This window comes from Populus trichocarpa, chromosome 1 (genome assembly GCF_000002775.5).
Source record: "Populus trichocarpa isolate Nisqually-1 chromosome 1, P.trichocarpa_v4.1, whole genome shotgun sequence".
NCBI lineage: Eukaryota > Viridiplantae > Streptophyta > Magnoliopsida > Malpighiales > Salicaceae > Populus > Populus trichocarpa.
Genome location: NC_037285.2, coordinates 21,358,108 through 21,430,196, shown reverse-complemented (window position 1 = coordinate 21,430,196; position 72,089 = coordinate 21,358,108). Strand labels below are relative to the sequence as shown.

General features: G+C 31.7%; 4 protein-coding genes across 7 annotated transcripts; 3 read left to right on the top strand and 1 right to left on the bottom strand.

Moving 5' to 3' along the window:
• The first annotated feature begins 21,516 nt into the window (after window positions 1-21,516).
• LOC7486688 (pectinesterase) lies at window positions 21,517-23,531 on the top strand. The gene is made up of 2 exons (XM_002298149.3): window positions 21,517-22,649; window positions 22,770-23,531. The coding sequence occupies exons 1-2, from the start codon at window positions 21,668-21,670 to the stop codon at window positions 23,462-23,464; spliced, it is 1,677 nt and encodes a 558-aa protein (XP_002298185.1). The 5' UTR covers window positions 21,517-21,667; the 3' UTR covers window positions 23,465-23,531.
• Window positions 23,532-26,344: 2,813 nt separating this feature from the next.
• On the bottom strand, window positions 26,345-31,335 carry LOC18094902 (partner of Y14 and mago). Of its 3 annotated transcripts, none has more exons than XM_024593865.2 (4): window positions 31,081-31,332; window positions 30,847-30,963; window positions 29,240-29,485; window positions 26,345-26,976 (listed from the first exon to the last, which is right to left on the bottom strand). In XM_024593865.2, exons 1-4 carry the CDS (start codon window positions 31,294-31,296, stop codon window positions 26,833-26,835), a joined length of 723 nt encoding a protein of 240 aa, XP_024449633.1. In that variant the 5' UTR covers window positions 31,297-31,332; the 3' UTR covers window positions 26,345-26,832. The 3 variants fall into 3 exon arrangements, with proteins under 3 accessions (XP_024449633.1, XP_024449632.1, XP_024449634.1); XM_024593864.2 differs by having other exon boundaries at window positions 29,240-29,488; window positions 31,081-31,331; XM_024593866.2 differs by lacking the exon at window positions 26,345-26,976 and adding an exon at window positions 28,366-29,083 and having other exon boundaries at window positions 29,240-29,488; window positions 31,081-31,335.
• A 9,613-nt stretch (window positions 31,336-40,948) lies between these two features.
• Window positions 40,949-42,966, top strand: LOC7473014 (pectinesterase). Its single transcript, XM_002298150.3, has 2 exons — window positions 40,949-42,054; window positions 42,146-42,966. The coding sequence occupies exons 1-2, from the start codon at window positions 41,070-41,072 to the stop codon at window positions 42,838-42,840; spliced, it is 1,680 nt and encodes a 559-aa protein (XP_002298186.1). The 5' UTR covers window positions 40,949-41,069; the 3' UTR covers window positions 42,841-42,966.
• Window positions 42,967-52,074: 9,108 nt separating this feature from the next.
• On the top strand, window positions 52,075-66,451 carry LOC18094901 (uncharacterized). 2 transcript variants are annotated; one of them, XM_024589558.2, is made up of 22 exons: window positions 52,075-52,193; window positions 53,712-53,745; window positions 56,510-56,571; window positions 56,674-56,746; window positions 56,848-56,970; window positions 57,225-57,394; window positions 58,448-58,597; window positions 59,189-59,329; window positions 60,137-60,197; window positions 60,610-60,890; window positions 61,301-61,432; window positions 61,714-61,833; window positions 62,043-62,129; window positions 62,254-62,376; window positions 62,518-62,617; window positions 62,716-62,841; window positions 63,469-63,603; window positions 63,693-63,844; window positions 64,050-64,190; window positions 64,886-65,209; window positions 65,705-65,827; window positions 66,041-66,451. In XM_024589558.2, the coding sequence occupies exons 3-21, from the start codon at window positions 56,515-56,517 to the stop codon at window positions 65,798-65,800; spliced, it is 2,592 nt and encodes an 863-aa protein (XP_024445326.1). In that variant the 5' UTR covers window positions 52,075-52,193; window positions 53,712-53,745; window positions 56,510-56,514; the 3' UTR covers window positions 65,801-65,827; window positions 66,041-66,451. The 2 variants fall into 2 exon arrangements, with proteins under 2 accessions (XP_024445326.1, XP_024445324.1); XM_024589556.2 differs by having other exon boundaries at window positions 53,606-53,745.
• The last annotated feature ends 5,638 nt before the right edge of the window (window positions 66,452-72,089 follow it).

Here is a 72,089-nt window from a genome sequence, read left to right as displayed (position 1 = left end):
GTATTTGTGCTTTGCCTTGTGCCTTTTTCTGTCCTCTTCTTGTTAATATTCCATAGACTTTATATTAAGAGACTTTTGGTGATTTAATCATCAAAGTTTTTCTCTATGACTTTTCTCTTTTTTTCTGTGATTTCCTTTTCTTTTATAGCCTTAAAAGACAAGTGGTTGTAAAACCATTTGTGGGTTTTGAAGGTGGTTTTGCAAAACTAGATCATAGGGGATTCTTTCCTATTTTTTTGGCTTTTATATGCTAGGAGACAATTCTTCTCTCTCATTCTTCTATTTTCCTGCTCTCTATGTAAACCCTCGAATATAATAATCTCATCTTGATTTAGTAAAATAAAAAAATACAAAGGATGTGGAGAAATAATTAAATTGAACAAATTAATTTGGATTAAAAGAGAGTTATTTAATGAGAGGGGTGAAATTGAAAACAATAATAAAGGAGTAAGGAGTTAGTAAAGAGAAAGAGAAGTAGTGGTGGGGTCAATGTGAAAATAGAAGTAAATATGAGGGGCAAGATGCAAATAAGGAAAGAACATAATTATAAATAACAAGAAATCTCTAGAAATCCCCAGAGTAATGGCCAGCCAAGGAGAGGAAGAAAGAGGAGAAAAGAAAAATTAAGAGGAAACCTTGTAAATTCATCATTTTGAATCCAAAGGAAAGTGAGAGTAAGTGAACTGAGAGTGCTTCAAGTAAGATTTAGGAAGAAAACATAGAAAACAATTACTAGTGGGAAGGGAATGGTTAGAAGAAGGAAGGAAAGAGAAGAGGAAAATGGATTATTCTCAATCTCTTGACTCATTTTGTAATAGAAGGTAACAAGCTCTTTTATTAAGTCACTTGAATTTGTTTGTGTTTTTCTTGAATAATTGAAATTTTAGAATACCTTAGTATAGGTTTAAGAAGTTTGTTAAATAATGATAGGTGGATGGAAATGATGGAAACGAAAATGCATGAGAAATAAATTTATACTTGTTGAATTTGAAATCAAAACTGGACTGGTTGTCTCTCAACTTCTCTGCTAAGATTTGGACCCTAAGATGACAAAATTTGAGATATTTTTCTTCATGAAAGTTGTAGACCCATGTTGTAGTGTTCCAAAGAAACAAACCACGCATAAAACCAAGCTCTATAGCTCTGGTTATACTCAAAATACTAAACAATGTTTAGATAGTAATAGTTCATTTTTTAGATAGTAAAAGTTGGACAATAACAGTTCAATGTTTGTTGATGAGCAATTTTGATTGTCTTGGGGGCCGAATTGGGTTCTCCTTTCTACATAGAACTTGTAATGTCGTGTCTTAGCTTTCCAACAAGACTAATCTAGCTTGAAATGGAGTTTTGTAACTCCAGATATTGTTAAAAATCTGAAGAGAGGTCGGACAGTAACAATTCAATTTTTAGACAGTAGCAGTCCAATGTTCGTTGATGAGCAATTTTGACTGTCTTGGGGGCCGAACTGGGTTCTCCTTTCTACATAGAACTTGTAGCATCCTATCTTAGCTTTCCAACAAGACTAATCTAGCTTGAAATGAAGTTCTATAACTCCAGATATAGTTAAAAATATAAAGAGAGGTCGGACAGTAACAATTCAATTTTTAGACAGTAACAGTCCAATGTTCGTTGATGAGCAATTTTGACTATCTTGGGGGCAGAACTGGGTTCTCTTTTCTACATAGAACTTGTAGCCTCGTGTTTTAGCTTTCCAATGAGATAAATATCGCTTAAAATGAAGTTCTATAACTCCAGATATAGTTAAAAATCTAAGGAGAGGTCATACAGTAACAATTCAATTTCTAAACAGTAACAGTTGGACAATCCGTTATGTTGAGCCACCTAAAACTTGTAAATTGGTAACTTCTGTTTGGAATTGTTTTTTATTACAAAATGTTGAATTATAAAGGTAGTATGTATATATGTGTATGTGTTGTCAAGACTTGAAATTTAAATTAGTGTAAATTAGTACAGGTGAAATTGTGGAAAATAGACGGGAGCAGGGGACGACTAGCAGAGCACAGTTTTCAAGTAGGTGTCTAACACTTAGATTTCTAATTTAAAGTCTTGTGTAATTCTCTAACTTAGTCCCTAATAAGATGTAGTTCAAATTTTTGTGTTTACATGTAGTGTATGAATGATGAATTGACCAGTGTCCTGGTTTGGAACCGGTGCCCTGTGAATAGGCTTATGAATGGACAATGGGCTGATGAATGGACCAGTCTCCTAATTTGGAACTGGTACCATGCGAAAGGGCGATTAATAGAATTAGTTATTATTGAACAAGATTGGTGTGCTGGCAGATGGGAAACTATAGAAATTGATGATGAATGAATTAAAAAGCAAATTGTTAGTGTAGTGAAAAATATATTAGATCATCTTAATTAATTTAATTATGTTTATACAAACTACTATACAGGTTCATCTCAGCAGCGTAACCCTTAGTTGATGCTTGAGTGTTCTCTCTATATAGTCACTTAAGTTATTAGAAAGTTGGAAGAATTTTCCTTTTAGGTTGTATATAACAATATTTCTAATTGTAAGTATAAAGTTATGTAGTGTTATTTTTGTTAAAACTGTAAGTAGTAATTTGAAAGTTAGAATCTTTATTATGCTAATGTATGAATGCAATTACGATGGTTAATTAATGGTTACCTCTTAAATCCTAGGATTCTTCTCATTTTTATAACTTGATAATTGTGTGAATTTTAACTTAAAAGTTTACAGTTTGAGACTTGAAATTTTTGGATGTGTATGAACAATGAATACAAGATGGGTATAAAGGATTTGTCGATAACTTGGGACCACCCGACATAGGGGAAACTCTGCCAAAATTTCGGTAGAAATTTCAATAAACTGTGTATGAGTTCAAAAACTTTTTTTACCATGTTTCTTTTTTTTTTATGGTTGATGCATTGGTCCCGGTACGGGAGATGTTACACTCTAGATGTCTAACAAACTCTTAGAGCTTCTAGAAAAAGTTGGGAACTTCATAACTGAAGCTTGGGTGAAAATGGCTAACTCAGGATGCACTTTCCACTAGCTTTGTCTGTAGCTTTCCCATCATTAATCCAAAGTTGTGTGTAACATTGCCAAATTTGGTTGAATAAGATAAGACTGCCTTGGTACAAGAAGTTGAGGGCTTCCATGGGACAAGTAGGGGTATAAACGCCGAACAAAGATGGCATAACCTTATAGAAGGGAAACTCCTATGTTGAATGGTGGTGGTTGGGGACCCTAATATGGTCGAAGATGCTACATTTATTTATCTAAATATGACAATTCGATTAGCTTTCTCGGCTAAGAAATATAATAAAACAGGGATAGACGACGTGTCACTCAATCTATTTATTAAAACAAGTGAATAGGCCTTTACCAAATGACTCGATTTTGATATGACCGGATCGATCTGAAAACATTGATTCAATCATGGGCCGAACCAAAAATGAAGGTTCAACCTAAAACATCAAAATAGAGATTTAAACCAAAATAAAATCAAAACTAAAAGAAACATGAAAATCATAAAATTTTCCTATGAAAACAGATCAAATACTAAGAAAAATGAAGAACAATGAAGACCATAAAATCTAACCCAACAATATAAATATCAAACCAAACCAAACCAAATTTCAAGTAATAAAAGGCAAGGTTTTGTTTGCAATCAAGCATAGATCAAGAATCAAGGGTCTATTTGCTTCGATTATCATTAAATCAACACAATTTTGTCAAAAAATATGTTATTGATGCAAGAACAACCTAGATTATTGACTAATAATGATGTACGAATATTCAGAGACTAAAATAAAATTACAAAGAAACCTAAAGCTAGTACTCAAGACAATGTTCTTCAGATGAATATGAAGAATAAGAACCTAGGTTGCCCAGAAAACATAGATTATTGCCAAACCTAGAAATTGACCTTCTAGGTCTCTAAACTTATATTTTTTGGTCCATATAAACCACATTATTAATAACAAACATGTTTGAATTAGAAACAACGATAAATAACATCAAATAATTAGAAAAAAATTGCTTAAGATTTCAATTTTCAAAGCTGCAGCCCCATTAATAGCTAACAAAACATCAAACTTCAAACAACCTTTTTTACCCTCTCAAACGCATAGGTGCACTCAAATTTAGTTGTAGAATCCACTTTAGTCTCTTATTTGGAACTCTTCCAACTTAGTACCATTATTAAGAGTAAAATATAACCAGAATAGATTTTTAAATTTTAATATTTGATTGAAAACTAGCATCCAAATAACTATGAACTACTAGTTCATCTTCTAGTGATTTTTACCTGGATTAAATTGATATCTACTTGTTAAGTTCAAAGCATAAGATACATCTGGTCTTGCACATAACATCACAAATATTATGGATCTTATATCTATAGTATATGGAATCATTTTCATTTTATCTCTCTTAATTTGTGTTTTAGAAAACATATCCTTGATGAGACGTATTACATGTGAAATAGGTAAGTATTATTTTTTGAATTCTTTTATGTTAAATTGTTTTAGCATCTTATCTATGTACATTGATTAAGACATTCAAGCAACCTTTTAGATCTATCTCTATAGATCTTTATTCCTAGTATATAGGTTGCTTCTCTTGTTTCCTTCATGGAGAAATTCTTGGACAACCAGATCTTTACTAACTATTAACTAGAGAAATAAAATATCAGTTCTTATTAAAGATATGTCATCTAGATATAATATTAAGAAACAACTCTATTCTCACCAATCTTTTTATAAACACAATGCTCATAAATATTTTTAATAAAATCAAATTATTTGATTATCTCATCAAAATAAATATTCCAACTCCGTGAAGCTTGTTTAAGTCTATAAATAGATTTTTATAGCTTGCATACTTTATTGAAAAAATATTTAAATTCAAAACTTTTAGGTTGTGCCACATGCATATCTTCTTGAAGATTCTCATTTAGAAATACAGTTTTGACATCCATTTGTCAAATCTCATAATCATGGTATGTATATATAACAAGCAAAACTCTTATAGATTTTAACATAGTTACCGGTAAGAAAGTTTCATCAAAGTCAACCTATAATTCTTTGTCTGTAACCTTTAGTAACTAATCTAGCTTTGTATGTTTGTACATTGATATCCATGTTAGTCTTTCTCTTAAAGACCTAACTAAATCCAATGAGTTTTATCTCTTCAGGTGGATCAATCAAAGTTGATACTTGGTTGGTGTACATAGAGTCCATTTCAGAATTCATGGACCCAAGCCATTTCTTAGAATCGATATAAGATATTGGTTCAATGCGCTCATCAAGTACGAACAACTCGTCATTTTTAGCTTTCATAAGAAGTCCATGTATCATTAGTCCATGTATAATTAGTGCATGACATGTCCTATAAGATCTACAAAGTTCTTATGTTTTTTGAACTTCAGGTTGAACATCCAATGTTATAGCCTTAGACTCGGGTTGTATTTGGATGTTAGATTATGGTTTTTAAACTTCTTTAAGTTTTATTTTCCTCTCACTGCTCTTTTAAGGAACAACTTTTTTCTTTAGAAAGGTAACATGTTTTGAAACAAACACTTTTTCTCAACAGGATGATATAAATAATATTCAATAGTTTCTTTTAGATATCTCATAAACTTATATTTATCTAACTTAGCTACTAACTTTTTAGATACAATACACTTCATATAAATGTCGCATCTCAAATCATTAAGTTTGATAAGATTGATTTCATATCTCATATGAAATCTTATCAATATATTTTAATAAAGCTCTTTTTAAAAAGTAAGAAGTAGTTTGTAGGGCATAGCCCCGTAAAAAAGGTGAAAGGTTTGTATAACTCATCATGAACTACACCATATCCAATATGGTGTAATTTCTCTTTTTGAAAACTCCATTATATTATGGTGTTCTAGGAGGTGTCTGTTATGAGAGAATCTCATTCTCTTTTAGATAATCTTAAAAATCTTTGTTAAATTATTCACCACTTCGATCCATTCAAAGTATCTTAATACCCTTTTTAATTTGTATTTCAATTTCATTTATGAATTCTTTCAATATTTCAAATGATTCAGACTTTCATTAAATACATATAACTATATCCAATAAGGTCATCAATTATGAAACATTTATATCCATCTATGACATGAATCATTATTGATTCACATATATCTGTATATATTAGACCCAAAAATTCATTAGATGTTTTACTATTTCAATAAAGGGTGTTTTTGTCATCTTACTCAATAACCAAGCTTTACAAGTTTCATATGATCCATAATCAAAAGGATTAAATATCATTTTTTATATAACATAGTGATTCTTGTTTCGTTGATATGATGTAGTCTGCAATGCCATAAATAGTATGGATATTTATTATCTAATTTGTTCATACTTGCTACTTATATTAAACATAGACATTTTAAGATTAGGTATATGCAAACCATTTGTATATCTACCAGATCCATAATAAACATCATTATTATAGAAGGAGCAACATTTGCTCTTAACAATAAATTTAAATCCATTCATAAATGGATATGATGTTTCTAGAAAGTGCTAGAACAAAATAACATTTATCAAGTTCTAGTATCAGCCCACTTGACAAAATTAATACAACATTTTCTTCATTACCAACTTGTATGTTCACTTTACCTTTATTTAATCATAAACTCATATGAAGTAGAAGCTTCAATAAGCCTTTTATCATTCACGATTGCAAGAATATTGGTTTTCTTTGCCATAATAATGACAAGTTCCCTTGTCATTCTAGATGCTCCAAGTAGGCTTTTATGTTTAGACTGTAAGACCAAATCAATGCTTAACTTATGGTCCATGACAAAGCCTAATTGATCTGATTTCTAAAATAACCAATCATCCTCAACACATGGGTGTTCAATAAGGAGCCCTATGTCATCTTACAATGGAACAATTCTTTAGAGGTTTTATACCTCATAGTTCTACTAGCTGCATCAAACAACTCTTTGAGATGCATAATTATTATATGAGCATCCATATTTCCATGTTATGTTTGAAATTCCAGTGACATGGTGGCTAACATCACACATGTAGCCTTCTCATTGTCATCAATATGAAGTTGATAATCAATCATAACTTTGTTATTAGTGTTCTCATCAAGAACAAGAGGAATCGAGTTTTCAAGAACATATAACCTTCTTTCTTATTTGAGAACAATTTTTACATTTTGGTACCAGTCCAAGAAATTTGGTTCAGTTACTTTATTAACATCAAATATGTTATGTAGGGGTATATTTATTTTTACTCATGATAATATATCAACCTATTCATGTAAAGATAATGAGTATTAGTTTCATGCATAAATACTTAAAACTAAATTTAGATAAGATCTTTAATCATAATTCAGTCTCCTATTATTTTTTCTGCAAATTAATATCCCTAAATATTAATTCAAGAAATCTCACTTAGATCTTCTAATGGGCTAAAATCCTATTTAATTTATATGACCTTAAGAAGTCAACAAATCAAAATAAATTAAATTAAGTTAGTTAAATGACAACTCTTTGTCTAAATATATCATATATATTTCACTTAACTATTGCATATAATCTTATATGATCATAAGTAACTCATCTAAATCATATAAGTTCGTTAAGTAGGACTTGATTTTATAGCATTAAACATATTTGATTGATAACCTTAGTAGCTCAACAAGTTATTCATGAATAAAATTCTAGTTTTATGCATATAAAATTTGAAGGCAGCAAATCATGTTTTCAACATGTACTTAATATATAAACGAGTGATTTATTATTTTAATTAAATTTCATTGCATGACATTAGTGATATATCATACATAACAAATATATATAAACATACACCCTTAGCATGTCATTCTAATTGGCTTCATGTGCAATTTTAAAATATATTTTTAACAATTAAAAATATTTAATCAAATCCAATTTGGTAATTTTTCGAACATAATAAATTTATTTAATACAAACTTTCTTTGAAAAATAACTTTCAAAATTTAATAAGAAAATTAATCATATTAAAATTCTTATTATAATACTAAACTATTTTAGGATTAATTAAATAAAAGTTTCAAACTTAAAAACTCTCTTTATTTAAAAACAAATCATTTTTCTAAACATTTTAATTAAATTCTAATCCTATTTAGATATTACAAAAATAAAAAAAAATGAATTAAAAATTTTAATTCAATCCTAATCCTATTATGTAAATTTATTTCATAATTACTTTAATTTACGTTTCAATTTTAAAATATAAAATCATTTTTTTATATAAGGAGAGGCATAATTATAATTATATCCTAAAATACCTATTGTAATAAAATATAAGTGAGAGGGTCAGAATTGTAATTTTACCGTAAAACTAAAATTGTAATAAGGTATAAGACATAAGGGAAGAATTGTAATTCTCCCCCAAAAACCATAAAAAAAAAATATAGCTAGAAGGGCAAAATTGTAATTCTACTTCACGTCTCTTTCCTTTTACTGTACTTAGAAGTGGGCTCTCATTGCCCACTATTGGCTACACCATCGACAGTGGCATAAAGGCTGCCATTGCGTCACTAGCAGCACGAGGTAATAGCTTCACGCTACATTTACCACCAGCACAAGGCAACAACCAACAGATTTGACGCAATAGCGCCCTAGGTGCTACACCTGGTGAGGCAATGATGTTGCCACCTTTTTTTTTATTTCTTGGTAATTCCAGCCAAAAATAACATATTCCAGCTACATTCAAATAATTTTGCCAAATCTAGCGGGAATTGTAGCCAATCACCTTTTGTTTTTTTGAAAAATCATAAGAGAAAAATAAAATTTAGGAAAACTTAATTTTGCACATAAAATTAATTTAAAATTAATGCCAATAACAATTCAAACATACAATTAACAACTATAATTGTCTAATGATAGCTTCAATACAATTGTTGGGTTTTCTGAAACACATATATGCAGCAAAAACAATTAATTTAAAAATCTTCATGAGTCTCAAGATCTTATTAGATAGATCTAGAGTTTTTTAGGGTTTATACGAAGATTACCTTAAGATCAAATGTTCTTTTTAGCTTTAAATAGTTGCTTAAAGATTGGGTTGTTGCAAATTATAAGTCGTTCAAGTGTCTAACCTCTTATGGTAATTTACACGAATCACAGGTGAGAAATCTCCTAAATAATTTTAGAATAAAGAGATTTATATGCCTTTGAGTGTTATCTTTTTTTTGTATGTGCTTTTCAAGTGTTTTGTATTTCACTGCGTACAATCTAGAAAATAAGAAGCGTATAATTCTATTTATAGGAAAACCTAAAAACCCTATAAATGACAAGATATCAATTCTCCTCCTGAATAATATCACATGTATTATTTCAGGATAATTTTAGAAGTTTACTCAATCAAGTCTTTGCTCGATTTTTCAAAGTCTATAATTGTAATTCCTTATATTAATTACATTTTATTCCATAATTTCTAAAACTTATTCACAATCAAGTCACATTTGAGTAATTATCCTATTTTAATTTCTGACCAATGATTTTTATGTGCATGACCCATTAGGTTTTCTAATAAGTTGTCTCAAATATAAATCTAAAATTTTAAAGGCAGAAAAAAGGTTAGGCGATTGGGCCTTGGTGGGCTATTGCGTATGGCTCTTAAAATGAAAAGGTCAAGCACGCGGGGTTTCAAGGCTAACTATAAATAAAACAAATCATCTTGAAGCCTTGTATTCTACCACAGGATAGGTGGTAAAACAAATTAGAGCTAATTCTTTTTAGACCTAACAAATATTTTTTTCAACCTATTTTCTCCTGAATACACCTAATAAACACTCTTTGTAGGGCTAATTCTTTTTTTAAACATAACAAACATTTTTTTGACAAGATAAAGGGAAAAAAACACTTAAATAAAACTCTTCATCATCAAATGAAACATGTAGATACCAATAATAGATAGTTTTATCACTGCAATTTGGCCAACCATTAACTTTCTCTCTCCTTCATTATTGTTTAGTGATTTTGTCTCTCATCTCTCAAACCTAGGAACTGAAAAATAAGAAAAATAAAATTTTAGACCACAACAAAATTTAAAAAAACTAGAGGTATAAAAAAAACACAATCCTAAAGGAAAAAAAAATATAAAAAACATGATTCAAACATTAAAAAGAATCTCTCTATTTTAGACATGATGTCAAATTCGATCTCTTCATTTATAATATTTTTCAAGCAATAAAATCAAAATTTATTTTGCCAAATTGAAAATAAAAAAAAATCAAAACATCTTATCAATACCTTAAAAACCCCATAGCAAGTTAATACAAACTATTACAAATATCCAAATTCAAAATAACATAGCATGAAATGATAAAATTGAAAAGTATAGTGAATGAAAGAGAAAACTCCCAAAACAATTTTTTTTTAAAAAAAGAAAAGACATCAAACAATATCTGGTGAGGGAGTTCATGATGATCTTTCCATGTCTATTAACTTTTTTGTTAATTTCCAAAATTCTATTTTTGATAGCTATTATGGTTAAAAACTTAATCCTAATTAGTCACATGGATTGGAGTCTATGAAAAACATTTATATGGCCCAAGAAGGTTGATCAAGCCTAAATCGAAAAATAACTTTAGAACTTGATTGTATTTATTAAGGTTCTAAAATGTATTAAAATAGGTTTTAAATTTAAAATAGGTTTTCAAAGGTTTGCCCAGGTGGCTAATTTTAAGTTGTCTAGTCTAAATCAAAATAATAAAAAAAGGTTTGATGTGCCTCTTTAATTTTATGATGACAAGTCAAACACTAGATAAGACAAAATTGATTAATGCATCACTGGAGAAAGGAAACACATAATCTAATAGATTTGTTTTTACACCGTTATATGGGCCTAGAGTGTTTGGTCCATGCATGGGTAGGCTTGGCTCCTTATAACCAACCACATAGAAGCTTGACATGCTCAAATATTTTATTTATTTATTTAAAAAAATAATAAGTTCTTTTTATTTTTTAAAAAATAAACAAAACCAAAAGTTTATTTATTTGTTTCAAATAAATAATCTTATGAAAATTATTTATGATAAGAAAAACTTTATATTTTGTAATTGAGACTTAATTTTTCAACAAATGCATGTGAATCATCATTATTGTCAAGAACAAAAACTTCAATATATACTAGGCATGCACTTAAGTAAGTAAAGGAAAAATCAAAGCAAGCTTTGAAGAGTAACCAAATGCTCTTGAACTTAATTATTGAGAACCGTCATATAAGCTTTATTGATGGTCTGTAAGGCTATAACTTGCAAGCTAGAAATTACTAAAAAACATGGGAGCTCTCAACCAACTTGGATCAAGAAAAAACAACGAGAAGATCTCAATGGTTTGGTAATATCATTCGCTATTTGAATATCAGTGGCAATAAACTAAACTTATAGCTCATTTCTTCACAAATATATCACTAACAAAATGAAAATCTATTTCAATATGTTTGATATGTAATTGAAAAACAAGATTGGTCGTTAGATAAGTAGCTTTAAAATTGTCACACCATAAAATAGAAGGAGAAAAGAATAGATAACTATGTTTAGACAATAAGGAATATAGTCATCATAACTTAACAACAACATTAACAATATCCTTTTATTCAACCTCTGTAGATGATCGAGTAACCATTTTCTGCTCACTAAACTTCCAAGAGAATGGTTACAGCCAAGATATATAATATAAAAACCCATAGATTTTCAATCATAGATATTACTAGCCTAATAAGAGTCATTAAAGCCATTTTGTAAGATATTAAAAGAGGTAGTAAAACATTAACCAAAATAAGATGTACCACGAGCATAAAAGGAACACTTGTTTAATTGTAATCTAATGGTCCTGAAATGTCAAACCTTATTAATAAAAAAAGAAATATATAGCTTTGTAAAAGTACGATATTGAAGAGATCCAACCACCACCTGATGATATACAATAGGGTTAGAATAAGTGAATTATTGTTAAAAGTGGTGGAAAGATAAAAACCAACAATCATCAATATGAAAATTGGTTAGTATTGGACATGTCAGGCTTATGCATAGTGCTAGAGGAATAGCGAGATTGGGATAATAATAGCCCATGAGAAATATATTATACCTTAATATAAGAAAAGTAACTCAGACAATCCAAGTCTCAAATAAAGAGTTCTTCACTAAGATAAGCAATCAACTGAGTCATCGAAGAAATATCATTACTTATAACATAAATATCATTAACATAAACTAGAATATAAATATAAATAGTCAAAGATCTATATATAAGAAGTAAAGTGTTAGTTTGACATCTACAAAAGATGAAACCCAATAAAAATTAGCAAAGTTGGTCGAACTATGCACTTAGTGCATGTTTAAGACCACAAAGAGACCTATGCAGTATGCATACATAAAAAGGAAGGTAAGGATCAACAAAACCTAAAAGTTGCTACATGTTAACATAAGTGTCAAGAAAACCATTAAAAAGGTATTATGAACATCTAATCGATGAATAAACCAGCTCTGTGAAATAACAATAAAAAATATATTCAAGTTACTAGCTTGACAACTAGACTAAAGGTCACTTCTAAGTCAATATCCTCATGTTGATGATACTTCTTAGCTACAAATCGAGCCTCATAATATTCAATAATTTATGCTTTCGCCAAACATACCTCAAATAATTTCCAAAGAATTCGGAGACCATTTTAAATTTATTTATAGGTCCCTTGTGTATTTTCCAACCATTTTATTTAATATTTGGGCTATAAACTTATACTGTAAGATACTGCCTGATATTAAATATACATGTTTTTTATCCAAAATTTCAGAAAAATACAAAAATAAAAAATTCCTTATTGGAAAATAATACAAAAATAAGTTTTATTCATGTGCATATAGCTAAATTCTAAAATTGTCATACATATTTCATAAACAAATTGCATTTTTATCATACTTGGAAAAAAAATCAATTAATAGGAATCATAACAAGTTTGTGATTATCCATTAAAATTTGACCAAAATTTAAAAAACACCATAAAAATCATTTAAAAAAAATTGAGATATGTATTTTACATAATGTTTTGCTTTAGAATGGTTAGATTTTAGCCTGATAAGATAAGAATTTTCTTACCAATGAAGACTTTTCTTGAATCTTAGACAAACCAATAAATAGAAACATGAACATAAAAAAAAAAAAACAATCAATCAACAAAGCAGTTGACCATAGGTAGGATGCACTTAGACTGATGTATTTTTTTCATACACAACTAGTCCACTTACTCAAACTCTCACAGACTATTAGGTTTCTTAGTGATCATAATACTAGGTGATGACTCTTACACACTATTAATCATATTTTTTTATGATTAATTCCCAACACTTCCAAAACCCCCTTGATCCAGGAGCTATACCCATCATCCGATGACATGCACGATACAACAATGAACATCCAATCAATGAATAAATCATCCCTAGAAAATAGTAATAGTCAAAACTGTATAGCTAGTTTGACAACTAGATTGAAGGTCTCCTCTACATCAATACCCTCATATTGATGATAACTTTTGGCTATAAATCAAGCTTTATATCATTTAATGGTTTCATTGTTTTTTTTTTGTTTAATCTTATATACCCACCTGTAATTAGCAATATTCATATAGGAATTAAAAAAAAAGCTAAGACCAAATGTGATTGTAGACCAATGCTAAATTCCATTCAGAATGTCATTTGGCCTTAATATAACAAATAAATTCTAATAAAGAGGGTAAAACAACCTTAGCTAAAGAAATATATGAGACAAGATAGTGTTTGGCCTGACATGGATGAAAGGTCAAGAGGTGTGTACGGATATGAGTATGTAGTGGGAGATTCAATGGAGAAAATGAACTAGGTGAGCTATTATCCATGACAATATTAAGACCAGGAATAATGAGTAAAGTTTAGAATGTAGAGGGATGATAAGAGACAATACAAGATTGAGTTGAAGTTAAAAAATGAGAACCATATAAAGAGACATAAAAAAAAAAACCAAAGATGGAGCATCACGAGGAGTCCTGTAACTAAGAGACAAAGTGAAACTAAGTAAGATAAAGGACAATATAAAAACATGAGGTAATAAGATAGACACAAGAACGCTAATCTATAAAGAATCGATAATAGAAAGACTTGAAGGAAATGATTGTGGTAACAAAGAGGAAACTAGTAAAGTAGACTTGGTATAATGAAGAAGACTTATAGACATATAATGATGAGCGACGAAGATATGACAAGTAGAGATATCCATAAAAGGAAGACAAACAAGGCAAAGACAAAATCAAGTTTATGTTATTGTATAGACACAGAAAATGAAGCATAAGCAACCAAAAACCTTTAGAAAAAACATAGTCATATTGTTGATTTAAAGTTTTGAAAAAACAAGATTGATGTTAAAGAATTAGTGTAGGCATTTAGTTGATGAGAAAAATAACAGTTTTAAAATCGTAAGGCTATAAAGTTTGTAGGAGAGAAGCATGTCTAAGTATGGTGAGGTTGATTTCAACAATATATTGGTGATGGTGTTCCCTGGCCCTATTTTGATTGTCTATATGGGGACAAATAATATGATAAACAATGTCTATAATTTTAAAATATAAATTTAGTTTTCAAAACTCGCATCTCTAGTCCATTGAAATTATTTATATGAGTTCTAAATTGATTTTTAACTAACTATTAGAATTGAATAAAAATATCATAAGTCTTGGATTAATTGTGCAAAGGAAAAACCCAAAGATATTTAAAAAAATTGTAACTACCCTAAATTTCTACATCTTTTTTCCATGATACATTGGAAATTTTCAGGTAAATTTTTTAAAAAGAAACAGGTTCCACCAAAATTTCAGCAGAGTCTCTTCTATACTGGGAGGTCCCAAGTTATTGACAAAATCATATTATACTTCTAATTTTATTTCACATCTCAATCCAATCATCCTGGATCTCAACCCAACTCATCATCATCAACATAACACATCTTATTCAATAACATTATATAATGTAATTCAAGTGAAAAATTCGATTTCAACTATAAACATGTATGGTTAAATAGGTACTTAGAGTTACAAACATTAGATTAAAGTCATACATTCAAATTTACGGATTAATATTACATTTTAAATTTTAGAAGATAAGACTCTTAATTTATAAATAATTACATGGTCAAAAGCAAAAGGTAACTAAACCAATATCATTCTTGATGCGACCCTGATGGACTTGAAAATAGAAATTAATGTGTACACATAAATATAAAAAGATAATAACAAATAATAACAATGACAGGTAATAATCTCCATAGAATCTCTTTTGACACATAAAATTAGGCATAAACCTTTTTTACAACATATTTTTTCCATCTATTACCAATATCTATCTAATATCATATCTTATTTGCCAAGAATAATTTCATCTTGAAATCTCAACAAAACTCAATGGTTTTCGAACACCATCTTCTTATAAATCAATTTTCACTTGATACCAAGATATTTCTCTCTTGGTATCATTAGCTTATCTTATTCTTTTGGAAAACCAATCAATATTTTCCCTCCCATTTTATGGAAGGTTATTACCGACACTAATAAATCTCATTAGTCTCCTAATATTGGGTTAGACTAATCAATTACATTTACATGCCGATATCAATACAATTGATTGGTATCATTAACTATTTCTTCCTCATAATAGTTAATCAAATCTTATTCATATCTGGTTTACCATCAAAGTTACCGATGTCAAGAACCCTTAACATCATTAGCCTCCTTACCTGGAGTAGCTAATCACATCAGAAATGGTTGTCGATACCAATGTGACCCATTGATATCATTAACTATTCTCGACCCAGAATAGTTAATCAACTTATCTTTCTCACTGAACCAGGAGTAACCATACCGATATTAGTAATCTTTACTAACATCATTAGTCACCCAATTGCTCGGGATCGACTAATCAATTTTAGAAATGTCAATACCGACGAAACCCCATTGATATCATTAGCTATCAAAACTCGGATAACTAATCAATGTCATCTAAAATGCCGGTAGCAATGGAACTTCATTGATACCATTAGCTATCCAAACCCGGATAGTTAATCAATGTCATCCGAAATGTCGGTACCAATGGAACCCTATTGATACCATTAGCTATCCAAAACCGGATAGCTAATCAATGTCATTTGAATCTTCCATTCGTACCGATCCCCTTTCATTTTTTTTTATTAACATCATATGCATTGTAACCACGGTTGTCAAGTATCATTCACACACATTCTTAGTTATCGACACTATAGTCACTAAACATCATTCATATAACCTTGGTCATCCTCATCACAGTACAAAGTATCAATTTATGCCCTTAGCCACCCTCATCATGGTGTTAAGTATAATTGTAATGTATCATTAGCCGCTGACACTATGGTGATCAATTATCTATCATTTCTCCTTCAATCTCCAAGTCATTGGGTATACCCAATCCATACTGAGGTATGAATTTTGCATGAAGTCTATTAATATGTTTTCCTACGTTTGTTAAAGATCTCATCTCAATCGGAGTTCGGTAAAGACTAGCGATTTAAGCAAAAACAAACCAGATAGTTTATGTAAAAAATAAAATAAAATACATAAAGGCATAAATCAGGGATAAAATTGTAATTATGGAAAATACGCCTTTAAACAGCAAAGAGGCCACCAGCCCAGAAAAAAAAAGGAGATAAGTGAGACAATAGAGAAAATTCAGCTAGAGAGATAAGTGCAGAATTTGGAGGAGCCAATAATGCTCCGATGGCCATATCTCTGGCATCCAGTGTTTGATTATGCTTAGTTTTGGATATATTATTCTTCTCACACTCCACTACTAACTTACTGGAGGTATTTGACAACACACAATCCGTTTGATAGAAATCATCATCGGAAACTTCCTGGAAAAAACAAAAGGAAATACACCTGCAGGGCAGTTTTGGTCACCGGCTGATTTCTCTCTCTTCCACCATTGGATCATGTTTATATTTAGATATGTGGTGAGACTAGATGTTGCCTTCATTCTGGATGGTGGAGATCAGAAACACACACTCCGGTAAGGTGTCGTTCATGTTGAACAGCAGCTCATCAATTTTCAGGTTAACTCGGTTTTATTCAGATATAGAGAGATCCAACTCTTGGATCATTCCGATTTTGAGATATATGGTGCACAATGTTAAGCTCTGTATTTTTACGGTTGGGTTTGATAATACAATCTAAGATGAATGACTTATTGCTTTTTGAATCTCTTGTTAGTTTTTGCAAAATTTAGAAAACATGTTTTGATGAAATTAGAATTGTGTGGGTGTTAGGGTTTATGGAAGATGTAATAGTAAAATATATTCTTGTTATTAATGTTGTTATAGATAGGGTTTAACTTATTAAAGTTAACCTTTTATTCAATCAACATGTTCATATAGCAATGTTCCTTCCTATTCTTACACCATAATAATTCTTCCCCTCATATAAAGAATACACAAATTAATCTATAACAACATTAATAACAACATATTTTACTATTACATCTTCCATAAACCCTAACACCCACACAATTCTAATTTCATCAAAACATGTTTTCTAAATTTTACAAAAACTAGCAATAGATTAAAGAAGCAATAAGTCATTCATCTTAGATATTATTATCAAACCCACCGGTCAGAATATATAGCTTAGAGTTGTGCACCACATATCTCAAAATCGAAATGATCCAACGGTTTGATTTCTCTAGATTTGAATAAAACCGAGCTAACCTGAAAATTGACGAGCTACTGTTCAACATGAACGACACCTTGTCGGAGAGTGTGTTTCCTATCTCCACCGTCGAGAGTGAAGGCAACATCTAGGCGCACCACATATCCAAATATAAACATGATCCATCGATGGAAAAGAGAGAAATCGGCTGGCGACCAAAACTACTCTGCAGGTGTATTTCCTTCTATTTTCCAGAACGTTTCCTATGATGATTTCTGTCAAACGGATTGTGTGATTTCTGTCAAACAGATTTTGTGATTTCAAATCCCTTCAGTCAATTAGTATTGGAGTGTGAGAAGAAACATATATCCAAAACTCAGCATGATCCAACGGTGGATGTCATAGATATGGACACCGGAGCATTATTGGCTCCTCCAAATTCTGCACTTATCTCTCTAGCCGAATTTTCTCTAATGTCTCACTTCTCTTTTTTTTTTTTTTTGTCTTGTCTGGTGGCCTCTTTGCTGTTTTAAAGGAATATTTTCCATTAATTACAATTTTATCCCTTAGTTATGCCTTTATATATTTTATTTTATTTTTCACGTAAACTATCTGGTTTGTTTCTGCTTAAATCGCTAGTCTTTACCTAACTCTGATTGGGATGAGATATTTAACCAAGGTAGGAAAACATATTAATAGACTTCATGAAAAATTTCATCCCAATCCGGTGATTGAATTGAGAGCTCTGCTTTCTAATGTAAAATTGATCGGTTCATGACTTTTCATCAACAATCCAGATTTGCTTATTCAATCTTCACTTAAAATCATATCAATTATCCTTCTAAACCTTTAAGGTCATTTTAATATTTTGTAATATGTTCATTTTAAAATTTCCACCTTTATTTGTTTACTGGGCTTATTATCGTTTCAAAGTAACATCACTGATTTTTAATCGGTGCTTGCACCTTCAGTCCTACCCTTTTCATTGCACTATCCTTTATTATAATTTATTCTTTATTACCTCACTTATTCCTTAGAAAACATTTTATCATTTTCCTCATTATTTTATACATCAAAACGTGTTATCAATTTCTCTATCCTTATGAATTATAAACCAAAATTCATTTTATGTAGGTCATCCCCTCCATTATTTATCTATTATTTCTTATCTTGGTTTTCATCACTCATTGAGATCATACCACTTTCAGTCTTACATTTACATGAGAGTTTACACATCCGTATATTTAAATTATAAATTTCCAGGGTTTCATAAAAATGATCAATAAAAATAACGAAGTACTTTTATCCATTCACCAAATAAGTTGGCGAGGGACCCCAAACATCATTAAAAACTAAATATAAGATAGTCGAACTAACATGCTTCAATGAATCGAAATAAGATCGATTGGACATGCCTAAAAAGTGAGTCATACAATTAAAATGATAATTAGTTGAGAAAGAAATCAAAAGGGTCTTATTAGAGGAAATTCAATGCAAGATACAAGAATATGGATAATCAAGTCATCGATGTTAGACTTTAAAGATAGTTTTTGTGACAGAGAACTCTTGGGGACTATAGACAGAGGATTAGTATCGAATGCGGTATAAACCATTTTTTAATTATTCCAAACAAAAATATGACTCTAGAAACTTGATCTTTGACACTCATTATTTAATGCAAATTTTTAAACAAAAAGAAAGGATTTTCTTATATCAAAAACATGTAAAATATAAGATTGTTTTAGGAAATGTTGAGGTGTATAATTTAAAGTATATTCAAGGTGTAAGATATTAAGTGTCTTTTAATTAACTACTTCAAGTTGTTTGAAGCTAGTACAGGGATCCATATGAGTGGGTCTAGTGTTGTCTAGTATGATATGATGAGTTGTCCTGATATCAGGATGATATGATTGGCCATAATTCAAAAAAGAGTAACCAACTGAAATAGTGTTGCCCAAAGGTGGAGGACCCAAAATTGAAGAAGCCGAAGAATTTTCCTTAAGAAGAGATCCAACACCTGAAAAGAAAAAGGAATATAATAGTGTAGTATGATTATAGTTATCACAGATTTGACACTAGATACATGAGTCATGCATGTCGTAGTTGATTCTAACTTGATTCATTCATGTAACTAAAATTGCTTTTTTCTTAGTGACCTCGCTAATTTCTACCATGCTTTATGTTAAAAAACCATTCCAGTTAAAGAAAGAATGAAAGATAAAGTTGTTACCCTTGTTAGGAGAAGTGAACTGTTTAGCAATGTTGTCTAAAAAGACACTCACGTCATCAATAGCTTTAGATCCAATAGAGAGAATATGAAAGTCATCATTAAATAAGAATTCATGTATTAGAAGTAAAATATGCAATTATAAGAAGGTAACACACTTGAATCAAGCCATTAGAGCTATTGTTACTCGTTTTAACCCCTTTTCCAACATATTTTCAAAAATCAAAGGATATAAAAAAAATTCAAAAACTTAGGAGAATAAATAGCCAAAGAAGAAGAAAAATCATGAGAGGTGGGCAAAAAAATTAAAAAAAAATAAGAGAGAGAAAAAAGAGAGAGAAACTAGCCAAACACATAAAAAAAACTCCTAAAAGAAAAAAAAAACTTGGCCCTATCCCCTTCATTTCTTCTGTCAGCAAGCAACCCCTCCATTCCTTTCATATCCCTATTCCTCAATTATCTTTTTTTATCTTTTCATAACCAACCCCTTATCTATAACCCTAAAGACTTGTTAGGCTTCCTAGTTATCATAAAACTAGGTGACAAATCTTAGTTCTAATTTTATCTTCATATCAATCCAAATCTTATATCGCCAAGACATTTCATATGATAAAATGACGATTCCATTAGAGACTACTTAGTAAGAGCTAAGATTTGTTTGTTTGTTTGAAAGATGATTGCTTATATAGCTAAGTTATTGGATTTGATGGTATTTTTTATATATTTTGTTATCACGCATATGTGGATTGGATATGAATTTAAGAATATGCACCCATTACATTACATTTTATTATGCACACATTGTTTTATGTTAGCATTGAAATCTAGTGGTGTCTTGATGGTCATTGATCTAAGAAACACTCGTAACTCTCGTGGACAATCTACTTGGTCACAAATAATAGCTGATGGGCGGCATCATAGTCTATACTTTTAGCACCATGTAAGCCCCGGTCTAGTCTAATAGGCACTTCTCAACGAGTAACGAGAGATCTTTAGAGACCATTAATTAGTAAGGTAACCTGATATGATATGATTGGGCAAGCATGATATGTGTAAAAGTTACTCTATAACCAGTCCAATTTTATTATTAGCATCTTCAAAACATTCAGCAAAATATATATACACACATGATGCTTTTTATGAAATTAGGTGTGAATCTTAATTAATTTACACCAAATTTTCTCATTATTCATTAACAGGACAACAATCGACTAATAATTTTCCTTAAACGAAATAAGTTGAGGTCAAAGGATCGAACTTGGTTTGATGTGTTGCAAGAGACAGCTTGGAGACCTTATCTTTATTATTTGGTCAAGCCAGACATGCAAAAATGGGAAACAGAATGACCTTTTTCTCTGAATTGTTTGCCCTAAGTTTAGCATGCATGGTCTAATAAACAGCTTGAACCTTTATATTCGCTGCTGTTTCCTTGTCTTCCATGTCAAGCTGACTGAAACAATGGTCTACCGTTCGATATTTTCATGTCCATTGCATGAAGGAAAAAAAAAGCCCATAATTTAAGGAAAGCCGTGGCCTATAAAACTCGCCATGCATGGTAACCATCTTTAAGCAGGACAAAGGGAGGATATCATCCTTTCCATCGTTGTTTTTCCTTCGGATTTTGTGCCCCCTTTCCTTGGCACAGAATCCTGAAGGAAAGGTTTGAAAAGTACTAACATTATAAGATTGATTAATTGATTAGCAGAAAATGTTAGGCAAATTAGTTGTTACAGGGATTTCCCTGATCCTTGTCGTGGGTGTGATCATTGGCGTGGTGGCTACTGTCCAACGCAGCGGTGGGTCCGTTGAACATACAGAGAGCTTGTCTCCGCAAATGAAGGCTGTTAGCACACTGTGCCAGCCTACTTATTACAAGGAGGCTTGCACCAACACCCTTAGCGCTGTGAACTCTACCGATCCCAAAGAACTAATCAAAGGAGGCATATTAGCCATCTCCGATTCATTGAAGAAATCTTCCAATTTGACTGATGATCTCGTAGTCAAGAACAATAGTGATGAGCCCCGTGCCAAAATGGCCTTGAATGACTGCAAAGAGTTATTGCAAGATGCTTCTGAGCAGCTACAGGACACATTGTCAAAGGTGGGTGGCATTGATTTACAGTCGTTATCAGACCATGCGGATGATTATCGAACATGGTTGAGCTCAATTATTGCGTACCAAGAAATGTGCTTAGATGGATTTGAGGAAAACAGCCCCTTGAAGGCTCAAGTGCAAAATAGCACGGACTATGGGAGCCAACTCACAGACAACGTTCTGAATATCCTTGCCGGGCTTTCACAAGTTCTTGGTTCCTTGGGGCTCAAGTTCAATGCTCCCAGCACCTCTCGTCGGCTTCTTCAAGCTGATGGTTATCCCAGCTGGATGTCTGCTGCTGACCGTAAGCTTTTGGCCTCACGCGGCAATGGCGGGGCGAGACCAAATGCAGTTGTGGCTCATGATGGCAGTGGGAAATTCAAGACTATCAATGCAGCACTTGCCGCATACCCTAAGGGTCTCAAGGGCCGATATGTTATCTATGTTAAGGCAGGAATCTATCGTGAGTATGTTACTGTGACCAAGGACAAGCCCAATGTGTTCATCTATGGTGATGGAGCCCGCAGGACCATCGTCACTGGAAACAAGAACTTTGCTAAAGATGGCATAGGCACCTGGAAGACCGCTACATTTAGTGAGTGCATCACTCAACTCATGGACTAGTCAAAAGTTTCTCCTCGTGTAATATCCTCTAATTTGAATGGTTTATCTATAATCTTTAAGCTGATTTTGTTGTCACTGTTGGTGCATGCAGTTGTTGAAGCAAATGGATTCATCGCCAAGAACATGGGATTTTCCAACACTGCCGGTCCTGATGGCCACCAGGCTGTTGCAATCCGTGTTAATTCAGATATGTCAGCATTCTACAACTGCAGGTTGGATGGTTATCAAGACACATTGTGTTACCAAGCCGGGCGCCAATTCTACCGCAATTGTGTCCTTTCTGGCACGGTGGACTTCCTCTTTGGTTATGGATCAGTGGTGATCCAAAACTCCATGATCGTTGTCCGAAGGCCAAACCCTAGCCAATTCAACACGGTGACGGCTGATGGCCGGAAAGAGAGGGGACAACCTGGAGGAATTGTCATTCATAACTGCAGGATTGTCCCTGAGCAGAAACTTGTCCCCGTGAGGTTCAACATCAAGACATACTTGGGTAGGCCATGGAAGGCATTCTCTAGGACTGTTGTGATGGAAACACAACTAGCAGACTTCATTCAGCCTGATGGATGGGCCCCATGGAGTGGAAACCAGTTTCTTGACACTCTTTACTATGCTGAGTATGCCAACACTGGACCTGGAGCAGCAACTAAAAGGAGGGTCAGGTGGAAAACTCTTCATTTCCTGAGAAGGAATGAAGCTCTTCAATTCACTGCCGGTGCATTCCTTCGTGGTGGTCAATGGATTAGAAACACCGGAGTTCCAGCCTTGCTTGGCCTGAGAAGATGAGAGAGATCATATATATATGTTTGCGCACCACCACGACAATAAAAGCATTTTCCCAGTGAAAACATAATCTCAGAGTACAAATGATATACCATACACAGCACCATGCATGGAAAACCTAGTTTTTTTTCTTTTTGTTGTCTCTTAACACTACATTTGTTTTTGCGTTCAAAACATATTTTTAAAATTTTCTAAAATTATTTTGTCTTAAATTATTTTTATGATTTAAGACCGTTCTTTGCCATGATGATATCAAAAATAAATTTAAAAAAATATTATTTTAATGTATTTTCAAACAAAAATTATTTTAAAAAGCAACGAAATACCACAATCTCAGACACTATCTATATTTGTTCAAAAATTATTTTGAATGGTATAGAATTTTGCATTTCCTTGTAACTTAATTTGTTTAAAAACAAAAATACAAAAAAAAAAAAAACATTGAAAATTATTAATTCTACTAAAGTTAAGGCAGTGTTTGGCATTGTGATAGTAATTATTTTTTAAGGTGTTTTTTGCTTAAAAATATATCAAAATAATTTTTTTATTTTTTTAAATTTATTTTTAATATCAACACATCAAAACAATTCAAAAACATTAAAAAATTAATTTAAAATAAAAAAAATAAATTTTTGAAAAAAAAAACACTACTCAGCCGCATAAATAAAGATACCTAAAAAGAAGAAACGAAAAAAGAAGAAGAAGAAGAAGAAGAAGTAGCGTTGATGGTAATTATATTAATCATTATGGTAAATTATTTTGCTTGACATACTTCCAACTTAGCAAACTTCTAGCTAAAAATCAACTGAACTTGTGGAATGGATAATAAGTATATATATATATATATATATATATATATAAACGGTGTTTTCGTGTAGAAATTGCAGAATTGTAAATTTTGCTAATTTTTTTAATTATAAGTTTAGGGGTTCTTTTTTAGAAAACTAGTTTTCCTTGTATTTTTTTCTCTTTATACTTTTTATTTTTATCATTTTATACTTGGTATTTTTATCATCTTTTTTCTTATCTTTATTTGTGTAATATATTTTTTTCCTTTATACTTTTTTTTGGAAAAAAATATTATTTTTTATTTTTTTTATTTTGAATATTTATCACTCTATTCTTGACCTATTTATACTATTCTTTTTGTTCTTATCTTTATTCTTTTGTAATTTAAAAAAAAAATTCTTTACACTTATTTTTGAAACATTATTATACAAATACTAAGAAAATGATGTTTCACTATAACAATTGCAATATTGTTCCTTTCTTCTGCTACGTGTAAAATTAATTTAAGATCTTATATGTTTTTATTAATGAATATGATCTTTACTATATTTTATTATAAGTAAATATCAAATTTTTGATTCACGGATATATTTATTACTCGATGTCAAAACACACGTTAATAAGACCTACACATTAAGTCTTTTGCGTTAGAGAAAAAATTGTTTGACTGGCAGCTAAATGAGTTTAATAAACACATTAACACTTTATTTTTTACATTTATTAGCCTAGATGGTTCTCGATATATATAATTAACTTCATGCATATGCTTTTTAATTTATAATTAGATTTAAAAAAAATATTTGAAAAGCTTGCATTTATTGTGACTTCACAATACAAAGGGCTAAGGAGAAAAACAATGTAGGACTAATTATTTTGAAATAATAAAAATTTATTTTAATACTATTTTACGAACAAATTTATTTTTATATTTTTATTTTCATTCCTTCAACAAACATGTTTTTTTCTTTTTATATATGTCTTTAATATCGTGAGATATTAATTAAATATAACATGAGAGATAGAAGTTATCAACTCTAAAAAGATCACAAACAAGATGATAAGAACTTAAATTATATAAGATGATTTTAATTGGCAAAGAATGGAATATCATAATCAATGAGGTTATTAATATGTTAAAAAAATTAAAGGTTTAAGAAAGATTCATGATAAATACTCAAAAATTAAAAACGTTTAAAAATTATGGTGTATCTTATTTGTTTGTACTCTTGTTTATTAAAAAAAAAGGTGTAAATAAAATTATTGTAAGACCCGGTTTAAGAAATGATTAGATTTGTGAAGGGATTAATTAGGATCAAAATAACCTTTAACCTTTTTTTGAATAAAATAAGAACAAAAAATAAGTTATGCCACTAAATCAAACCTTGATCAAGAAATTATCAGGTTAATTCATCAAGTCAGGTTGAGTCTTGTAACTATACTAAGCATGATTAGATATAGAAAATTTTGCTATAAATCATATAAGATAAGTTTATTTTTCCATATACAATAAAAACATGTAAATTCAAGATTAAAGTAGACAAATATATCAAAGACTTCACTTAGTTGCACTTTGTCAACCAAAACTCAAATAACTCAATAGAATTATTAGAGGATATTCTTGTGTCACTTGGCTCTTAGTTTTTAATATATTTTAAAATAAAATCTTCTTTAAGTAAATAATTATAATGATTTGAGAATGTCATTCTCTTTAAATAAAAGTAGAACATTTTCAATTATTTTATATATAATTATATATAAATATAATATCCAAAATTAAAAGATATATATATATATATATATATAGCACATAAATATTCAATAAGAATAAAAAACAATTGTTATTGTGAATTTTTTACATAGTTTTCATGAATTAATTTTTTTTATACAAGCGCATAAAAATTATTTAAGATATAATTTTTTATTTTTTTATTTTTCATTGAAACTTTCTTTTTTCATTTATTTTTCACTTCTTACAAGAAGAATCAACTTACAATTTATTATTTCATATATTTTTGAATTCATTATATTATCCTCAAACATCATCTTCTCATTCATTCCACGATTAACAAATTTTATGGCACCGGAAAACACATCTATAACACCACCTTCTTCTCCTCCTTTGACGGTTAAAAAATAACTTGAAATTCTGACCGCTAGCACAGACTGACTAGTAAATATCTAAAAAGAATTAACATTCATACCAAGCAAGGCAAACAGTCCCAACGACATTCGACTAGACGGTTAACAACTCGCTCTAGGGTGGCATGTCATTTAGGCACAAGAGAAGAGTTTGATTTCCTTGAACGTATGATGTAAAAAATCACACTTGAACCGTGACCACAGAAATTGATTCGAAATTAATGGATATATGGTTGCTGCAGTTTGCATATATCTGGCATAATGGTCCCTCATGAACAAAGAAGAATTATGATTTCCAAACCATAATGGTTGCAGCAAATTGAAGCGCCATGGTTGACAAATTCTGGAATGGTGACTCTTGTTGCACATTGCAAGCGTTTGGATCTTCATGAAAAAGCAAACGGAAGACTACCCAGTTCTCTCACACTAAAACGAAACCCCATTCATGATGATGCCTCTTCAGCCTTTTTACCCTCCAAAAGCTTCAGCTCTTGGCGCCAGCCTTCTAACTTTGCCAACTTCTCCAACTGCTCTGGATTCATATCCTGTGATGAAGTTTTCTGCTGCTGAGCCTCTGCTAGTCGAATCTGGATACAGAACAACAATCATGCAAACCAATCATTTATTTCAACCATGTAATTATTGAAAGCGAAGAGTAAATGAGGACTAAGTGCCTGAATCATGCTAAATAGTCACGGTGTTCAATGTTTTCAAAGGATGAGAAGAATAGCTAATGGCTGTTTAAGCAGGCCAGAACCCCCTGTAAGCATGCCAGAGTTATTTGGAAAGAATATTTGTTGACAGGATCTAAAATATCATAGATGAAAGTGAAAAACATTTGGAAAAAAAAATTCTGTTAAATGTAACATAACTTGTATGAGCTGGACAAAAGCTGACCAGTCAAAATGCTCAGAAGCATCGAGTAAATGTAAGTATGTGCGATGATTTGTTTAACTCAATGTTCTATCAAGGACCCAATACCTTCTTGCAATACAACAACCAAGCCTCAATACCAAACTAGTTGGAATCGACTATATGGATCCTTTGGCACCATTCTGAGCCATCATATACCAAATCCACCTCCACTACCCTCCTTCAGGCCCTCCAACCACCATAAAATTTGTTCCCACAGCCCTCTACCAAACCTCCCAGACCCTCCAGCAACACCCCCGCCCCCTCAACACCAAAAAGAGAAAAGGATGACAGCAACTTTTGAACTCACATTCTTGATCCTTGTCTTGATGTAAATATCTCTCTGTTTTTCTGCCTCTAATAAAGTTTCCAGTATTTTCAAAAAAAAAAATCTCACTCTTGTGCAATATCTTCTAAATTGCTAGTGTATAATTTACAATGTAAGGCAAAAATTGTCAGATCATGCAAAGGAGGTGCAGTATGTGGTTCCATGCAACCAGAACTCCTCGATCAATTTATGCATCGTATTTAATGTATGAGCCTATGGGGACTGGAGAGATGATCTTGTTTCAAATTTACATCGTTCATGCAACACAATTTACCATGTTCTTCAAAAAAAAATGACCAGCATTTGTTGCAACTTAATCATCAAATCTTTATGGTAACTCCATAGAAAACTGTATCTCTTGGATTAAAGCAACACAGTCTTACATCCTTGCAACAAAAGAAAATGCTAGAAACCTCCGAAATACAAAAAATGAACGCTCATTTGTGATTGAACTTATAATTTGATTATTTATACCAAAGATGAAACTCGTGATTTTTTGAAGGACCTCAAGAAATACATGAACTGGATTTGTTTTTAAGAAATAACATTTGCACCATTAAAAACAAAGCTATAAATATTCATATGGACCATGCCCAGTTCTCCAAAACGAGGCAGTTCTTAATTCACAGGGAAGAAAGAAAACCAGTCCAAAATAAAATTTATACTCGGAACTAGAGAAAGTGGTGATCACTATACTTTGAATTTTGCATTCATCAGAGCCCTTTATAAAAAAAAATTATCAGCAATCATCACAACACTTGTTTGGTTCATCATTTTGCAAACGGAGCAAGATTATTACTTCCCCCCTTTTGCATTGACTTCACGGGTTATTTTGCATAATAATAGCATAATACAAGTTTAGAGCACATATGTCATCAGCCCTTGTGCAATCATAAACGATGGTTCATCCTTCATTAAGGCAAAACAGATGTACACTGAATAGCACTGAAGAAACTTACAGCTTGATGTATCTTTAATAATACTCACCTTAGGATTTTAATGAGAAAAGGTAACATGCTTACAGTAGTAATACTTGTTTCTCCCTTGAGGAAATAGTAGTAATTTTTTTGGTCCCAAAATTGTGAGTCCTGCCCTGACTATTTAAGAGGACATGCAATTCTTGTGCTCACAATCATCAGCAATTGTATAGGTTTCTACAACTTTTCCTCAACTGTCATTGTTTTTTTCATCTATCCATTATAATCGGGGATGACTTTGTAAAAAACATTCAGAGACACCCCACAATACACATGTTGAAAAGAGAAAAGGTACTTTGAGAAAACATGATAATAAAACATGCACATTTAAAGAAAGCAATCACATCATCCAATATGCAGAAAATGCCCATTTGATTTGTTAATTGTGCCTGAAACTAATTTCAAACCTGTAAAATCTTCAGATTCTTACTGAGATTTTTTAATATCAACAATGCGCGTGTTATCTTCCATTGTTTGCTGCAGAAGATCACTTGTCAGTTCAAGTTTTAGCATCACTTTTGGCATGTTTAGGCACAACTTATATAATTCCTTAGAGTTCAAAACATAATAAATGGAAACCATGTTAGCCATTATTATCACTAGGCAAAGCTAAAAAGCAGGATTAAAATATACCTTCTTTTTGAGAGCCCGAATTCTCTTATCAATATCTTGAACCGGAGACTCCATATTTGAAGCATCTGCCAAGTCCGAGGAAGGACCAACTACAGCGGGATTTGAAGAAACAGCTAGCTCATTCATCTGAGATGTCAACGATTTAACAGAGTCAGATGCATGGCCTAAATCTTCATCTGGAAGCGCCCCCTTTACCATGTTTCCATCTTCGATTGCTTCTGTATTTTTTCCCTTTTCAAGTGCAGCCTGCTAAAGAAAATGAGTTGGGTATATTTGCATCAAATTAAAAGGAAGAAAAAAATAAAATAGATTACTAAACAACAACAAAAAGGAAATTATTGTCCTATCCAGTGGTACAAACAATGGATGAGATTATAAATGCACATATAAACTTTAGACTATCCATAGAAGAGGCACTCTTCCTCCTTTCTTTATATATATATATGCTGTTTCAAAGGGTCATAGAAGGAGACTCTATTTCAATTTTGCTTCAAGCATTGAGCCATTTTACATGCCGAAACAGCAGAAGCGATAACAAAGTACCCATTGGAGAACATCCAAAAGTAACAAGAGATTAGACAAGTCGAAATCTAATACAAACATAAAATCTTGATTTAATCACAAAACTTCTCTAAATTCAATTTTCCATTTCCATTGATACCTTCCTGCTTTATAAGGTGTCTTTGATATCATTCATTGCTAGTCAATAGTTAGAGAGAACTACTATATCTCCTTTTCTGACTTTTTGTAGCATCTTGATCTCAGGAAATACCTCTGTATTTCAATGAACTAGTCCCCTTTAATTGCTTTAATATTTGATTTGTCTATTTCCCCTTGATAGCTGCATGTTTGAATGCTGCAAAATGTTGTTGTAATCTGCATTTGGATCGCTTGCTTTCTTGGTCATATTTTAGTCATGAAATGGATTGCCTGGTTATTTATGATGCCTAAATTTTTAATTCCACTGCTGCAAAATTGCTACACATACAAATGATTTTGAACTCTTATATCTGCTACAACTTTCAATGGCCGGTAAAGGTTTGTCACAGAACACACAAAGAAAAGGAAAGAACTCAGAAAGCAAATATACATAAAAATTAATCTCGCTAGTATTTGAAGGTGAAGATAAAATACCTATGCTTACAATCGAAGGCATTGGACACAAACAAAGAAGTTTGCAATATTCAACTGAGACGTTAGAATGCCAGAGTGTTTCAACAATCAAAATAAAATTAAGAGTCCAAGTTCCAGGCCATCAAATACATGTTGCATCCGATGCCATACCATAAATAGTTAAATATGGTACTTTTCGAATGTTGTGTGCTAGCAAGAAATAACTGTTGGCAGCTGGATACCATGTGGCTGTGAGTTTGTCATGGAGAATCACAAAGATGGGTACTCAATATATGTGCATCTTGACCTCAAGAAAGAGCAGTTTCAGTGATCATACAAAAGGATGGGTACTTTAGCAGCTAGTTTCACAGCATATTCAAAATTTGAAGCAGACTATGGATTTTTTCGGCGGAAATCACGAAAACACTAACACTTGTATAGGTAGAGAGAGTCCTAACTAGAAAATCGAAAATAAATGGGATCAAGGAACAGACCTGATGCCGCTTTTCCTTCTTTCTTTCATTCCTTTTAACGGACTTAGTTTTTGGTTTTGTATGGGGGTCAGTATCATAACCAGGAGGCACTTCCTGAGATTGCATTTCCTTTCTCCACTGATTTCATCACACAAGAAACCAAACCAAACCCATATCATCTTTTTTGCAGGAAATTAAGAGAATGGAACCAAACCCATGATTCTGCTAGTAATTTGCAAAGCAAACTCAACATACCAGGGCACCTTTGGATTGGTAGATGGCGACTTCGTCTTGGGGGACATAGCCAGCCCGAATCCGAATGGGTTTTCTAAGAGTACCGTCGGGTCGTCGGCTAGGAGCCACAATTCTCTCCCCTTCTTTTAGGGTTTTGCTTATCTCTGTCATTTCTTTCAATTCTTCGTCTCCTCCTCCTCTCTTGCTACTATTACTATTGTTATTACTGCTTGCCATTGATTGATTGATTTGCTTGTAATATGTTTTTTTTTTTTTAATATTTAAGTTTATTGTCTGTGTGTGCTCATTAACGGGTGTGTTGGAATAGAGATGTGACAAGGTGTGTTTTTTTTATATATATATACTATAAAATAAAATAAAACGTGTGTAAAACTTAGATTTTTTTATATATTAAATAGGTTGTACGTAAAATAAAAAAAAAAGCATCATTTTTATTTAAAAGTATTTTTGAAATATTTTTTTCTTTAAATTAATTTTTTATATATATAATTTTCAATCATTTTAATATACTGATATTAAAAATAAAATATAAAAATATAAAAATATATAATTTTAATAATTTATAAAAAAAACATTTTAAAAAATAATCGTTATTATAATTTCAACACTTATAATCTCAAACATTTCTTTAATTACTCTTCTTGCTATCTTTTTTTTTTTCCCTGTAATTCTAAAATATTTTTATTTTTTTCAATACTATGGAAAACAAAATAGTCCCTAATGTCTTGATATAGGATATGAACAATCTCTACTATTTTTAAAATAACACTTTACTCATTTCTATATATTTATTATTACTTTTTTAATTCTTTTTACACGGAAGAGCGAGCAAGGTTAGGCAATAGAGTTATTAAGAATTTGAGTTATGTTTGGATTTTAATAAATATATATTTGATTTGATCATGAATTTTAATTGATTTACATGTTTGAGGGTTCCTTGAAAAATAAAATTCAATTTAATTATGTAATTAATATAAATTTCAGAGAATAATTTGATCCAAATTATGATGCCCATTTTAATTAACCTGAATAAATAAATAAATTTTATTTATATAATTACTATGTCAAGTTATACATAATTTAATGAATAATATATGAATATTGTTAAACTCTTTGTATACCTAACTAAAACATGTCAATACAGGAAAATCTCAATCAAACCCCTAACTCATTACCTTAATATCAATTGAGTTCTAAACTTTTTAATTTTACCATTTTTACCTCAAATATTAGTGTTATTAGACAATGTTACCTTTCTATCCATCCATTATATTAACAATTAAAAGCTTTTATCTAATCCACATGCACACTCATTAAGATAATATTTAGTTAGTGTCTCAAGACAAAAAAAATAAAGATAGTGGAAACAAAATAAAAAAGAAAATAAAAAAGAAGAGACGGAATTGTATTTGGTAGTGATATACAAGATAAAGTAACAGTTTTTGTATCATGTTTGGTTATGGTAGGCAACACAAAATAATATATATATATATATATATATATTTTGTTGTCAAACCTACATATTTAGAAAAATAATTAGATGTTATTTTTTGTTTACTTTAGTTTATACTAAGTATTGAAATTAACAATATTATAATAACTCTAGTTATAAAATCAAGACTGACTTGGCGGTTGACCCCGAGTCTGAACTGGTCCAAGTTTAGTAAAAAAATAGATGAAGGATTAATTCGATCTGACCTGATCAAAAAACCAAGTCAACCAAATAAAACACGGGTCAAAAACCCGTTGATTTTTTTGAAAAAGAAATTTGATCAAAACAAGGTTGCTTTGATTATTTTTTTAAAAAAAATAGGTCATTCAGGTTGACCCTTACGACCCATGACTTGAACCTTATCTCGAGTTGACTCCCGAATCAGGTTTTAAAACTATTATAATAGTTATTTCTATCTCTACATTGACTCGAGTCAACCTGTGTTGACTCTTCCGACCTATGGCTTATGTCTTGCCTCGATCGATCCTCGAGTCGGGTTCTAAAACTATGATAATAACAACTTTTATCCTTACGTTAACCCTCAAATCAAGTTTTAAAATTATAAAAATAACTATTTTATTTTATGTTGACCCTCTTGACATGTGAGTCAGGCCTTACCTTAGCTCAATCTCTGAGTCAAACTTTAAAACTATAATAATAATCATTATTGTCCTTACATTGACTTGGATGAACAATCAACCCCACTCGTGACTTAAGTCTTACCACAGGTTAACTCCTGAATTGAGTTTTAAAATTATGATAATAACTACTTTTATTCTTATATTGACTCGAGTTAACTCAGGTCAACCTGAACCGTGACCCGAGCTTTGTCCCAAATTAACCCTCGAGTTGAGTTTTAAAACTATGACAATAATTATTTTTATTCTAACATGTCTTAGTTAGACAATTTTGGAATTGAGATTTAAAAAAAGAAGAAGATATTTTAGGAATAAAAAATAAAAAAAAAATAATGTTTCTAGAGACATGTCCTCTCTGTATCTTTTTTTTAAGTATAGAAATTCACTCTAAAATTATTCTAGAGACAGATTTATTTTTATGTCTTTGTTTCTGTATCTTCATCCAAACATATTTTTGTCTCCACTATGTCTATTATTTCTATCCCAAAACAATAACCAAACGTTACCTAAGTACTTCTATCCAGATCATAAATAAACTTCAATAAACTATAATTTTTGCTCCAAATAATAGTAAATTTATGCGTAATTGATGATTTTTGATGTGCGACTGTTGGGATGGTATCCTTATTCTCTATTAATCGACTCAAGTCTCCACTCATCCCTCTTCAGATATGTCTTTAGTCATCATTTTCTTCTTTCATATCCAGTCATACATACCATCTTTATTTGGCTAATCCCTAACCTTATTTTTTGTTGCATCTATCCTTCTTTAGGTCTTTATGAGGTTTTTTATACTTTCAGTTCAAAATTGGTTTAAAAAAGAATTTTTAGTTATAAAATATATTTGCCATAACTTTTTAGGGACCCTTTAGTCATTGGATTCTAGGGAAACAAATGGCGTGTCATCTACATTATTTTTTTAGAAAAACTTAAAGGGTGGATAATGTATCGTCTACCCTCTAATATTAAAAAAAACAAAAACAAAAACACAAAAAAAAAGAACTAAAAGTCCTTACACATGGGCTAGGCCTTTTCTTTTTAGGTTAGGTGCGTGCCCTTTATTAGTTGGATCCATCATTTTTTTTTCCTTTTATTTTATTCAATTTCATTCAAATAAATAATTATAAGGGGTTATCTCGGTCTCATGATCTAGATCCCGGGTTTTATGGCTTAGCTCAAGTTGGCTCAAACTTTTTTTTGTCCTTTTTAGATTGAATTTTCTTTTCAGTTTTGTCATTCAATATTAGGTCGATAAGGAATTGAGATTTATAATTTATTTTGATTTGTTTTCTATAAGGCTATCCTAGTCTCATAACCTAGATTACGAGTTTGGTTGTGTAACATGTGCTGACTCGGGTTGATTTTTTTATCCTTTTGTTATTTTTTTCAATTTCATCATTCAACACTAAGTTGATTAAGAATTATGTTTTATAATTTATTTTAGTTTTCTTTTTATAGCGTTGTTATGGTCTCATGACCCAAGTCATGGATTTGTTAGGTTAACCCAAGTTCACTCAGGTCAATCCACACATGTTGTCATCTCAATATTTTAAAAAAATGATGTCTTTAGTTTCGTTTTGACTACAATGCTTTTACCAATCATCCATGTTTTTTTAGATTCGTCAAGTTTATTAGGTCACATCAAATCAACTCGCATACAATTTAAATTTGTTCCTATCAAAAAATACATTAGCAACACTTGATCTTTTTTTTGCATTTAAGTAAAATTGACTTGGCTCACAGCATAGCGCAGACAAATGATATAGTGCTATATATGAAAAATAGTTGTGAAATTTGTTAAATATGAATATTCCAAATTTCTAATATGACACAATATGGTGTTTTGAACATTAAGAAAAATAGAATAACTTAAATATTTGATCAAATTCAATGCTTGTTTAGCAAATAAAAAATATTTTAAATAGAAATAATCACTTCATATTAAATTAATTGCATAAATTATTCTAATTGATGAAAATATACTTAGAAGTCTATTAATTTACTAGTCAGCGCTATGTTTTGGGTTGGATAAAAAAGTAAATGTAAAAAAATGTTCATGTCGTAGGGGACTATTTGACATTATTATTAAACCCAACTTAGTATGTAAACTTTGAAACCTTCTATATAATCCGACTCCTTTAAAAGCCCAAGTTTAAAATTAACTCACTTGGAATTTACCTCGACATGACTCGGTCGACTTAGCAGGTTTAAAAGCAACTCAAATGATCAATAAAAAATGTGTTTTGACTTTTAAAAAAAAAAATCAAAATCACATTATTTTTTTAATATCTAAACGACAACATATTGGATCCAACCTGGGTTTCGCGACTTAATCCACCAAATTCATAAGCCAAATTATGGACCCTACTACGTTTAACAACTTTGTATTTTTTTTTTAAACTATTTTTTCCTTAATGGTGTGATTATAAAAAAAAGTAGGAGTTCACAAAATTGAACATCAACTAAATGCCAAGATGTTTGTTTGAGGTTGTGATAATCTTATAGAAAGTTAACGTAAACAAATTATGAAGACCAATTTAAAATCAACTAAATGTAAAAAAAAATTGAAAAAAAAACAAAAAGGATTCAATCAAAAAAAATTTAAAAGGTGAAATTTAAAAAAAAAATAGAGGGGGGGCTATGAACAGTGAAGGAGCTAGAGGAAACCCCAAACTCTTTTAGTTATATTAGTTAGGTTACCTGCAGTACACTGGAAGCAACCTTTCACCACAAATTTGAAGCTATGAAATCGAAAAAATCATGGAAGTAAAAAGAGATGCATTAAGCAACAAAAAGCAGGAAAGAAGTTTTCATAATGAATATTGCTAGAACATAAGGATTAATAAGGAAAACAATAAAAGTAGGATTGTATGATGATGATGATTCACATCAAACTAACTAAAGTTACAAGCAAAAATATATGCAAATGGATAAGAGACACCAAGATTTTTTACGCAAAAATGAAGATAGACTTTAGTGATGATGTTGTTCAACGAATACAACCCATAGTTTGGGACCAAGAGGTTTGTTCCCTCTGTGATCTCAGGTTCAAGCCCTGTGGTTGCTCATATGACGGCCACTGGAGGCTTACATGGTCGTTAACTTCAGGGCCCGTGGGATTAGTCGAGGTGCGCGCAAGCTGGCCCGGACACCCACGTTAAACTAAAAAAAAAAGAATAGATATAAGTCATGTGTTTGAATATAAAAAAAAAAATTGAAAGAGGAAACGTTTGGGAATTAAGGTCAGGTCACTAATTTTTATGTACCAGATCATTCACTCAATAGGTTTTTTTTTTAGTTTAACGTGAGTGTCCGGGCCAGTTTACGCGCACCTCGACTAAATGAGTTTAGGTTTAGTTAAACTAAATGTTGCATGGTTAGAAAAGAGAAAAAAACAAATTCCTTTCCCAAGCACATTTGTAAATGTTGGTGATAGGTTCTTCAAAAAAGAATCATGCAATCTGGCACAACATATTCTAATCTTATAATGGACTAAGTCTATGGAGTGATTTCCCTTCTAAATAAATAATTAAAAATATGTGTCATACATTCATCTCTCTTATTTTTCGATTAACGATAATGATGTTAAAAGCATTTCTTTAACTAAACAACAATAACAGCGATGGTAGCAGTAGAATAACAATGAAGAAAAGGAGAGGAAGAATAAGAAAGAGATGACCAAAGTTTAAACGCTCTGATCTTCCTTCACAAGTGATGGTGGATTTCACTGCTAATGCAAAAGTGACAAGAAAAGGGAGGTGCGCCTGATCCACCCAAAAAATACACCTCAACAACGGCAGAGAACGAACTTCATGCGCCACGACTCATAGCATTGCAAGGGTCCATGTGTTGGCACTGTTTCAGTCCATATTTTAAATAGTTTCTCAATTGTTTCACTAGTTTCCAGTCAACTCCAGTGACTTTTGAAGGTTGATTTCAAACCCTAAACCAATATTATTTTTTTTCAAAATGATTTTAATGCATGGTGCATATTTGTGTTGCTATATTTGAAGTGTTGTGGGCTTGCACTCGTTACATTATAACCCCGAGGGTATGATATCGCTAGGAATTTGTTTTTTTTAGTGCAATAAGATTGGTGATCAATACCCCATGATGGGGTTGAGAGGGTGGGTTAATTTTACTAGCGAATTAGTATTTGTGCTTGGATGATTTTACGTGTTTGATATTATGTGTGTGCACTAATAATCTTTTGCGTGATTGTAATTTGTGTGTGGATGTTTGATTTTCTTATGCGTTTGTTTTTCCTGCAAGATGCATTTTGCATATGAATGTGCATTTAAAATGTGTTCAATATGTTTTCAAAAAAATATGGTCGAAGCATGTTTCAAATAAAACAAAAATATAAAATATAAAAAAGGTTATGTGCTATTTTGATGAGTTGTGATTTTGTTTTCAAAAGAAATTGTTTTGTTAGGCATGGACATGGTGAGTTGAAAAGTGCCTTTAGCAATACCCTCTGGATTCAATTTTTTTCATCATACAGTAAAACGTTATCCTATTAGCGAGATCACTCTCGAAGTGACAATATATGATTTTTTTTAAAAAAAAACTATCAACCTTTTTTTTTGTTGTTTTTATTGGTAAATGTGTTTTTTATCATTTTTATGTGTTACGAAATATTATCCCTATTGTCAACGTGACCTCACGCATGACTAATGAGTATAAGTGGTGTCCTTCATGCTCATTTTGAATATACTAAAAAAAAGTAGGGCTAAAACCCAATTTTAAACATCCATACAGGTTCAATGCCTATTTTAAAAATGATCAATTTGATGAGTCTTCTATTTTTAGAGATGAATATCAAATTTTTATTAATAGTTCTTCTTAGAGATAAACACTGGATTTTCATGAATGACCAAATCAACAAGGCTTCTATCTTTAGAGATAGATGTTAAATGTTTTGTGAAAGACCAAGCTAAGGAGTCTTCTATTTTTAGAGACCAACATTAAATTTTTTGCGTTTAATTAGAAATAAATTAAAATAAATTGCAAAATAAAGCTTAGAAAATAATTTGAATATGTAATGGCATGCGAAAAATAAATTGAAGAGAAAACACAAAATAAATATGATATTTTATTTGAAAGGATATGATATGAGAGATGTCAATATTTTCTTGGATATAACTAATCTCTTACTTAAATCTTATGAAATTATTGTTTATTTTATGATTCCGAAGTTTTTTTAGGTTATTAGGTGGGTATTTTTTTTTTTCATTTAATATTTCAATTTATATATTGCCTGGTGGAATAATAATACAGACTTAAAATGTGGACCGTATATGGCCTATTAGATTATATATGGTGACCCATGTTATTTGGTTAGTATTTGTGAGATGTGTTATTTGGTTAGTCAAGTGTTAATCTCAATAGAAGTGACTCGAGCTTTATTAAATTATAAGGAGTTTTCATTAATTCCTAAGCAGGAAAACTCAAAAAAAAATTATATATATATATGTGGAAGTCTGGTGATGTGGTCATGTTAATGCAAACCCTTTATATATATAAACCTTTGATATGAAAGCTATTTTCTAAAAAAATTCAAAATATAAATTAAAAAGCTTATGTAAGCATTTAATCAAATAAACTGATGATTATTTATAAATAAAAAAAGTCATTAATAATAACTAAAAGAGAAACTGAGAAAATTAAAATGAATGTAGGCCAAGATATTTAATCTAGATATTTATCTGTTTGTATTTATTGAATTTATTTATTAAAATCAATAAAATATAATAGAAACAGAAACAAATACAGAACTGATTGAATAAAATAAAAGAAAAATAACATTATATAAGGCCAAACATATAAAAAATATTTTTTCAAAATAAATATTTTTTTATAAAATAAAGTTCACATGTATAAAATAAAAATAATTACTCAAAAATTAAATACAAACAAAATTATTTTTAAAAAACCTTTATTCAAAAAAGGTCTATAAAACCCACAGCTTATGCCATGAGAATAGGATAAATTGATAAAAAAGAAATTGAAAATAACCACAAAACTAAATTTTTTTTAAATAAGATTGAATGATAAAATCGTAAAAGAAAATGAGAAAAAAAGAAACTTGAACCACATGAACTTGTCAAACTCGTTACTTATGTCAGTATATTGGAAGTATCACAAATGAAAAAACTTTGATGCACATTCCCTATCAAATCAAAAGCTGAAGGATAAAAAAAATCACACAAAAATTATGATTAAAAGAATGAGGGAGAAAATTGAAATAAAAAATAAATTAGATGGCATAAAAAAAAGTTTAAATTGGAGGGTTAATTTAAAAACAAATAAACTTTAACAAAAGAAAAAATAAATCAAAAGAATAAGGGCTAAATTGAAAATAATAAAATAATATAAACTTTGATTGAAGGATGAAATTAAAAAACTAACAAAAGAGCCAAGGGAAAAAAAAATCAAAAATCAAAAGAATAAAGATGAATTATAAAAAAAAATATGATAAATTGTAAATCAAGAACTAAATTGAAAACATTTAAAAAATTTATAATAGAACCAAGGAAGAAAATAAGCAATAAAATACATAAGGATTAAAATTGATAAATTTAAAGATAAGAGGACGATGTGTAGTTTCTCTAGAAGAGAGAGAAAATAAGGAAAAAAAAACGATCATCGACAACAAATCGACCATCAATCCGTCGCCACGCGTCACCTCATAAGGAAAAGGATACAACGGCACATCCAAAGACATAACAGAAGAGCAAGTTTGGCCACCAAATGGTGCTATATGTGCCACCCAAACACCGCAAACGACACCTACTCTTTGACGTGTGAATGACACGGGCAAACAACTTTTTTCGAATAAAAAATAGTTTCCCAACTTAAAAATACCAGAATGTCCTTTATGAACCCGAGAATCACAACAAAAAACCATAAGAAAGTACATAAATACCCTTAGACGCATGCCTTGATTTTTATCTTTTCTAAGGGTATAATCATATTTCTATTGTATTCTAAAATATAAAAAACTAAAAAAACTCTTGGTCAACAATTCAAGTTTTTTTTTTACCTTCAGGGTAAATAGGTATTTTAATTATTTCAAAATTTTTTAAAAAACTAAATCATCCTTGATTAACCGCTTAAGAAATTGTTTAAGGGGTAAATTCATATTTTAATAGTAGAAAAAAATTAAAAAAATATAAACATACCTCCAAATTTTTTTTAATGATTAATGAACCACCGGAAAAAGTCAAATAACCATCGTCACGAAGGCTTTTTTTTTTCAAGAACAAAATAGTAATTTTACTGTAATAATTCTGAATAAAATAACAATCCAGAATAAAATAAAATGTGACTTGTGATAAAGTAAAAAAGGCAAATGTTATAAATTTCTACTTTCAGATTATTGAATATGTCAAAGCTCGGAGCATGGCAATTTTCCTCCACTCTAATTTTATCCTAACGAAAATGACTTGTAACACAGCAGTACTACATGGAATTTTTCTGACAAATAACACTCACACTTTGTCTGTTTGATAAGATAGTAACAAATTTATTTATTAATTGATCAATTGAGCTGTTTTTTCTGATAGTTTTTTTAGTAAAAAGTTGTTTAAAACTCTTTTATATCCATTATTCCACCTGAAACTGCGTTCTACCATTGCCAAAACCAGTGACATTCCCTTCATGCAGAGAACCTTAATTTAGAAAGTACCATTTGTGCACTATAAAAGCTCAGCCCATGTCCCTTCTTCATCTTCAACCTCGCCACACAAACAGAGCCGAGTCTCTGTTTGCATCATCGTTATCTTTCTCTTTCGTTCATATTTTTCTTTCTTGTAGAAATCAGGAATCGATACAAGCCAGGGTAAGACAAAAAAAAAATGTTTCGTAAAGTAGTTGTTCCCGTTATTTCCCTCATTCTTGTTGTCGGTGTTGTCATTGGGGTGGTGGCCGTAGTGAATAACAATAAGGGCTCCGATGGAGGCAAGAAAGAAGAAAATTTGTCTCCAGAAATGAAGATAGCTACTCAGCTATGTCAACCATCAGAGTACAAGGAGGCTTGCACCGAGACCCTCAGCTCTGTGAACAGCACCGATCCTAAAGAATTTGTCAAGCAAGCTATACTGGCTGCTTCGGATGCCGTGAAAAAATCATTTAACTTTTCCGAGGATTTGGTCGTCAAGGCCAGCAAAGACAAGCGCGAGAAAATGGCCTTGGATGATTGCAAGGAGTTGTTGGACTACGCCGTCCAAGAACTTCAGGCATCAATGTCATTGGTGGGAGATAGCGATTTGCACACCACAAATGAACGAGTTGCAGAACTACAAAGTTGGTTGAGCTCCGTCCTTGCATATCAAGAAACTTGCGTCGATGGATTCAGTGATAACAGCACCATCAAGCCTACCATAGAACAAGGTTTTGTTGATGCTAGCCACCTCACAGATAACGTTTTGGCTATCATCTCTGGCTTGTCAGGCTTCCTCAAATCTGTTGGTCTCCAGTTTAACATTCCTTCTAACTCTCGTCGCCTTCTTGCCGAGGATGGATTTCCCACCTGGTTCTCTGGTGCTGATCGTAAGCTTCTGGCTGCACAAGGCAATGGTAAGGTTAAACCAAACGCGGTTGTGGCTCAGGATGGTAGTGGACAATTCAAGACCATCAGTGCTGCCATTGCTGCATATCCCAATAACCTCAAGGGACGATATATCATCTATGTTAAGGCTGGAATTTATCGTGAGTACGTTACTGTTGACAAGAAGAAGCCCAATGTGTTCATCTACGGTGATGGACCAAGGAAGACCATCGTCACAGGAAGCAAGAGCTTTGCCAAGGATGGCTTGGGCACCTGGAAGACCGCTACTTTTGGTAATGATAAATTTTCTTTTTCTTTTTAATCTTGAACATAAATTATGCATTGTGGGTTCTTTCCATTGATTAATTTCTGTTGCTATTGCAGTGGCTGAAGCTGATGGGTTCATTGCCAAGTCGATGGGATTCCAAAATACTGCTGGTCCTGACGGGCACCAGGCTGTGGCACTTCGCGTAAGTTCTGATATGTCAGCATTCCTCAACTGCAGGATGGACGGGTATCAAGACACATTGCTGTACCAAGCTAAGCGTCAATTCTACCGCAATTGTGTTATTTCTGGCACCGTTGATTTCATCTTCGGTTATGGCGCTGCTGTGATCCAAAACTCGTTGATTGTTGTACGGAGACCCAATGACAACCAGCAGAACTCTGTGACTGCAGATGGCAGGAAAGAGAAGCACGCCACCACCGGGTTGGTCATCCACAACTGCAGGATTGTCCCTGAGCAGAAGCTAGTCGCTGAAAGGTTCAAGATCCCAACATACTTGGGCAGGCCATGGAAGCCATTCTCCAGGACTGTTGTCATGGAATCAGAATTAGCAGATTTTATTCAGCCGGCGGGATGGATGCCATGGGCTGGAAGCATACATCTTGATACTCTGTACTATGCCGAGTATGCCAACAGAGGCGCTGGTGCAAACACCAACAAGAGGGTGAACTGGAAAACTTTCCATGTCATTAACAGGAACGAGGCTCTGCAATTCACTGCCGGCCAATTCCTTAAGGGCGCTTCTTGGATTAAAAATGCTGGAGTGCCTGTGTTGCTAGGCCTAAAACGTTGAGGAGATGCATGGTGTCTCGCCAAAAGGCTTGTAGGGGAGAGTCGAATTATATAAAGACAAGATCAACATGAAAAAATAATTGTATAATCTGAGCTTTGTATTATGAAATTGATTCGTTTCCATTTATACATATACTAATTATTATAGTGTTAGGATATTATGCCAGCACTCGCTTTCATGGACCTCTTCACAGTTCCATTAATTATTAATTAACTATAAAATCAAAGACGACGCGGTTTTACTGTACCCTTCAAATTTAAATAGTATTTTTTTATTTAATATTATATTTTTTATTTAATTATTATATTTTCATAACCCGGATTAACCCGGATTTCAGGTTTAATGGGTTAATCCTGACTCAGATTTTTTTCTTTTTCTTAATTGTTTTTTTTCTCAATTTTATCCTTTAATATTGATTTGATTAAGAATTAAACTTCATGATTTGTTTTGTTTACTTTTTATTAGGTTATCCTAATCTCATTACCTGAAAATAATGTTTAACAGGTTAACAAGGATTGACTTTGGTTGTTTTTTTATGTTTTTTATTTAATTAATTTTTTTAATTTTTTAATTTAATATTGGATCGGTTGAGAATTGATCTTTATAATCTGTTTTAATTTTTTATGAGAATATCTTAGTATTACGATCAAGGGCACTGGCTTTGGCATTTTAACCCCGGTTAAATCAGGTCGTATTTTTTTAAATTTTCTTTCTAAGAGGTTATATCGGTCTCATGACTCGGGTCACGGGTCCTTCAACATTAGACTTGCTTTTTATTAAGTTATCCTCATCTCATGACCCAAATCGCGGGTTTGACGGGTTAACCTAATTGACTCATTTTTTCTCTCTCTCTTTTTTAATTGACTTTTTTACCCCAATTTTATCAATTAATATTGTGTTTGATTGAGAATTAGACTTCATGATTTGTTTCGATTTGTTTTTCATTGGGTTAGCACGGTCTCATGACCTAGAAATAATGCTTAATGGTTAACTCAGGTTTATTTGTCTTATTTTTATGTTATTTTTTTAATTAAATTTTTTATAAATTTCATCATTTTATATTAGATCTAACATGGCGATTGAGAATCGAGTTTTATAATTTGTTTTGACTTTCTCATACTCAAAACCAAAGTCGCGGATTTATCAGGTTAACCCAGGTTAAATCATGTCATTTTTTAATTTTTTTCTATAAGATTATCTTGGTCTGATAACCCGGGTCATGAGTTTGGTGGATTAACTCAGGTTATTTTTTATGTTTTTTTAATTGATTTTTTTTAATCTTATCTTTCAATATTGGGCTAGTTGGGGATTGAAATTCGTAATTTGTTTTGATTTATTTTTTATAGGGTTATCTCAGTCTTATGACTCAGGTTGCAAGTTTGACATGTTAACTCGGGTCGTTTTTTTAGGCTTTTTTTTATTAATTGTTTTTTCAATTTCATCATTCAATATTGAGTTGATTAAGAATTAGGCTTCATAATTTATTTTGATTTGATTTCTATAAAGTTATTGTAGTCTCATAACCCGAGTTGTCTCATGTCAATCCAATATCTTATTTTTTTAATATTAAGAAATATATCATCTTGAAATTTAATTTAGTCAAATATTGTTTTCACGAGTTGTATAGCTTGTTTTGGATTAGTAAAGTCAACCAGGTTACATCGGGTAATCCCTCATGTATTTTTTTTCCTCTAGAAAAAAAAATCATCAACATTTGAATATTTTTTTATATTTAAGAAAAATTTAACTTGATCCACAACATAGCACGGGTCAATCATCTAGTTAATAGTCTATAAAGCATGTGTGTTTTGCTATAAGAAATCAAAAGAAGATTAAGGTGTGCATTTGATCTTCTTGTATAAATATGGTTACGCTAGCAACATCCATCCTCCAATTGGATCCAAAATTCAATTCAGGCTTAGAAGGTGTTTGAGAGCAATGTTGTCAAAAAAGCGAGTTAATTCTTAAAATCTTATAATTTTATGAGTCAACATGTATCCAACATGTCAAATCGGATTAAAACTCGAAAACTAGTAAAATCGGTCAAACTCGTTCAAACTCGGTAAAATCAGTAAAATCAGACCGATTTTACGAGTTTGAAAAAAATATAAAATTATGCATTCTGGTAATCTGTACCTTAACATTTTCATTGTTTTAAATTTATATCTTGTAAAACTTGTGCAATTTTATAATCAAGGGCTTGATTTTGACTATAATTATTATAATTTTTTTTAACGATACAAGTTATTTGTGGATTTTATTTTTGTAAAATTAAAATACATATTCATTCTTTATAATTTCTTATGTAAACTATTAATATATCAATTGATATATTACTCTGTTTTAGATGGCAAATATATAGAATAAAAGTTGTAAATTGGCATGCTTGACCCTTGGAGTAATTAATGTTAAATGGTCTATTAAAATTTGAAGGGACTCGTTTCTTGTAAATGACGAAGTAAGTGGGTCGATTTGTCCAAGAAATAGAGGAATCAATGTGAATAAAATAAAGGTGTTTGAACTTTTCTGTTGTTTATTTTATTTTTATTTTAATTGTGTTATATTGTTAATTACTACTTGATTGAAGTTATTAATATATAATTAGTTAAAATATTTTACTTACGATTTTATGATTTTACGATTCGAGTTTATATTGTATATTCCATGTCATGTCAAAAAAGCCTTTTTGACAATCTTGTTTGAAAGTGTGGTAACAGTTGCTTTTCAAAGTGTTTTTCATTCCAAAACACATTAAAAAAATATTTTTTTTATTTTTTTAAAATTATTTTTGTCATCAGCACATCAAAATAATATGAAAATATCAAAAACATATTAATTTAAAACAAAAAAAATCAAAAATTTTCAAAATAACTTTCCAACCGCAGTGTCAAACACTGCTTCAAAATAACTTTCCAACCGCACTGTTATTAACTTTCCATCCGCTTGTTGTGTTGTTAGGTTTTCAGGTATCACCTTTAATGACCAGAGAAATGCATGGATTCACATTGATCATGGAGTGTTTTATACACTGTCTACTGTTATCCCTCAGAAATGATTTGAGATTTGAATCCTCAGATTTGTTGCTATTCTCCATAGACCTTCACAACATTCCCAACTCGTTGTAATGCCTCTGAGGTTGATCTGTAGGAGGATTGTTGTCAGGTTTATTTGAGATTTTCTTTTTTGGTTTTCGTTAGGTGCTTCATTTTTTGGTGATTTATAGCAGTTTTACTCAACTTTACTTGATTTGATTGGTAAACTCAGTGTTGCAATGTTGTTTTATATTTATCTGGATCTATTTAGCATATAATACCTGATTAGAGCTTTAAGTCGGAATATGGGTCGTATTGGATTTAATAACTTTAAAATATACTTGTGTTCTTGGATCTTGAGAAAGTTTTGGATAAAAAGGGTGTTTAATAACATGGTAGTTGTTGTTTTTTAAAATGTATTTTTGTTTAGAAATGCATCAAAATAATATTTTTTTTATTTTAAAAAAATTATTTTTAACACCAGCACATTAAAATGATTTGAAAATACCAAGAAAATATTAATTTGAAGTAAAGAAAAAAAATTAATTTTTTTTCAAAACCCCTTTAAAATACAAAAACAAACAGGTGTTAAAGCGAAACAAAGGACAGAATCTTTCAAACGATCAGGTTTGTTATTAAACCGAACTCATAATTGACCCAAGTAAACCCTGTGATATGCCCAGGTTTGGACCGACCCAACTGGCATCTTAGTTAACGCCACCAAACCTATTTCAAACCCGGCTGAGTCAAAAGCTAGGTTATTAAAACAAAAGATTAAAACGCTTGAAACTACGCCGTTTTGAATGAAAAAAACGAATCCCTAAAACCATATTTATGAAACTCAGACCGGCCCAGCGGGTCGACCTGGTGGCTGGACCGGTCCGGGTAAGGTTAAAAACCGGCTAGCGCAAAAAAACAATCAAACCCGGTCGACCCGGCGGGTCAACCCGTGACCCGGGCTACCCGGGTGAGACCCGGCATATATATATATATATATACTAGTTATATGACCCGCGCGATGCCGCGGGTCAATTGTTTTGCATAAAAAATATTAAAAAATGCTAAGATCTAAATGTGTTAGGTTTTTTTGCAAAGCCATACCCAAGAGTCTCGGGTTTGGCAGCAACGCCTGACCTAAGAGTGATATTTATAATATTAATAATAACATTAAACTTGTATGACCCAAGTTTAAATGGGTCTAGCTGCAATACCAGACCCAATAGTCTTGGATGTGGGTCTGGCTGCAAGGTCATGTCATAAAAGTGTGATAATTAAATAGATTAATTAAAAAGAAAAAAAACCAACAGGAAGAAAAAAACTAATGAAGAAAAAAAAATCTTAATTAACTGGGTTAACCCGTCAAACCTGAGATCCGTGTCATGAAAGTCTAATAACTAAATAGAAAAAAATTTAATATCAACAAACTAAATAAAAAAATTAATTAAAAAGAAAAAAAAGAAGGCATCAGCCTTTTCATCGTGGACTGCACTTGCAGTCCACCGTGAAAGGCGTAAAAAGAAAAAAAAAGCAAATAAAAATAAAAATAAAGGCATCAGCCTTTTCACCGTGGACTGCATACAATATAAAAAGATGAAATCGGAAGAACAAAAATAATGCGGAAAAAGAAAAACAATCTGAATCAACTGGGTTAACCTAACAAATCAGGTTAACCCGTCACACCAGGATTCGTGTCATGAAAGTGTGATAGCTAAATAGAAAAAGATTTAAATAAAAATAGGGGAAAAAAAAGATAGCTCGGCGTTTCACTGTGCAGTGCACAGTGAAACACTGAGCACTTTTAGTATATGTTATAATAATAATAATAATAATATTATTATTATTATTATATCAGTAAAAAAAATTAATTAAAAAGGACAAAGCAAAGAGAAAAAAAAGCTACAGGAAGAAAAAAACTAATGAAGAAAAATAAAAAAAAAATCTAAATCAACTAGGTTAACCTGTCAAACCTGGGATTCATGTCATGAAAGTCTGATAATTAAACAGAAAAAATTTAATATTAAAAAACTAAATTAAAAAAATAATTAAAAAAAGACAAAAAGACAAAAAGACAAAAAAAACTAAAGGCATCAGCTTTTTCATTGTGGACTACACTGTGCGGTCCACAATAAAAGACTTAAAAAGGAAAAGAAAAAAAAACAAAGGTATACGTCACGGGTTATTTTTTTCCTTGCATAAAAAACATCAAAAAATGTTAAGATCTAAGAGTGTTAGGTCTTTCAGCAAAGATATACCCAAAAGTATTTAGTCTAGCTGCAATGTTTGACCCAAGAGTAATATTTATAATATTAATAATAATATTAAACTTACATGACTCAAGTTTAATTGAGTCTAATTGCAACAGCGGACCCAAGAGCCTTGGATGTGGGTCTGGCTACAAGGTCATGTTATAAAAGTGTGATAATTAAAAAGAAAAAAATCAACAGGAACAAAAAACTAATGAAGAAAAAGAAAAAAAATCTGAATTAACCGGGTTAACCCTTCAAACCAGGTTAACTCGTCAAACCTGAGATTCGCGTCATGAAAGGTTGATAACTAAATAGAAAAAAAAATTTACGGGTTAACCCAGAATTAACTAGGTTAACCTATCAAGCCCGGGAGACGTGTCATGAAAGTCTGATAATTAAATAGAAAGAAATTTAAAAAACTAAACTAAACAAAAAATTAATTAAAAAGAGAAAAAAATTTCGGGTTAACTCGTCAAATCAGGTTAACCCATTAAACTCGGGATCCGTGTCATGAAAGTCTGATAACTAAATAAAATAAAATAAAATTTAACATTAACAAACTAAATTAAACAAAAAATATTCATTAAAAGAAAAAAAACACAAAGAAAAAGAAAAAAAAAAAGAAGCCATAAAGGCATAAAAAAAGGAAAAAGAACGGAAAAAAAATAATAAAAAAAAATGAGCAGTTTATAATTATAATATAATATAATAATAATAATAATATAATAATAATAATTATTATTATTATATTATATAAGTGAATGAAAATAAAAGGCGTGGGAAGCTACAATGCTTTTCCCACGCGTTTTAGAATATTCTACTAGTTACGTAAACCGTGCGATGTTGCGGGTTATTTTTTTTGCATAAAAAATATATAAAAAAAACTAAAATTTAAAAGTCTTGGGTTTTTCTGCAAAGTTATACCCAAGAGTTTTAAGTTTGACTGCAACGCCTGACCTAAGAGTAATATTTATAATATTAATAATAACATTAAACTTGCATGACCCAAGTTTAAGTGAGTCTGGCTGCAACACCGGACCCAAGAATATTGGATGTGGGTCTGGTTATAAGGTCGTGTCATAAAAGTATGATAATTAAATAGATTAATTAAAAAGAAAAAAACAAATAAAAAAAACCAACAGGAAGAAAAAACTAATGAAGAAAAAGAAAAAAAATCTGAATTAATTGGATTAACCCTTCAAACTAGGTTAACCCGTAAAACCTGGGATTCGCGTCATGAAAATTTGATAACTAAATAGAAAAAAAATTAACGGGTTTACCTAGAATTAACCGGGTTAACCCATCAAACCAAGTTAACCCGTCAAACCCAGGATACGTGTCATAAAAGTCTGATAATTAAATAGAAAGAAATTTAACATTAACAAACTAAACTAAACGAAAAAAATTAATTAAAAAGAAAAAAAATTCGGGTTGACTCGTCAAATCAGGTTAACCCATCAAATCCGGGATCCGTATCATGAAAATTTGATAACTAAATAAAAAAAATTTAATATTAACAAACTAAATCAAACAAAAAAAATTTCATTAAAAAAAACCAAAAAAAAAATTAAAAACGAAAAAAAGAAAACGACAGTTCTATAATATAATAATAATAATAATAATAATATATTAATAAGTGAAAGGCGTGGGGAAGCTACAATGCTTTCCCCACGCCTTTTATAATATACTAGTTACATGCCCCGCGCGATGCCGCGGGTCAATTATTTTTTACATTTTAAAAATAGCCAAGATCTAAAAGTGTTAGGTTTTTTTGCAAAATTATATCCAAGAGTCTCAGGTTTGGTTGCAACGCCTGACCCAAGAGTAATGTTTATAATATTAATAATAACATTAAACTTGGGTTAACCCTTAGCATAAAAGTATCTGGACTGCAATACCAGACCCAATAGCATTGGACGTGGGTCTGACTGCAAGGTCGTGTCATAAAAATGTGAAAAAAAGAAAAAAAACCAATAGGAAGAAAAAAACTAATGAAAAAAAGAAAAAAAATATGAATTAATTGGGTTAACCCTTCAAACCAGGTTAACCCGTCATACCTTGAATTCGCATCGTGAAAGTTTGATAATTAAAAAGAAAAAAATAAATTAATGGGTTAACCCAGAATTGACTGGGCTAACTCATCAAACCAGGTTAACCTGTCAAACCCGGAATCCGTGTAATGAAAGTTTGATAACTAAATAGAAAAAAATTTAACATTAACAATTTAAATTAAACGAAAAAAATTAATTAAAAATAAAAAAACAAAAGGCATTAGCCTTTTCACTTTGGACTGCACTGTGCAGTCCACAGTCAAAGACATAAAAAAAAACTTAAGGCATCAGCCGAGAACTACTTAGAAAAAAATTTAACATTAATAAACTAAATTAATTAAAAAGAAAAAAGAAAAGAAAAAAAACCTCTAAGAAAAAAAAACTAAATAGAAAAAAATTTAACATTAACAAACTAAACTAAACGAAAAAAATAATTAAAAAGAAAAAAAAAGCAAAAAATAAAATAAAATTCAGGTTAACTCGTCAAATCAAGTTAACCCGTTAAACCCGGGATCCGTGTCATGAATGTCTGGTAACTAAATAAAAAAAAAGTGAACATTAACAAACTGAACTAAATAAAAAAAATTAATTAAAAAGAAAAAAAAATCTGGATTAACTCGTCAAACCATGTTAACCTGTTAAACCCAGTATTTGTGTCATGAAAGTTTGATAACTAAATAAAAAAAATTTAACATTAACAATCTAAATTAAAAAAAAATATTTATGAAAATAAAAAAAAAAAATTGACGGGTCCACCCGGAATTAACTGGGTTCACCCGTGAAACCAGGTTAACCCGTGAAACTCGGGATATGTGTCATGAAAGTCTAATAACTAAATAGAAAGAAATTTAACATTAACAAACTAAACTAAATGAAAAAAATTAATTAAAAAAACAAAGAAAGAAGCAAAAAAAATCCCAAAAAGCATAAAAAAACAGCTAAAAAAACTTAGACAACTTAAAAAAAAAAACACCTAAGGAATCAGTGTTTTACTGTGGACTGCACTGTGCAGTCCACAGTAAAACACTGATTCCTTTTAGCTATTTATGAAAGTTTGATAACTGAATAGAAAAAAAAAATTACGGGTTAACCCAGAATTAGCTGGCTTAACCCGTCAAACCCGGAATCCGTGTCATGAAAGTTTGATAACTAAATAGAAAAAATTTAACATTAACAAACTAAATTAAACGAAAAAATTAATTAAAAAGAAAAACCAGAAAAAAAATCTGGGTTAACCCATCAAACCCGGAACCCGTGTCATGAAAGTTTGATAACTAAATAGAAAAAAATTTAACATTAACAAAGAAAAAATTCATTAAAAAAAACAAAGAAAAAAAAAAGCTTAAAAAAAAAGCAAAAAAAAAAAAAAAAGCTCAGCGTTTCACTTTGGATTGCACTCGAAAAAATAATTAATTAAAAAGTAAACCAGAAAAAAATCTAGGTTAACCCGTCAAATCCGGAACCTGTATCATGAAAGTTTGATAACTAAATAGAAAAAAATTTAACATTAACAAAAAAAAATTAAACAAAAAAAATCATTAAAAAATCAGAGAAAAAAACAGCTTAACAAAAAGTAAAAAAGCAAAAAAAAAATTAAAAAAAAAGGTAAAGCAGCTGCTCAGCGTTTCACTGTGGACTTGCACAGTGAAACACTAAGCAGTTTTAATATATTTTACAAATATAATAATAATAATAATATAATATATTAATAAGTGAAAGGCGTGAGGAAGATACAGTCCTTTCCCCACGCCTTTTAGAGTAGTGTTATAAAACCCGGAACGGCCCGGCAGGTCGACCCGGGACCTGAACCAGTCCGGGTAAGACAAAAGACCGGTCAAAGGAAAAAACCGGTCAAACCCGGGCTAACCCGGGTGAGACCCGGTATATATATTAACTTTATTAACCCGCTAGAGTTTTTGCCCTAATTTCTTGTAGAATAGACAACAACCAAGACATTTACTTCTGTCGGTATCTCCTGCAGAATAGACAACAATCAACAGAGAGTTCATTGGAGAAATCTACAGGTGCTCTATCTCTTTTACGTTGATATTGTGTCCAAGCCAAATTATTTGCTTTTATGATTTTTGCATCTGGATTTTTGCATCTGCAGCTCTGCTACTTGCTTTACACATTTGGGTTTTTGTCTTTGAATCTTCTAACCCCTTTTGGATCTTCCATTTCACTTCCCTTTCTGTCATTGATTTATTATTTGTTAAATTCATGTTTTTTTTTAACTTTCTCATAACAAACATTCTCAGGACAGTTTCATAATAATTTATTAATGAATATACATTATAAAAAACATGTTCCTCTTGGTTTGTGCTCTGTATGATAATCTAGAATAATTAATATTTTTACAAGTCTTCTATCTGATAATGTTTTTACATTATAATTTGGAATAATCCAATTTGTGCACATTCATTTAAACCAATTACTGTCATACATGTCTATCATCTGTACCATGAATCAATCATTACTATGCCGAATTGAAATTGCCTGTATGCTTTTTGGCAAGATGAATATCAAATTATTATGATGATGAGCAGTTATTCTCATTGCTTCTATGAGTTCCATATTGCAAGTTTTTTAATTTTCTTATTTGAATTAATACTGAGTAAGAAGATGATTCATGATGCAACAATAATGGGCATGATGTTGAATACAACATAGTGATTTCTTCTCTCTACATTCCCAGTCTATCATAGTCCCGTTTCCTTAATTTCTCATCTTGGTTTATTTGATTGCTCGTCCTATAAGGGGAAAAAAATTAAAAAGCATAGCTGTAAGGGGAAAAAACAAAGAGAATATTGTTTACACGGGATGCTCACGTGATTAAAATTTGAATTTTTTATGATAAGTTTCACGTTCAAATTTCAAACACTGTTATAGAACTTGATATCTGTTGGACATTTTTAGTGGCGGATCCTAGAAGGCACAGATGAGGCCAGTAGCTGCTCTCTTGGGTTTTTACCAATCTTTTTTTTTTTTTTTTATGCAGCTGAAGATGTTGATTTATGGATTCTAATGTAAAATGGAGTTAAAATGTTGATTTATGAATTCTAATGCAAACTAGAGTTTGAATATTGTCCCCTTATATCTATTATATTAAATTTTGTGTCTCTAGAACAACTTGTTATTTTATTATCCATGTCTTTAATATCTTTAAATTATGTTAAATATTTATTTATTTGAAGATAAATGCAGTATATATGTTAATGTGATATTTTCTTATTAATTATGCTAGCATATATGTTAATGTGATATTTTATGTCAAAAGAACCATATTAATGTGTGCCTTTTGTTATTGACCTGGGTTGACCCTGGTTAACCCGGGTTGACCCCCAAGACCCGTGACCCAGTCATTTTACCGGGTCGGGTTTTATAACTATGTTTTAGAGTCTTACTTAATATTAACTTTCCTTTGAGTTGCTGGCAGCAAAACGAAAGTTGAAGAACTAATTAATTAGTCCCTGCCCTAATTTCCTGAGAAGAGCAGCCCGCCCCTCATTTCCTTCTCTGTTATCTTTTGTTATCTTTTGCAGAACAATAACAACCAACAGAGAGTTATAATCACAGGTGCTCTATCTTCCTTACACTACTTACTTTTTTATGTTTTTTTCTTTGTTGAGATTTCTTATTGCATACAATTGCTGCAGATTTTGAATGATTCCCTCTTTTTTCCATGGTTTTTAAGCTCGTCTTCGGGTTGGAACAAATAATTGAAAAAAGTATTCATTTGACAACCATCCTTTAGATCACCACTAGTTGTTTTGGGTCCATAGTTGATTGCCTGTAGGCACGATGCAACACTGGAAGAGTTGTTACAACTTACAAGTAAATCAAACTCAGTTCATTTAAACATAAAGAAAAAACAAGGAAGATGATTGAAATCTCTTTTAATATTGTAGTGATTATGGAGTTATTATTGGTAATGGTTTCTGGGTTTTTACATTTTTCTTTGTTTTTTTGTTATAGCATCAATGTATTTTGTCTGAACCCTGTTGTGGAAGAGGTAGCTGTTTGCATATATCTTGGGGATTCACTTCTAGAATAGGAAGTATATCAAAGATGTACTGCTAAAAGCTTTGGGAAGTTCATATTATTCTGTTTCGGTTTGGGAACTGAATAATGTTAACTAGAATCGAATTTCTCTCTATAATTTCACTTTGATGTTAGAAACCGTAACTTTTGAATCTAACCATTGAAACATCACAATTATGTGGTCTTTTTTGTTTTCCTAGCATAAAGAAGATAAATTCCTATCAAAAGGTGTTGTTACTCTGCATTTTAAGGCTCTTACTTTACCATTTCTTGGATCTTTTTTGTAGAGAACTTGTTCATGCATTTATTTATTTTAATCAGACAATCTTTGAATCTGTTTTCAGTCTTTTATTACCTTTGCAAACATTAGTATTATCAATTCATGCTCTACGTCCTTTCCACAAAATCTTGAGCTGATTTTGTGTTTGTTCATAAGTATTTCCTTTTCGATAATTAAGTTGCGAATTTAAAACGTCATTTTGAAAACAAATGCACCTTTTAATCTATTGATGTTAATTAATTATGCTAGTATATATGTTAATGTGATATTTTATGCTAAAATAACCATATTAACGTGTGCCTTGGTTCTAGATCCGGGTTGATCCGGGTTTACCCGAGTTGACCCACCAAACCCATGACCCGGTCATTTTACCTGGTCAATGGCCGGGTCGGGTTTTATAACTATGCCTAAAACCCTTCCCTAGCGACCACCGATCACAGATTAATAAATCATTCAATGTCAGCCAACACTTTGCTAATCTGCTTCAATACTCGACATTGCACTGCTACCACTCAGTACTGACCTACTGACCTTCAATCTTCGAAAATCGACATTCTGCTATATCTGACCTGCTTCCTCTTCACTATCAACCTGCAAGGCTGTTGCAACCTTTTCACTTTCATCCAGTTTAGTACCAATCTTAATTGTTTCTTACTGCAAGACCTGTTTAATGATTATGTAGATTTGGTTTTGCGTATGAGGGTTTTGATATAGGTCTAAGACTAGCTGTTCATTGATGTATGTTGAGATTGGTGCCTATGGGAAGCTTATGGCATCAACATTGCATATGAAACTCTAATTTTATGTGTCTTTCATTGTGTTTTAGTGCGAATTAGGCTTTTGGAATATTTGGGCAACTTTTTTTTTTTTGTTAAATAAAACTGCAGGTTTTCTGAACAGAATCTTGTTGTAGAACCTAGTTGCCTAGGAGTTGAAACGTGAATGTAATATATCTGGAGTTGATTGGCTTTATGGTTTCAAGTTTTACACCCTGAAATAGGATGAATTTTCCTAGGAGGCGAATATGAATATAGTGTATCACCTCAAGTCAATTGGCTCATATATTTTCAAGTTTTGCACTCTGAAGATAGGTTGGATATGCATCTGTATTGTTTTCTCTTCACTTTTGTTTCTGTGTGCGTGTGTTTTGTGTATGTTGAGGGGGGGGGGGGTGTTGTTATGAGCTAGCGTAGAAGATTTGCTGAAAAAGTTGAGAGCTGCATTTATAGGATACATGATTCCCGCTGGTAGAAGAATTTGCTGTCATTTATCTAACACTTGGTTATAGGGTGTGATTGTTAAGAAAAGAAACCTATATTGACTGTGAGACTGGAGCATGTCCAGAGCCTTTCTGGTACATAATTGAGAATGATAAAGATACCGGAGCATGTTGGGTGCATAATTCACAATAATACTCCTGTTTTACCCTGCCCACTGGAGCATGCCTTGCATTTTACTCATTTGGGTTTTCATATAATGGTCTTTAATATCAAGTCTATCATCCTTCAATCGAAATTGGAAAATGATTGGAATCTGCAGGCTAGAATACCCTTTGCTGCTACTGTTGGAAAATGATTAGAATCCCAAGACGACATAGTTTGCATTTTTTAAAATTTTTGTCCAAAACAAAATTGTTTCAGTTTTCTTTAAAAATAACTAAAACGACGTTGTTTTGATAATGGTCCGGGTTGACCTAGCCAACCTACGACCTAGGCCGGGTCTGATAACTATGGTTTCAACAAAGCAAGAAGGGAAATTTTCTTCATTAATCGTCACCAAAAGCATTCCCAAATGCCATTGATGAAGAACAAAAGGGGTGTAGAACCTTGTGAGAGTTTTCTCTCTCTCAAAAAAAAATTCAAGCTGTTTTTCTTTGTTTTTGCAGCTTTTTTTTGCCTCGTACCGACTAGTTTGTTCTCAAATCCCTGTGCTCTGAATTATATTATCAATTTTAATTTATTATCAGTTAACTGAAGTGTAATTTTGATGCGTAAACTCTTCTTTTTCTGTAATTTGCAGTGAAAATGGCAAAAACTAAGGGTTCTTCCAAGAAGCAGCAAAAGCGTGGAATTGACTTCAAAGTGAGTAATAACAGTTTCTTTCTTTTTCCTCCTTTTTCTAAATTTCATGTCTTGTGAACTTGAATTGTTTGCTCTCTTTTTTTTTCCTTGTTAATTTTGTAGAAAATAAAGCGAAAGATCGGCAGGAAATTGCCACCTCCTAAGAATACTACTAACACAGAAATTAAATCCAAAGGTAAAAAAAATATTTCCATTTAGTTTCTTCTTAAAATTTTGTGCTTTTTATGAAGTAATGTTACTAATGGAAGTTTCTTTTTGTGTGTGTGTTATGAGCAGCAATTGTTCTTCCGGAGCAGAGTGTGGCATCAGAGAAAGCAGGTTTAGCTGTGAGCAAGAAAGGCTTGACTTTGAAAGAGCTTCTTCAACATACATCCCATCACAATGCGAAAGTCCGTAAAGGTACTTTCTTTAAATATCTTCTTATCCTGTTAGAATAAAAGGTTGTCCTTAAGAGTTTTGGGTTTGTAATTAAAAGAGAAAGAAACTATTTATTCATAAAAATGCTTTTGTTGAGTTTATCTGGTAGCTACTTAACTGTTTGTTGCTTTCATGATTATTTTTACGGTTTATATTTTAGCCTCTGCATTTATTATCTTGCGTTCGTTGGAAATGTTGATGTTGACCAGAGCCTCTTTTTTCTTTTCCTTTTGAAGATGCCTTGATGGGCATGAAGGATTTATTCCTCAATCATCCAGAAGAGCTTAAATTGCACAGATATGCTGTTATAGAAAAATTACGTGAACGGATGAGTGATGATGAGAAAACTGTTCGAGAAAACCTATATCAACTTCTTAAGTTAGTGATTTTACCGGGCTGCAAAGAGGTAATTTATCATTTCTTTCTAGCATGTTTGTGCAGGGTGGTTGCTTGGACACTTTTAAATCTATAAGGACATGTATCAGCCTTGGCTCAATAAGTTATATTCTATTAACATTCAAAATTATGTCTATTTTTGGTATGACTTTTCTTTTGTAATGTTTTGTTTTCGATTTGTATTTCTTGCTCTTCTTGGTTATCGCAAGAGCATGAAACTATCGTCATCATGATGTTAATGGGTTTTTTTGTTAGACATTGATAGGGAAAAAAATAGGAAGATTTTCGGCTTATCATTGTATATCCTAATGACAATTGGTAAAGCACAAGCCCTCTTGTTTGAATCTTGAGAGCAAACCCTACATGGAAAGCGGTTAAAGGGAAGAACCATATCAAACATCAATGCCCTGACTATGCACTCATATTAATCAGTTATTAGTATTAATGCCAGTGTCTTTCAAAGACTTGATACAGACGATGAAAATTTCATCTAAAGATTGGCATACTGAAAATGCCTAAATTAAACTGTCATGGTTCTTGGATATAGCTAGCTGTAGTAATTGTTTAAAATGAGAAAGAAGGATTCTTCCAAAAGTTTTCAATTTAAAAAATAACAGGGGGTCTATTTTTTCTCTCAATCTTCTAATAGTGAGCTTTGAGACATTAATAGATTGATCTAGTGGTAAAGTTGCTTGTATGATTCAATAACTAGCCAGAATACTGCTTATAGGAGTGGTGCTATCGGTTTTTGTTGGAGGGTGGACTGGCAAATGAAGTTTGAGACTAGGGGATAATAAAAATTTACTATTTTTTAACAGAAGATGTTAGTTTTACTTTTGATGAGATTAGAGATTTGTGATTTTCTTTTCAATCAGATGTATCCTGTACAACAACTAAGTCACAAGGTTCTATGGTTTGTTGTTTCCAATTACTTTTCTTTTTTTTGCTGGTCATTTTTCATTTTTATGAGGCATTCTGTCAGTTTCATTGCTATTTTATCACTCTTTATCATCATTAATTTATCCCTTCCTTTAACATTATTTCTCTATCCTTGCATGTCCAGGATAATCAAGGACCTGTCATTTCGTTAATGATGGCTTACATTTTTAATGCAATGACACATTTAGCAATTGACGTTCGACTTATGGCATTCAAATTTTTTGATCTCGCTGTTGAATATCATCCTCCTTCATTTTTCTCGTATGCTGAAAAGGTATCTTCATTTGTTCATGATATTCAAATGTTTGGAGTGCATTTCTTTATTATTGGTGTTTGAGAACCCACTTGTTTTGTATTTGTTCTACCCTTTGTTTGTTCATAGTGGCTAGTGCAATGTGAATAAGGGTCCGAATGCCATTGTTAAAGTTCTGCAGTCATCTCTTCATTGTGAAAGACTTGAACCATAGTGTTATTTGAAACGAAACTGTAATGGAGAGATTTTCATGTGGCACACAAGTGCATGATAATATCATGAGCTTCTAATATGGTGTTGCAGTTGCTTATTGGATCGGGTCTTATTGGATATCCTTCTTTTCATCAAATCTTTGATGGGTTACTTGCTTTTTGAATATTCTTGATTCCCTCCATTTATGGTTTGGTAGATGCTGTCATTTTAGGTTCATGCAAAATATATGCTGCTGAGCTGTCAAAATAACCTCATATTAAATTTGATAAGAATTAAGATAATGCTATTCCCAAATGCTTACTTGCCATCAAAATGATACCTCATGAACTTTAGTTGATATGGTTATCATTCTTTCTATTTGCATTTTGATGCTTTTTTTGCTGGACGTGTCGTTAATAGATACTTCAAAATTATGAAGATATTCTTCGGAAGAACCAGTTCCATTTAGAAGACAAAGTCAAGCTGAAGAATGCTCTTGCTGGTTTGGTGCGATGCTTGTTGTTGTTGCCATCTAGTAAAGAAGTTAACCTGCCTGCAAAGGTGCTCCCTGAGAATCACTTGCAAAACTCGTTTGTTTTCCTTTTAACATCCTAATGATTTTGGTAAAATTTCTATCAGGTACAAACTGTTAGGTCATATTTTACACTCAGCTATGCATGATTGTACCATCATACTCTGGAAGATAGTTCTGTAATTTTCCAGTTGTTATTGTGGTCATAGTAGCAGAAGTTTTAAGCACTAGTGGTCTGTGACAGATAGATGATTTAGTTCATTGTAACAGTTGTATGGATCTTTTGTTTGTATAAGCAGTTTAAACTGCATTCGTATGTTGGAGGTCTTACATGAATCGGTTGACAATTTATGAAAACATGAGCTCTGGGGAAGTTTATTATGAAATCTGTAGTTGGTTTTTGGATCGCATATAAATACATGATTAGATAGACATGGATAATTTATTACTTTTGCAACATGGAAGATCTCAGCCAATGACCCTCATAGTGAGTCTCCATTGGCACAAGAGATTTCTTATTTTGCACAATAGCATGTTCAATACAATACGCATCTCATAGAACTGGTGGCTCATTGATATGGTTCCGGAGCTATGGTTAATTTGTTATTCTGCGACATGCCTATGGCATGCATTGAAGATGAAATGAACTCGTCAATATATGAATTATCTTCTTCATATTGAAAAGTAAAATTATTAGTTTTAAAGTACAACTTCAGGGATGGATTATTCTTGTGTCTAATTGTGTTATGAGGTTTGCTATACTTGTGTACTTTTGCGAAGCCTCTTGCCTTTGATTTGCCTAACGATTTCTGATAACACTTTTTTCAATTTCACAGAATATCCCTGAGAAAAAAATATTGCAAGCTTTTGAGCCTGATGTGCCTACAGTATTTGCAGGTATGTCTAAACACCTTGCCCTCACTTTTCTTTATGGGTTTGTAGAGTGACAGGCTCATTGCTACCAGCATTCAACTGTTGCTGCATGGAAATATGTTTATGTTACTGTACAAACAATATGCTTAATCTTGCACCAGAAGATTTTATGTTCAATTTTACTTAGTATTTAGCAATGGTAGCTATTTTTTGTTTTGCTTACTTGTTAGCTCCACTTTGGTAGTTCTTGCTGCCATGCTATAGGAGAAATCCATTCATTTCTGATAATAAATAATTGTGGCTGAGTAGCATATTTTCAACATTCAATACACAACTGTGTGACCTTTTATGCCCTTTGTTTGTGTTATAACTGTAATTTAAAATAGTAAAATGTGGCAAGCCTTTACCTTCTTTTGTTTTGTTTTTGTTTGTGTAGAATATTCTGTCATCATCAAGAAGCTGAAAGACCTTGTACCAGTTTTAGTCAATTGCTTCCAAGATTTTCTCCCTGTACTTCACGACTCACTAGATGCACAATCATTTGATTGCATGCTTAACATACTTCGGAGCATAGATCTTGCAGTCGCATTCTTTATCCATGGGATTCAGCAAGGTCATCCCGAATCACCACCTCTTGATCAAAGCTTCTCATCAGTATTGTTGAAGAAGTTACTAGTTGTGTTTCCCCTCAGTCCAATGCATCACCTTTCAGAAAAGGTATGACTTTGTTTCCAAGTATATCTCCTCTATTTGGTTGAAAAAAAGGGAAAGGGATGCAAAACAAAAGGTCCATATTTTATATAAGGATAATGTATCTGCCATCAAAAACTTTATTGCCTCTTACTGATGGATAAGATATGGGGAAGCCTTCAGAAAAGTTTATTGCCTCTTTCTACATCCTCTCTTCTGTTTCTTCTCAACCAAACAAGTGGAGATATAACTCAAAATGTTTTTCCATCCCATGGTTTCCTCGCTTTCAAACACTTTTTACTGTGCATATTTCTCTGCAGTAACTTCCTGTTTGCTTCCTTTCACAAGGAAGCTTTTGTCTCAAAAATGTCTTTGTAACTGTAGTTGCTGTTATAGTAGCTCGTGTGCCTTAACTTTTTCTTTTTGCTTGCTTGCAGGATGATGACAGATATGTTATCTTGAACATTGTAATTACAGAAATATTTATGCACTTAAGTGAATGGATCTGCCCACCTGCTGTCTTATTTGAGAAATTTCTAACATTTGTGGAGTACGTGTTGCTTGAAAAGGTGTGCTTCCTGTGTGTCAATACTTCTTGAATTAGCAGAAAAGATGATAATCTAGGAAACCTTGGATCTTGGACCAGATAATTCAAATTAATATGTTCCTTTCCTTATCAAATTATTTCATAGTAGAACAGTATGAAGGAAAAGGAATGAGAATCACTCTGAGTTGCACCGCTGTTTGGGGAGATTTTCAGATATTTTTAAAAAAGAGTACTTTTAGATGATTTGGAAGCAGTGCCTTTATTTACTTTTTGTTGATTTGTTGCATCTTTTTTTTTATGCAGAGCTGCAGTAACGTGCGATCTAACAAAGCAGTTCGAGAAAAGCAGATATCTACACTGATTCCTTTTATCCCAAAACTTGTGTCACGGGTGATTGGAAATTGGAAGAATCGCCTTCTCCAGGTTTGACTCATTCTTTAAGAATTTGCTTGATAACTTGTCTTAAGTAAATTATGTTGGCTGATGTCTCTCTTGCTTTATGAGATTGTCTTTTGTCACCGTGTCCGGGGTTCTTGGTTATAGATTTTTCTCTTCAAAACTCTACATGTTCTGTAGAGAACTGTAAGATCTGGTGGTAATGAAGATTTTAAACAATCATATCTTTGTTGCAGGCATTTACAAAGACATTCCAGGATTGCAGTCCAGAGTCTTCAGTAAAATTAGCTTGCCTTGCTGCAATTGAAGAAATGGTCATTTCTGTATGTTCAACTCCTCAGCATTAAAGAGGCTTATTCCTTGCCTCCTTAGAAGATATTCTCATCGTTTCTATTTCTGCAAAAAATGACTGAATCTCTCAAATAATACCTTTTGCAAAATTTGCAGCATGAAGATCTGCTGTGCACAGATGTCAATGATTCAGGACTATCTGACTACAAGATTACTTGGATAAGAGAGCTGCCTATGTTACTCATTCTGCTAGGCGACCGGCACTCATCCTCTTCCAAGGTATTTAGAGTAGTTGTTGAAGATGAAATCTTTACTCATGTCATCAATATTTAGGTTTTGCTTTTCTTCTTGCTATCAAGTTCACATGCAGCTCAGTTAATGCATGAACTTGGCAAACTTTTATTGCTTTCTTCCTCACAGGTTGTGTTGCATCTTCTACTTCGCCTGGGGCAACGTTCATTGTTGTATGATGATATGCAAGGCTTGCTGAAAGAGTTCTACAGCACAGATCAAGACAAAGGTTAGTGCTGATATTTCCTGATAAATTCCATGCTTGGTTACAAGCCCATGGGAGGTCCATTATTTGGTTCATTGTCATACTCGTTTTTTGTTGAGCAGGGAACATATGTTATGGTCCTTTTTTAAGGCTAGCCAGGGATTCACAAGAACTCTCTATCTGTTGTCTTTATTATTTTTCTCAACTGGATTCAACTTTGCTGAAGTCAATTGCTTCTTGCTGCTTGTGTAAGTGTGTTTCTCCCCTCACTGTAGTCCCTAACTTCCTTTAGTTTTCCCCTAATTGATTCTTTATTTTGGAACTGACATAAAACATTTTGTTGAACTTGATATGAACTTTCAAGATGTTGCATTACTTAACTTTATTTCTAATGATTCCTTTCTACCAAAATTTACATTGCTACTTTTAGCAAGGATCCAATATCTTTGAACCCATGCTTGCTTCTGTCACTCTTGTAGTGTCTTGCGTTCCCTAAGGTGCAAAAGTTTTCATTGTGGGGACAATAAAAAGACTTCTGCATGAAACCTTGCACAGAATGTCTTCCACTGATTTAGCTCGTATTGAAAGACTACTTATTTTGAAATGACAGTTTAGTTGACAATTTGCAATTTAATGATGACAACATTTTCCTTCAACATTTCTTCCCATTAGAATGGACTTTTATCATTATAAACATATTATTTATTTGATCCTTATACCTCTTTAATGAGGTTTTTAAGAAATGTTGTTGCTTTTGGATGGTTGTTGTAAGCATTAAACTTTAAAGGAGGACTTGATACTCATGAAAGAGAAAACTAAGTTCTGACTGTTAATAAGGTTGTTTATTTCAAATCTTCTTTTCTGATATATTTCAGGTCATGAGTTGGATCCGTTTATGTTATTCCGGATCATAGAGGTTTTACATTCAACCTACAAAGCTGGCCATATTCAGATTTCTGACTTCATCAGCTTCTTAATCACTTTGGCTTCGCGTTTCAAAGTTTTTCCTGGTAAATTCAGAATGATTTCTCCCTTGGCAAGCAATTTTGGATCAATAGTTTATGTAGTTTGTGTCTGACAAGGAGATTCATGTCTGCAGAAAATATTTTTCCTGCCACGGAGAGAGATAAGAAGACCTCAAATCGTGCAACTTTTAAATCATTGATCAGTGTTGTTTGCTCATGCCTGTCGCAGATGGGTGACAATTCTCTAGTTTTTGCGATTCTAGAGAAAGTAATACTAGAGCAGATAGTAAGTTGGTTGACTTTTATGCAATTTTGTTATTTACATAGATGGTCCTGTTTTTGGGCTTCTGAGGTTTCTGTTGGACAAATTCTTTTTATTTCAAAAATTGAACACGAAATAAGGTAGAAATTTGTTTGCAATATCTTGTTTGCTTGACTCGTGATGGGTCATTCATGAGGCTCAATGGTGACACCTTTTTTCATATTTTCAGTCATTAAAACCACCTCTGGACAATTCCTGTGCTATGCTCAGAATGCTTGTTGCACTGGATTCTAAGCCCACGAGACTTTCTAAACAAAGTATTTGCTCTTTAAGCAATGTCCTTTCAGCATATCTCATTGATGTTGCACATGTAAGTATTCCTACCCTTAAACAACTGTCCTGATTTCTTTCTTCTTTACTAAGACCTTCCTCTCTTTTTTTTGTATTTGTATCAATGTCTGTTTTTCTTTTGGAGTGCTGCTGGCAACACTATTTCTTCTGCCTTTTCTGAGAGAAAAAAAGCTGAGTTGCCATTAGGATATTTGATGTTTGACTTATCAATAAATACTTAAAGTCTTGCAAGACGATGAGATGAAATTGGTTCCTTTTATATGGTACAGCTGTGTGTATCTTGAGTCTTGACCCTGGCAACCTAAATCTTTGTGAAGTCAATGATATTTGATCTAGTTTCCTTTATACTTTTTGTGATGGGAACTGGGATGCTTTTTGAAACTTCATTGTTTTCTTTATGGCATAGATCTTTGTTCAGTTCCCTTGTTTTTGTATATGATGGCGTTAAATTTTCCAATGAGGAGGGTAGAGTATTTATTGGCCGAGGAATCTCTTTATTTAATTTCCAGGTTTCATGGAACAAAATACATTTTAGCAGTTGTTTCCGTGGTCATGATGAAGTTTTTCTATATAGAATTCCCTTTTACTTTTTGTGAGCTGGATATTTAATCTTTCTTATTTTGCACTAAATTTTGTGAATTTGCTTCATAGACATCAAGCAACCCTCACTGATTTTTTAGTTATTGAAATGAGAATATTTCACTTCTCTAACAGTGTGTTCCAGAAGATGATGATGAGAGCATGAGCTCCATCCATGGACAAACACGTCGTTATTATCTTCTGCCTAGCTTTATCCTGTTTGATAGAAGTCACAAACTTCTCAATCTTGTGTTGAACGTGATGGGGTCATCGATTAATGGAAGAAGTTTCTCACTTCTATCTGGTGATCGTATCTGTTATGCCAAGGGGAGCTCAAGTATTATAAATGCTATTGTTTCTGTTTTACTATGGATGCAAAGGGAAGCTAAGGTTCAGCAAATTCTTTATTTATATAAGGAAGAGATTGACCACATTTCACGAAGCATATGCTCTTTACAGGTATAATTTTGCTTCCCGGGCGTTTCTTGTCCATGTTCTATGTTTCTCTGTTTTTGTATTGCAAAAGATTTATCAACAAAGGAAAAGAATTCACCATTTTAAGGGGAGAGAGGAGAGATTGAAGGTCTGGCTGGCCCTTTTTAAATCAAATACTCCTTGTGCATATCGGTCTTGCTGGATATCATGTTTAGCTATGTACATAAAGGGGCATTTCTAATAGTAGAAAATATTATTGGAAAGCTGTGGATCGAAAGCTCCTCATATCTGCATGGCTCGACTCTTTAAAGCATGATGTTTATGATTATGGATACTTGGAGACATGACTGTAAGGTCTCAGCAGAAAACTTGTCTGAGTGGTAGAAAAATTAACCTCTGTTTTTTCCTGAATTTGAGGGGTCATTGAATATACTGTCTCGTACATTGGAAATTAAGTGTTGAGAATTTATGTTATTAGTTTTTAATGTATGTCATCTCATGTTTTCGTTGTTTTTGCAGTCTTTAGAGGAAATCAAGGTGCCAATAGAAGAAAGACACATAATAAAGTGTGCAATTGATCGATTAAAGACTCTAACAAGTTCATTATATCAGTAGAAGCAAATGACTTATATTATCATTGCGGTAATGACTCTGTATTCTGTAACTTGAGTTGCATCACTGTGAATTTATTGAGTTTCTGAATACTGACATTCTGAAAGTTCTTTGAGAAATATAAAACATGAAAAAGGAAAAAAGAAATTTATCAAAGCTGTGACAACTTATTTTTAAAAAATATCCATGCCATTTCTTTTTTTCTCTCTCTTAAGAATGCCGACCTGTGTCACTTTCTTGTAGGATACTCAATTTCCCAGCAAATAGAGGGAAGTTGGAGAGATTGCATAATAAGATGACCCATAATTGCAAGATACAAACTTGGAAAAGGTGAACAGCTTTGATGGTCTATGAGGATTTGCCATTGTGGCTGGGAACGTGGAAAAGAAGATGGCTTTTTTCGCAATTCAATGCAGGCAGCATCTATATTCCATGTTTTCTGTGGCATGCGTGCACAGTTTTGAAGTCTTAAATGGCATGTATTGCCTACAATTTTGAATTAGGTAATAGATGATTAGAGGGGGGAAATGCAAGCCCCTCATTTTCCTTTCTTTTGTGGTAAATATAGGAATGTTGTTGGAGGTAAAATTTTGTAATGGAAAGAAGTGAAGGTTCATCCGTTGTTAGATGAACACTTGCACAGGACATTTCTCAGCCTTCTCTGATTTTGTTTTCTTTTCATTCTTTCTTTAGTTTTGTTCATCTCATGGATCCATTTTGTCGTATGAAATAGGCTAACAGCCTGCAAATGTATTTGGCTTTACTATAGCTTTCAAGGTTGGTTTGAAAAGATAATTTTTTAAAAAAAGTTATAAATTTATATTTTTTAAAACCCAGGTTTTTAGGGTATTTTGGTAACATGCATGTTAAAAGCATCAAAATGATGTTGCTTTTAACATGGTGCATCGTGTTGCAAAGAACATGCTTACTATAATTTGAAATGAAAAGCAGGTTTAAACAACCAAAATCAAATACTATGAGTATGCCATGATTCTTGAATATATATATAGTTATATTACTTGTGTAATAATTTAGTGTTGTAACTCATTTTGACCTTCAATTTTTTATGTTTTAAAAAATTTCTTTCATTCCAATTTATTATTTGGCATTTTTTTTTTTTTAAAAAGACAAGTTTAAGAGGTGAAATAAGAAGAAAAGGAGAACAAGGGACTAATGTGATTAGGAACTAAAAAACAATGGAAGACTATGCAAAAGAAAAAAAAACAAATAGAAGAATTAAAAAAAATTAAAAAAAATTGAAAGAGGTTCATTAAAAAAACAAAATTTAACTAATTAGAAATCCATAATAAAAAAGAAAACAATATAAATTTTCTAACAATATTTTTTCTTAGTTTAGCTTTTACTATTTTACAGAGGATACTAGATAATATAATTAGAAAAGTAACAAAGAGAATGACAAATGCATAGATTAAAGGAGAGATTTTTGCAAAAAGTCTAGCCAAGCAAAATACCTAGCAAAGAGAAGATAAGAATAGAAAGAAAAAGAAACATCACGAGCACAAGGAAAGGAAGAACAAAAAACATCAACAACCCTGAAAAATCCAACACAGCAACAACTTCCCAGCCTCTGATCTCCCAGCTCTGGTGGAGGTGATCGACATTGCCTGCACCAAAAAAAAAAAAAAAGAGTGAGTCATGCACACGGGCATATCCATGCACCCCTGCCTTAGTTGCGGGTGCAAAGAAGCCCTGTAATTTTGACTAGTTATCCGACATGTGAACAGTACGCGTTAGCACTGTTTTTTTTTTTCTAGCATTGTTTCTCCTCGTTCCAACCTCTACGGTCCAATTCTAACCGACTCCAACAACTTGTGAAGGTTAATTTTGAATCCCAATATGTGATTTATTTATTTTTAGAATAATTTGTGATTTGTTTGTTAAATTTTGAATTGCAAACGTATGTTGATGTTGATATTGTTTGAATAAATTCACTATGTATTCGTGATTTTCTTTTTGGTTTGATTATGTTCATTTATATTAATTGAAATGGTTGGAATATTTATGGTGATCATGCTTTGTGAAATAATTAATTTGTGGTGGATTAATTTAAAATAAATAAGTCCAAACTCATGTTTCTGTTTACCATTATTTCAAACCTCGTCCCATATCCTAAAAAGTAAGGATTAGGCTCGTTGTTAAGCACATATCCCAAGTCATTATCCTATGAATTTTTACCTTTAATAAATATAAGCATTTAGTTTAGGTGAAATATTATATATTTTTATTATTAAAATCAAATAACAATGCTAGAATATTTTAAGGTGATTTTTATATTTTCTTTAGTATAATCAAACCCTTACTAAAAAAAATTTATAAATACCATTTAGAATTTCTAGTAACCACAAAATTAGGTAACAACTCATTTTCTTATTTTTACCCCTTTTACATAGTCAAATTGTTAAGATGTACCCTACAACACTTAGTGTTCATTTTGCAGTTTATTTTAAATTGTAATGCGTTAAATTGTTTTTTCTATGTTTGAATGGTGTTGATATGAAATATCCATACTTTTATAAAAATATTTAAAACAACTCAAAAAAGGGAGTTAACTCAGGGATGACCTAAGCTCTCTCAGTTTTCAAATGTTCTAAAATTCCTCTTAAACTTTTAAAATGTTTGAGGTATTCTTATAAAATAGACCATGTATTATCAAAAATTTACTTCCTCGCCCTCTTAACCATAATTATTAGGTCCGGCTATAGATTGAGTGGATCAACTCTTGAAATAGGGAATTAATTCGAGACTATTCCAAAACAATGTCGTTTTGTTAAATGAAATGAGGTTGTTTCAACAAAAAATAAGATAAAAACTAAAATGATGTCATTTTGAGCAAAAACTTTTAAAAAAATCTTTGAAGTTGACTTGGTCGGGTCTAATTCATGTTTTTCCAAGTCACTTGAATCTTTGATTGACCCACAAGATCACCCAAGTTTTGATTAAGTTAATTCTTTATCATATTTGAAAACAAACTCGTCTAGACCAAATTCAAGATTGACCTATTAGGTTAAACCGATTTGATAATTATACTCTCAACATTACTACTTCGAATTGTAGAAAAGCACTCTCATTTTCTTTTTATTTAAGCCGCTATATTGTATTATATTTTCTATACAAAACACTTAGGGTGTAATGCACTTAATCCACTGTCCATATAAACATTACAGGAGGTGGCTTCTTTTCTTCTTCTTTTTTGCATCTTTTTTTTTTGTTTTTTTGCATTTCCCCCTTTCTTTGTTTTTCTTTCATCTTCATCCTTCTTTTTTCATTTTCAACTTTTAACATATACTTATTCTTGAATTTTTCTTCACAAATTATTTCAATTTATTTTCTATAATATTATCACGGTCTTAAATAAATATCTTGACATTTGGTTTTTGCTTGATTTTATAAGAGTCTATTTTAATTATCATACAATTAAAAAACGTTATCTTGAGTTCTTTTTTTAAATCCAAACCATATTTTTTACTAATCAATCAAGCTGTCTTTGAACCCGTCAAGTTGACTGGGTCATATCATGACAACTCTCACATGGTTTAGTTTTAAACATGGACCAAGCAATGTGTCGTGTCGGGAGGCTTCAAAGTTGACTTGCTAGGTCGGATTTAATAACAATATCAATTAGTTCCTTGTGGCATGAATATGTTTTTAAGTTTATTTTTGTTATTTGAGTCGCAACATAGCATGGCACTGTAAACTAGTTACCCTATTATATTAAAAAACTTGGGAAAACTTATGGAGCTTCCCTATTCATATGAATGGGGAAGCTCCTCCTACTCTTTTTTTCTTCTTTTTTTCAATTTAATTTTTTTTTGTTGCTATTTTCCTTTTTTTTCTCTATTAATTTTCTCTTTTTTTCTCAATTTTATCATGGATTTTTTTCTACCGATTGATTGGGCTACCTTTGGACTAGCCAAATCGTTTAGGTCACATAAGGACAACTTTTACTTGATTTAATTTTAAACTCGAGCTAGATAATAAGTTGGGTTGAGAGGGGTTTTTGTCTATTTCATTATTTTGTTTTTCTCAATTTCATCCTTAGACATTTTTTACCGGTTAACTGGGTTGTTTTTGGACAAACCAAGTCGATTGGGTCACATTGAACCAACTCTCATACGATTTAATTTTAAACTCATGATAGATAAGGAATCAAATTGAAACGTTTCAAGATTGACCTGTCTAGTTGAGTTTAATAACAATTCCAAATAGTTTTTTATGGTCTAAATATTTTTTGTTATATTAAAAAAAATATTCGTGAGCCTATAAACTATGTAATCAATTTTGTATTTAATAGTTTAATCTATTATTTAATTTTTTAGATTTAGTGGTCGGCACTTTACTCTTAAAATTGAAATAGAAAAGAAAATACAAAATAACACAAAAAAATGAGCAATTCAATCTTCCAAAGTAAAGAATTTAGAAGAGAGAAACTCATCATCACTCAAAATTTTAAGATTTTTTTTTAAATTAGCATAGTAATTTAAAAGTTTTAGCAGAATAGCACCATTTGAAAAAAATTTAGTGAAACAATATATTTTTACCTTGTCGCACTTCTGAAGCACAACATTTACTAAATGTTGTTATTCAAAAGCGTGACAAAATAATTTTCACGCTTATTAAATAGGTCATGCTTTAGAAGCGTGATATGTTGTTTTTCATGTGCTTTTCTCAAATACACGTGACATACATTTTGTTTTTTTATGGTGTTTTTCCTAACAAGAATTTCACAAGATTTACTGTATTTTAAAAATCCTGAAATTTTTCAAAGTCATGTTAAATAGCAATGTTCATCCAACTCTTATAATTTGTATTAGTTTTTGAAGAAATGCATTTTATCATGGTGATTGTTTCAGGAGATGATTTGTTTTGCATTGAGTTTTAAAAAAAAAAACCTTTAAATACCATTTTAAACCTGTAAATTTATTTTCTTTGATAGCCATAAAACTTAGCCTTTATTATATTTATTGAAAAGTCCGTTCTAATTAAATAAGCTAGAAAGACTAATAAATACACTCTCAAGATATAAGGAAACATCAGAAGAGACATGATAAAGTGAATAGCTATTTGTTTTTGTGGAGAAAATTCAAACACAGGAATTCAATATCCATCGCTTTTTATCAGATTTCTGTTTTTTTAATGAACTTGGAATGTCTGCACGGGATCAAATTAATCTGATTTCACTTTTCCTTTGATCTTAGATTTCAACTGTCGCTTCCAGCCCTGGATTTACTTGTGTTTCCTTCTATGGCATTTGACTTGTAATCATAATTCAACAGATTTCCAGATTACTTTCTGCTGTATTTGTACTTTCTTCCTCCAGGGAGACATTTTCTTTGCCAAATTATAGCATAGTGCTCTCTGAAAGTCACTGGGCTTCATATTTTCATCAAGCTTCACTAGGAAATAACCTTAATCACCGGTTCCTTTCGAATTCAATTCTGAAACGTAAAGCTCAAAACCTCGTCGACTCCTGCATGCTTATTATTTCATTCTTTCTTTAGTTGGAATTGCTTTATTTGACGAGTAGCTTCTTGAAGAAACTTTCTTTTGATGCTACCTTCCCCTTCAATGGTTTGGAAACTGGTTTTTTCAATAGCTTAAATGTTCTTGGGAGGTGGGGCGGGCGGGTTTGAGATTGCAGGGTGATGAAATGCAAGGTGTTAATCTTGGTGATGGTGAAAACAAATCCTCATCATGGCCCTATTTCTTACCATTATGAATGTTGTGTGTTTCAGTAAACTTAAATTAGCATAAACATCACTCTAAGGCTTTATTGCTGCGATTCTGATGGTCTGTGCTGCCTAGTCACTTGAGAGCTTTGGCCCTTCTCAGGAAATCTGCAAGTGATCAGCATGTCTTTTCTTCTGGCTTGTATGTGTTCTATAGTTTACTGGTGGCCATTGCCACAAAATAACTAAAATCAGATGCAAAGCAGCAGATTGAAGGGGTAAATAATGTCAACCTCGGTCTCCATCCGAAAAACAACTTCACTCTTCAAAAGCCCACTGAAAGAGAAGATCTAATTCCGGCAACCAGTAGAGACTTCTATATCGTGACAGAATACATTATCTCATCTAAACCTTGTTAAAATCCCAGAAACCAATCCCATAGATCCTCTGAAATACTCACTAGTTTACCAAGTTTGGTTGTGGCACGAAAGCATTCAAGAGCCATCCAATATTCTTTCAACAGAGTCCACTTCTGACTTTGAAAGAAGGTAAAACGTTTAAATACTTGGAACTTTGGTAGGAATCTTCAAAGCTTCTTGAGTTTT

Excerpts from the sequence above, each read along its gene's own strand:
- LOC7486688 (XM_002298149.3), top strand. The coding sequence starts at position 21,668 with ATGTTAGGCAAATTAGTTGTTACAGGGATTTCCCTGATCCTTGTCGTG. Across the intron at positions 22,650-22,769 it reads CTGGAAGACCGCTACATTTA|TTGTTGAAGCAAATGGATTC; the intron begins GTGAGTGCATCA and ends TGGTGCATGCAG.
- LOC18094902 (XM_024593864.2), bottom strand. The coding sequence starts at position 31,296 with ATGGCAAGCAGTAATAACAATAGTAATAGTAGCAAGAGAGGAGGAGGA. Across the intron at positions 30,964-31,080 it reads ACCAATCCAAAGGTGCCCTG|TGGAGAAAGGAAATGCAATC; the intron begins GTATGTTGAGTT and ends TGATGAAATCAG. Across the intron at positions 29,489-30,846 it reads AGAAGGAAAAGCGGCATCAG|CAGGCTGCACTTGAAAAGGG; the intron begins GTCTGTTCCTTG and ends CATTTTCTTTAG.
- LOC7473014 (XM_002298150.3), top strand. The coding sequence starts at position 41,070 with ATGTTTCGTAAAGTAGTTGTTCCCGTTATTTCCCTCATTCTTGTTGTC. Across the intron at positions 42,055-42,145 it reads CTGGAAGACCGCTACTTTTG|TGGCTGAAGCTGATGGGTTC; the intron begins GTAATGATAAAT and ends TTGCTATTGCAG.
- LOC18094901 (XM_024589558.2), top strand. The coding sequence starts at position 56,515 with ATGGCAAAAACTAAGGGTTCTTCCAAGAAGCAGCAAAAGCGTGGAATT. Across the intron at positions 64,191-64,885 it reads ATCTCATTGATGTTGCACAT|TGTGTTCCAGAAGATGATGA; the intron begins GTAAGTATTCCT and ends CTTCTCTAACAG. Across the intron at positions 65,210-65,704 it reads GAAGCATATGCTCTTTACAG|TCTTTAGAGGAAATCAAGGT; the intron begins GTATAATTTTGC and ends TTGTTTTTGCAG.